Raw genomic sequence first — 72,089 nt, 5'->3', positions numbered from 1 at the left:
AACTTGCATATACTGACTATCTCTGAAACTCACTTAGATAATACCTTTGATGATACAGTGGTAGCAATATAAAGATTCAGAACTAGAAAATTGTATATCATACAGTACACTACAGTTGAGGAACAATGGGAAAGTCCTTCTGCTTTGAAAGTTGATCAACTTGTAAACTCTTTTGAGAAAATGGCCCTTGAATGTTTTTGGTACCTACTGGAGAGCTCTTCTTTGTCTACACCCATTCAGCATCGTTCACACCCTCTTAAGCCGTAGCCCCACCCATCTCTTTAAGGATTCACATGAGAGGCCATGTACTAAACAACCAAAGACTTCAAGACTAAAGGCTGGTTTATACTACAGGTGTGTTCGTACATTTAATCTGGAGTGCAAGAGTGGGCGTTCAGAGTGTTTTGCTCTCTGAGCGTTCAGAGAGCACACTGGACGCTCTGGCCGAGGAGTTGGGTTGATCGGAGCGTTCTGACCTAACAGCAGTCAAGTACCCAAGCTAACTGGCTAACATTGGCTAGCAACTTCCAGACACAAATGAGAGAACAGCTCACTTTGACCATTACTCCCCCTAGCAGAGCTGGTTAGGCTGTTTTCATGTTATCCAGAGCGTTGGTGACTGTAACTGTGCTGCTGACAACAATTTAATTACGTTTTTTTTGTTAATGTTTACTGGCAATGGCCATATTCAACGGGTGTTGAGCGTTCGTAAAGTTTGCTGACTTTTTCCGTGGCTAAACCAAATAGGCTCGTAATTTAACCATTTTATTAATATATACAGATGGCATACAAGTTTGTTATTAATGGAAGTTGACAAGTTCACAGAAGGCATTTCTGCCCCCCAAAATTATTTTTTAAAAGTTTACATTCTAATGGCTCTCCTGTGAAGTAGGGACACATGACAGGCCTTTCCTGAACCCGAGTCACATATGGCTACAGGTTCATCTGCCTCACCTAAAGCCCCTTCTGGTGGGAAGCTGCTATAGACCACCAAGTGCTAACAGTCAGTATCTGGATAATGTTAAATTCTGTTGAAGTAATATGGCTACAGGTTCATCTGCCTCACCTAAAGCCCCTTCTGGTGGGAAGCTGCTATAGACCACCAAGTGCTAACAGTCAGTATCTGGATAATGTTAAATTCTGTTGAAGTAATATGGCTACAGGTTCATCTGCCTCACCTAAAGCCCATTCTGGTGGGAAGCTGCTATAGACCACCAAGTGCTAACAGTCAGTATCTGGATAATGTTAAATTGTGTTGAAGTAATATGGCTACAGGTTCATCTGCCTCACCTAAAGCCCATTCTGGTGGGAAGCTGCTATAGACCACCAAGTGCTAACAGTCAGTATCTGGATAATGTTACATTCTGTTGAAGTAATATGGCTACAGGTTCATCTGCCTCACCTAAAGCCCCTTCTGGTGGGAAGCTGCTATAGACCACCAAGTGCTAACAGTCACTATCTGGATAATGTTAAATACTGTTGAAGTAATATGGCTACAGGTTCATCTGCCTCACCTAAAGCCCCTTCTGGTGGGAAGCTGCTATAGACCACCAAGTGCTAACAGTCAGTATCTGGATAATGTTAAATTCTGTTGAAGTAATATGGCTACAGGTTCATCTGCCTCACCTAAAGCCCATTCTGGTGGGAAGCTGCTATAGACCACCAAGTGCTAACAGTCAGTATCTGGATAATGTTACATTCTGTTGAAGTAATATGGCTACAGGTTCATCTGCCTCACCTAAAGCCCCTTCTGGTGGGAAGCTGCTATAGACCACCAAGTGCTAACAGTCAGTATCTGGATAATGTTAAATACTGTTGAAGTAATATGGCTACAGGTTCATCTGCCTCACCTAAAGCCCCTTCTGGTGGGAAGCTGCTATAGACCACCAAGTGCTAACAGTCAGTATCTGGATAATGTTAAATTCTGTTGAAGTAATATGGCTACAGGTTCATCTGCCTCACCTAAAGCTCCTTCTGGTGGGAAGCTGCTATAGACCACCAAGTGCTAACAGTCAGTATCTGGATAATGTTAAATACTGTTGAAGTAATATGGCTACAGGTTCATCTGCCTCACCTAAAGCCCCTTCTGGTGGGAAGCTGCTATAGACCACCAAGTGCTAACAGTCACTATCTGGATAATGTTAAATTCTGTTGAAGTAATATGGCTACAGGTTCATCTGCCTCACCTAAAGCCCATTCTGGTGGGAAGCTGCTATAGACCACCAAGTGCTAACAGTCAGTATCTGGATAATGTTAAATTCTGTTGAAGTAATATGGCTACAGGTTCATCTGCCTCACCTAAAGCCCCTTCTGGTGGGAAGCTGCTATAGACCACCAAGTGCTAACAGTCAGTATCTGGATAATGTTAAATACTGTTGAAGTAATATGGCTACAGGTTCATCTGCCTCACCTAAAGCCCCTTCTGGTGGGAAGCTGCTATAGACCACCAAGTGCTAACAGTCAGTATCTGGATAATGTTCAATTCTGTTGAAGTAATATGGCTACAGGTTCATCTGCCTCACCTAAAGCCCATTCTGGTGGGAAGCTGCTATAGACCACCAAGTGCTAACAGTCAGTATCTGGATAATGTTAAATTCTGTTGAAGTAATATGGCTACAGGTTCATCTGCCTCACCTAAAGCCCATTCTGGTGGAAGCTGCTATAGACCACCAAGTGCTAACAGTCAGTATCTGGATAATGTTAAATTCTGTTGAAGTAATATGGCTACAGGTTCATCTGCCTCACCTAAAGCCCCTTCTGGTGGGAAGCTGCTATAGACCACCAAGTGCTAACAGTCAGTATCTGGATAATGTTAAATACTGTTGAAGTAATATGGCTACAGGTTCATCTGCCTCACCTAAAGCCCCTTCTGGTGGGAAGCTGCTATAGACCACCAAGTGCTAACAGTCACTATCTGGATAATGTTAAATACTGTTGAAGTAATATGGCTACAGGTTCATCTGCCTCACCTAAAGCCCCTTCTGGTGGGAAGCTGCTATAGACCACCAAGTGCTAACAGTCAGTATCTGGATAATGTTAAATTCTGTTGAAGTAATATGGCTACAGGTTCATCTGCCTCACCTAAAGCCCATTCTGGTGGGAAGCTGCTATAGACCACCAAGTGCTAACAGTCAGTATCTGGATAATGTTACATTCTGTTGAAGTAATATGGCTACAGGTTCATCTGCCTCACCTAAAGCCCCTTCTGGTGGGAAGCTGCTATAGACCACCAAGTGCTAACAGTCAGTATCTGGATAATGTTAAATACTGTTGAAGTAATATGGCTACAGGTTCATCTGCCTCACCTAAAGCCCCTTCTGGTGGGAAGCTGCTATAGACCACCAAGTGCTAACAGTCAGTATCTGGATAATGTTAAATTCTGTTGAAGTAATATGGCTACAGGTTCATCTGCCTCACCTAAAGCTCCTTCTGGTGGGAAGCTGCTATAGACCACCAAGTGCTAACAGTCAGTATCTGGATAATGTTAAATACTGTTGAAGTAATATGGCTACAGGTTCATCTGCCTCACCTAAAGCCCCTTCTGGTGGGAAGCTGCTATAGACCACCAAGTGCTAACAGTCACTATCTGGATAATGTTAAATTCTGTTGAAGTAATATGGCTACAGGTTCATCTGCCTCACCTAAAGCCCATTCTGGTGGGAAGCTGCTATAGACCACCAAGTGCTAACAGTCAGTATCTGGATAATGTTAAATTCTGTTGAAGTAATATGGCTACAGGTTCATCTGCCTCACCTAAAGCCCCTTCTGGTGGGAAGCTGCTATAGACCACCAAGTGCTAACAGTCAGTATCTGGATAATGTTAAATACTGTTGAAGTAATATGGCTACAGGTTCATCTGCCTCACCTAAAGCCCCTTCTGGTGGGAAGCTGCTATAGACCACCAAGTGCTAACAGTCAGTATCTGGATAATGTTCAATTCTGTTGAAGTAATATGGCTACAGGTTCATCTGCCTCACCTAAAGCCCATTCTGGTGGGAAGCTGCTATAGACCACCAAGTGCTAACAGTCAGTATCTGGATAATGTTAAATTCTGTTGAAGTAATATGGCTACAGGTTCATCTGCCTCACCTAAAGCCCATTCTGGTGGAAGCTGCTATAGACCACCAAGTGCTAACAGTCAGTATCTGGATAATGTTAAATTCTGTTGAAGTAATATGGCTACAGGTTCATCTGCCTCACCTAAAGCCCCTTCTGGTGGGAAGCTGCTATAGACCACCAAGTGCTAACAGTCAGTATCTGGATAATGTTAAATACTGTTGAAGTAATATGGCTACAGGTTCATCTGCCTCACCTAAAGCCCCTTCTGGTGGGAAGCTGCTATAGACCACCAAGTGCTAACAGTCAGTATCTAGATAATGTTAAATACTGTTGAAGTAATATGGCTACAGGTTCATCTGCCTCACCTAAAGCCCCTTCTGGTGGGAAGCTGCTATAGACCACCAAGTGCTAACAGTCACTATCTGGATAATGTTAAATACTGTTGAAGTAATATGGCTACAGGTTCATCTGCCTCACCTAAAGCCCATTCTGGTGGGAAGCTGCTATAGACCACCAAGTGCTAACAGTCAGTATCTGGATAATGTTAAATTCTGTTGAAGTAATATGGCTACAGGTTCATCTGCCTCAACTAAAGCCCATTCTGGTGGGAAGCTGCTATAGATCACCAAGTGCTAACAGTCAGTATCTGGATAATGTTAAATTCTGTTGAAGTAATATGGCTACAGGTTCATCTGCCTCACCTAAAGCCCATTCTGGTGGGAAGCTGCTATAGACCACCAAGTGCTAACAGTCAGTATCTGGATGATGTTAAATTCTGTTGAAGTAATATGGCTACAGGTTCATCTGCCTCACCTAAAGCCCATTCTGGTGGGAAGCTGCTATAGACCACCAAGTGCTAACAGTCAGTATCTGGATAATGTTAAATACTGTTGAAGTAATATGGCTACAGGTTCATCTGCCTCACCTAAAGCCCCTTCTGGTGGGAAGCTGCTATAGACCACCAAGTGCTAACAGTCAGTATCTGGATAATGTTAAATACTGTTGAAGTAATATGGCTACAGGTTCATCTGCCTCACCTAAAGCCCCTTCTGGTGGGAAGCTGCTATAGACCACCAAGTGCTAACAGTCAGTATCTGGATAATGTTAAATTATGTTGATGTAATATGGCTACAGGTTCATCTGCCTCACCTAAAGCCCATTCTGGTGGGAATCTGCTATAGACCACCAAGTGCTAACAGTCAGTATCTGGATAATGTTAAATTCTGTTGAAGTAATATGGCTACAGGTTCATCTGCCTCACCTAAAGCCCCTTCTGGTGGGAAGCTGCTATAGACCACCAAGTGCTAACAGTCAGTATCTGGATAATGTTAAATTCTGTTGAAGTAATATGGCTACAGGTTCATCTGCCTCACCTAAAGCCCATTCTGGTGGGAAGCTGCTATAGACCACCAAGTGCTAACAGTCAGTATCTGGATAATGTTAAATTGTGTTGAAGTAATATGGCTACAGGTTCATCTGCCTCACCTAAAGCCCATTCTGGTGGGAAGCTGCTATAGACCACCAAGTGCTAACAGTCAGTATCTGGATAATGTTCAATTCTGTTGAAGTAATATGGCTACAGGTTCATCTGCCTCACCTAAAGCCCCTTCTGGTGGGAAGCTGCTATAGACCACCAAGTGCTAACAGTCAGTATCTGGATAATGTTAAATTCTGTTGAAGTAATATGGCTACAGGTTCATCTGCCTCACCTAAAGCCCCTTCTGGTGGGAAGCTGCTATAGACCACCAAGTGCTAACAGTCAGTATCTGGATAATGTTAAATACTGTTGAAGTAATATGGCTACAGGTTCATCTGCCTCACCTAAAGCCCATTCTGGTGGGAAGCTGCTATAGACCACCAAGTGCTAACAGTCAGTATCTGGATAATGTTAAATTCTGTTGAAGTAATATGGTTACAGGTTCATCTGCCTCACCTAAAGCCCCTTCTGGTGGGTAGCTGCTATAGACCACCAAGTGCTAACAGTCAGTATCTGGATAATGTTAAATTCTGTTGAAGTAATATGGCTACAGGTTCATCTGCCTCACCTAAAGCCCCTTCTGGTGGGAAGCTGCTATAGACCACCAAGTGCTAACAGTCAGTATCTGGATAATGTTAAATACTGTTGAAGTAATATGGCTACAGGTTCATCTGCCTCACCTAAAGCCCATTCTGGTGGGAAGCTGCTATAGACCACCAAGTGCTAACAGTCAGTATCTGGATAATGTTAAATACTGTTGAAGTAATATGGCTACAGGTTCATCTGCCTCACCTAAAGCCCATTCTGGTGGGAAGCTGCTATAGACCACCAAGTGCTAACAGTCAGTATCTGGATAATGTTAAATACTGTTGAAGTAATATGGCTACAGGTTCATCTGCCTCACCTAAAGCCCCTTCTGGTGGGAAGCTGCTATAGACCACCAAGTGCTAACAGTCAGTATCTGGATAATGTTAAATACTGTTGAAGTAATATGGCTACAGGTTCATCTGCCTCCCCTAAAGCCCATTCTGGTGGGAAGCTGCTATAGACCACCAAGTGCTAACAGTCAGTATCTGGGTAACATGTGAAATACTGTTGAAGTAATATGGCTACAGGTTCATCTGCCTCACCTAAAGCCCATTCTGGTGGGAAGCTGCTATAGACCACCAAGTGCTAACAGTCAGTATCTGGATAATGTTAAATACTGTTGAAGTAATATGGCTACAGGTTCATCTGCCTCACCTAAAGCCCCTTCTGGTGGGAAGCTGCTATAGACCACCAAGTGCTAACAGTCAGTATCTGGGTAACATGTGAAATACTGTTGAAGTAATATGGCTACAGGTTCATCTGCCTCACCTAAAGCCCCTTCTGGTGGGAAGCTGCTATAGACCACCAAGTGCTAACAGTCAGTATCTGGATAATGTTAAATTCTGTTGAAGTAATATGGCTACAGGTTCATCTGCCTCACCTAAAGCCCATTCTGGTGGGAAGCTGCTATAGACCACCAAGTGCTAACAGTCAGTATCTGGATAATGTTAAATACTGTTGAAGTAATATGGCTACAGGTTCATCTGCCTCACCTAAAGCCCATTCTGGTGGGAAGCTGCTATAGACCACCAAGTGCTAACAGTCAGTATCTGGGTAATGTTAAATACTGTTGAAGTAATATGGCTACAGGTTCATCTGCCTCACCTAAAGCCCCTTCTGGTGGGAAGCTGCTATAGACCACCAAGTGCTAACAGTCAGTATCTGGATAATGTTAAATTCTGTTGAAGTAATATGGCTACAGGTTCATCTGCCTCACCTAAAGCCCCTTCTGGTGGGAAGCTGCTATAGACCACCAAGTGCTAACAGTCAGTATCTGGATAATGTTCAATTCTGTTGATGTAATATGGCTACAGGTTCATCTGCCTCACCTAAAGCCCCTTCTGGTGGGAAGCTGCTATAGACCACCAAGTGCTAACAGTCAGTATCTGGATAATGTTAAATTCTGTAGATGTAATATGGCTACAGGTTCATCTGCCTCCCCTAAAGCCCATTCTGGTGGGAAGCTGCTATAGACCACCAAGTGCTAACAGTCAGTATCTGGATAATGTTAAATACTGTTGAAGTAATATGGCTACAGGTTCATCTGCCTCCCCTAAAGCCCATTCTGGTGGGAAGCTGCTATAGACCACCAAGTGCTAACAGTCAGTATCTGGATAACATGTGAAATACTGTTGAAGTAATATGGCTACAGGTTCATCTGCCTCCCCTAAAGCCCATTCTGGTGGGAAGCTGCTATAGACCACCAAGTGCTAACAGTCAGTATCTGGATAACATGTGAAATACTGTTGAAGTAATATGGCTACAGGTTCATCTGCCTCACCTAAAGCCCATTCTGGTGGGAAGCTGCTATAGACCACCAAGTGCTAACAGTCAGTATCTGGATAATGTTAAATACTGTTGAAGTAATATGGCTACAGGTTCATCTGCCTCACCTAAAGCCCCTTCTGGTGGGAAGCTGCTATAGACCACCAAGTGCTAACAGTCAGTATCTGGATAATGTTAAATTCTGTTGATGTAATATGGCTACAGGTTCATCTGCCTCACCTAAAGCCCATTCTGGTGGGAAGCTGCTATAGACCACCAAGTGCTAACAGTCAGTATCTGGATAATGTTAAATTCTGTAGATGTAATATGGCTACAGGTTCATCTGCCTCACCTAAAGCCCCTTCTGGTGGGAAGCTGCTATAGACCACCAAGTGCTAACAGTCAGTATCTGGATAATGTTAAATTCTGTTGAAGTAATATGGCTACAGGTTCATCTGCCTCACCTAAAGCCCATTCTGGTGGGAAGCTGCTATAGACCACCAAGTGCTAACAGTCAGTATCTGGATAATGTTAAATTGTGTTGAAGTAATATGGCTACAGGTTCATCTGCCTCACCTAAAGCCCATTCTGGTGGGAAGCTGCTATAGACCACCAAGTGCTAACAGTCAGTATCTGGATAATGTTAAATTCTGTTGAAGTAATATGGCTACAGGTTCATCTGCCTCACCTAAAGCCCCTTCTGGTGGGAAGCTGCTATAGACCACCAAGTGCTAACAGTCAGTATCTGGATAATGTTAAATACTGTTGAAGTAATATGGCTACAGGTTCATCTGCCTCACCTAAAGCCCATTCTGGTGGGAAGCTGCTATAGACCACCAAGTGCTAACAGTCAGTATCTGGATAATGTTAAATTGTGTTGAAGTAATATGGCTACAGGTTCATCTGCCTCACCTAAAGCCCATTCTGGTGGGAAGCTGCTATAGACCACCAAGTGCTAACAGTCAGTATCTGGATAATGTTAAATTCTGTTGAAGTAATATGGCTACAGGTTCATCTGCCTCACCTAAAGCCCCTTCTGGTGGGAAGCTGCTATAGACCACCAAGTGCTAACAGTCAGTATCTGGATAATGTTAAATTCTGTTGAAGTAATATGGCTACAGGTTCATCTGCCTCACCTAAAGCCCCTTCTGGTGGGAAGCTGCTATAGACCACCAAGTGCTAACAGTCAGTATCTGGATAATGTTAAATACTGTTGAAGTAATATGGCTACAGGTTCATCTGCCTCACCTAAAGCCCATTCTGGTGGGAAGCTGCTATAGACCACCAAGTGCTAACAGTCAGTATCTGGATAATGTTAAATACTGTTGAAGTAATATGGCTACAGGTTCATCTGCCTCACCTAAAGCCCATTCTGGTGGGAAGCTGCTATAGACCACCAAGTGCTAACAGTCAGTATCTGGATAATGTTAAATACTGTTGAAGTAATATGGCTACAGGTTCATCTGCCTCACCTAAAGCCCCTTCTGGTGGGAAGCTGCTATAGACCACCAAGTGCTAACAGTCAGTATCTGGATAATGTTAAATACTGTTGAAGTAATATGGCTACAGGTTCATCTGCCTCCCCTAAAGCCCATTCTGGTGGGAAGCTGCTATAGACCACCAAGTGCTAACAGTCAGTATCTGGGTAACATGTGAAATACTGTTGAAGTAATATGGCTACAGGTTCATCTGCCTCACCTAAAGCCCATTCTGGTGGGAAGCTGCTATAGACCACCAAGTGCTAACAGTCAGTATCTGGATAATGTTAAATACTGTTGAAGTAATATGGCTACAGGTTCATCTGCCTCACCTAAAGCCCCTTCTGGTGGGAAGCTGCTATAGACCACCAAGTGCTAACAGTCAGTATCTGGATAATGTTAAATACTGTTGAAGTAATATGGCTACAGGTTCATCTGCCTCACCTAAAGCCCCTTCTGGTGGGAAGCTGCTATAGACCACCAAGTGCTAACAGTCAGTATCTGGATACATGTTAAATACTGTTGAAGTAATATGGCTACAGGTTCATCTGCCTCACCTAAAGCCCCTTCTGGTGGGAAGCTGCTATAGACCACCAAGTGCTAACAGTCAGTATCTGGATAATGTTAAATACTGTTGAAGTAATATGGCTACAGGTTCATCTGCCTCACCTAAAGCCCATCTGGTGGGAAGCTGCTATAGACCACCAAGTGCTAACAGTCAGTATCTGGATAATGTTAAATACTGTTGAAGTAATATGGCTACAGGTTCATCTGCCTCCCCTAAAGCCCATTCTGGTGGGAAGCTGCTATAGACCACCAAGTGCTAACAGTCAGTATCTGGATACATGTGAAATACTGTTGAAGTAATATGGCTACAGGTTCATCTGCCTCACCTAAAGCCCCTTCTGGTGGGAAGCTGCTATAGACCACCAAGTGCTAACAGTCAGTATCTGGATAATGTTAAATACTGTTGAAGTAATATGGCTACAGGTTCATCTGCCTCACCTAAAGCCCCTTCTGGTGGGAAGCTGCTATAGACCACCAAGTGCTAACAGTCAGTATCTGGATAATGTTAAATTCTGTTGAAGTAATATGGCTACAGGTTCATCTGCCTCACCTAAAGCCCTTCTGGTGGGAAGCTGCTATAGACCACCAAGTGCTAACAGTCAGTATCTGGATAATGTTAAATTCTGTTGAAGTAATATGGCTACAGGTTCATCTGCCTCACCTAAAGCCCCTTCTGGTGGGAAGCTGCTATAGACCACCAAGTGCTAACAGTCAGTATCTGGATAATGTTAAATTACTGTTGAAGTAATATGGCTACAGGTTCATCTGCCTCACCTAAAGCCCATTCTGGTGGGAAGCTGCTATAGACCACCAAGTGCTAACAGTCAGTATCTGGATAATGTTAAATACTGTTGAAGTAATATGGCTACAGGTTCATCTGCCTCACCTAAAGCCCATTCTGGTGGGAAGCTGCTATAGACCACCAAGTGCTAACAGTCAGTATCTGGATAATGTTAAATTACTGTTGAAGTAATATGGCTACAGGTTCATCTGCCTCACCTAAAGCCCCTTCTGGTGGGAAGCTGCTATAGACCACCAAGTGCTAACAGTCAGTATCTGGATAATGTTAAATACTGTTGAAGTAATATGGCTACAGGTTCATCTGCCTCACCTAAAGCCCCTTCTGGTGGGAAGCTGCTATAGACCACCAAGTGCTAACAGTCAGTATCTGGATAATGTTAAATTCTGTTGAAGTAATATGGCTACAGGTTCATCTGCCTCACCTAAAGCCCATTCTGGTGGGAAGCTGCTATAGACCACCAAGTGCTAACAGTCAGTATCTGGATAATGTTAAATTCTGTTGAAGTAATATGGCTACAGGTTCATCTGCCTCACCTAAAGCCCCTTCTGGTGGGAAGCTGCTATAGACCACCAAGTGCTAACAGTCAGTATCTGGATAATGTTAAATTCTGTTGAAGTAATATGGCTACAGGTTCATCTGCCTCACCTAAAGCCCCTTCTGGTGGGAAGCTGCTATAGACCACCAAGTGCTAACAGTCAGTATCTGGATAATGTTAAATTCTGTTGAAGTAATATGGCTACAGGTTCATCTGCCTCACCTAAAGCCCCTTCTGGTGGGAAGCTGCTATAGACCACCAAGTGCTAACAGTCAGTATCTGGATAATGTTAAATACTGTTGAAGTAATATGGCTACAGGTTCATCTGCCTCACCTAAAGCCCCTTCTGGTGGGAAGCTGCTATAGACCACCAAGTGCTAACAGTCAGTATCTGGATAATGTTAAATACTGTTGAAGTAATATGGCTACAGGTTCATCTGCCTCACCTAAAGCCCCTTCTGGTGGGAAGCTGCTATAGACCACCAAGTGCTAACAGTCAGTATCTGGATAATGTTAAATTCTGTTGAAGTAATATGGCTACAGGTTCATCTGCCTCACCTAAAGCCCCTTCTGGTGGGAAGCTGCTATAGACCACCAAGTGCTAACAGTCAGTATCTGGATAATGTTAAATGCTGTTGAAGTAATATGGCTACAGGTTCATCTGCCTCACCTAAAGCCCATTCTGGTGGGAAGCTGCTATAGACCACCAAGTGCTAACAGTCAGTATCTGGATAATGTTAAATTCTGTTGAAGTAATATGGCTACAGGTTCATCTGCCTCACCTAAAGCCCCTTCTGGTGGGAAGCTGCTATAGACCACCAAGTGCTAACAGTCAGTATCTGGATAATGTTAAATTCTGTTGAAGTAATATGGCTACAGGTTCATCTGCCTCACCTAAAGCCCCTTCTGGTGGGAAGCTGCTATAGACCACCAAGTGCTAACAGTCAGTATCTGGATAATGTTAAATACTGTTGAAGTAATATGGCTACAGGTTCATCTGCCTCACCTAAAGCCCATTCTGGTGGGAAGCTGCTATAGACCACCAAGTGCTAACAGTCAGTATCTGGATAATGTTAAATACTGTTGAAGTAATATGGCTACAGGTTCATCTGCCTCACCTAAAGCCCCTTCTGGTGGGAAGCTGCTATAGACCACCAAGTGCTAACAGTCAGTATCTGGATAATGTTAAATACTGTTGAAGTAATATGGCTACAGGTTCATCTGCCTCACCTAAAGCCCCTTCTGGTGGGAAGCTGCTATAGACCACCAAGTGCTAACAGTCAGTATCTGGATAATGTTAAATACTGTTGAAGTAATATGGCTACAGGTTCATCTGCCTCACCTAAAGCCCATTCTGGTGGGAAGCTGCTATAGACCACCAAGTGCTAACAGTCAGTATCTGGATAACATGTGAAATACTGTTGAAGTAATATGGCTACAGGTTCATCTGCCTCACCTAAAGCCCCTTCTGGTGGGAAGCTGCTATAGACCACCAAGTGCTAACAGTCAGTATCTGGATAATGTTAAATTCTGTTGAAGTAATATGGCTACAGGTTCATCTGCCTCACCTAAAGCCCCTTCTGGTGGGAAGCTGCTATAGACCACCAAGTGCTAACAGTCAGTATCTGGATAATGTTAAATTCTGTTGAAGTAATATGGCTACAGGTTCATCTGCCTCACCTAAAGCCCCTTCTGGTGGGAAGCTGCTATAGACCACCAAGTGCTAACAGTCAGTATCTGGATAATGTTAAATACTGTTGAAGTAATATGGCTACAGGTTCATCTGCCTCACCTAAAGCCCCTTCTGGTGGGAAGCTGCTATAGACCACCAAGTGCTAACAGTCAGTATCTGGATAATGTTAAATACTGTTGAAGTGATATGGCTACAGGTTCATCTGCCTCACCTAAAGCCCCTTCTGGTGGGAAGCTGCTATAGACCACCAAGTGCTAACAGTCAGTATCTGGATAATGTTAAATTCTGTTGAAGTAATATGGCTACAGGTTCATCTGCCTCACCTTAAAGCCCCTTCTGGTGGGAAGCTGCTATAGACCACCAAGTGCTAACAGTCAGTATCTGGATAATGTTAAATTGTGTTGAAGTAATATGGCTACAGGTTCATCTGCCTCACCTAAAGCCCATTCTGGTGGGAAGCTGCTATAGACCACCAAGTGCTAACAGTCAGTATCTGGATAATGTTAAATTCTGTTGAAGTAATATGGCTACAGGTTCATCTGCCTCACCTAAAGCCCCTTCTGGTGGGAAGCTGCTATAGACCACCAAGTGCTAACAGTCAGTATCTGGATAATGTTAAATTCTGTTGAAGTAATATGGCTACAGGTTCATCTGCCTCACCTAAAGCCCCTTCTGGTGGGAAGCTGCTATAGACCACCAAGTGCTAACAGTCAGTATCTGGATAATGTTAAATACTGTTGAAGTAATATGGCTACAGGTTCATCTGCCTCACCTAAAGCCCCTTCTGGTGGGAAGCTGCTATAGACCACCAAGTGCTAACAGTCAGTATCTGGATAATGTTAAATACTGTTGAAGTAATATGGCTACAGGTTCATCTGCCTCACCTAAAGCCCCTTCTGGTGGGAAGCTGCTATAGACCACCAAGTGCTAACAGTCAGTATCTGGATAACATGTGAAATACTGTTGAAGTAATATGGCTACAGGTTCATCTGCCTCACCTAAAGCCCCTTCTGGTGGGAAGCTGCTATAGACCACCAAGTGCTAACAGTCAGTATCTGGATAATGTTAAATACTGTTGAAGTAATATGGCTACAGGTTCATCTGCCTCACCTAAAGCCCCTTCTGGTGGGAAGCTGCTATAGACCACCAAGTGCTAACAGTCAGTATCTGGATAACATGTGAAATACTGTTGAAGTAATATGGCTACAGGTTCATCTGCCTCACCTAAAGCCCCTTCTGGTGGGAAGCTGCTATAGACCACCAAGTGCTAACAGTCAGTATCTGGATAATGTTAAATACTGTTGAAGTAATATGGCTACAGGTTCATCTGCCTCACCTAAAGCCCCTTCTGGTGGGAAGCTGCTATAGACCACCAAGTGCTAACAGTCAGTATCTGGATAATGTTAAATACTGTTGAAGTAATATGGCTACAGGTTCATCTGCCTCCCCTAAAGCCCATTCTGGTGGGAAGCTGCTATAGACCACCAAGTGCTAACAGTCAGTATCTGGATAACATGTGAAATACTGTTGAAGTGATATGGCTACAGGTTCATCTGCCTCACCTAAAGCCCCTTCTGGTGGGAAGCTGCTATAGACCACCAAGTGCTAACAGTCAGTATCTGGATAATGTTAAATACTGTTGAAGTAATATGGCTACAGGTTCATCTGCCTCACCTAAAGCCCCTTCTGGTGGGAAGCTGCTATAGACCACCAAGTGCTAACAGTCAGTATCTGGGTAACATGTGAAATACTGTTGAAGTAATATGGCTACAGGTTCATCTGCCTCACCTAAAGCCCATTCTGGTGGGAAGCTGCTATAGACCACCAAGTGCTAACAGTCAGTATCTGGATAATGTTAAATACTGTTGAAGTAATATGGCTACAGGTTCATCTGCCTCACCTAAAGCCCCTTCTGGTGGGAAGCTGCTATAGACCACCAAGTGCTAACAGTCAGTATCTGGATAATGTTAAATACTGTTGAAGTAATATGGCTACAGGTTCATCTGCCTCACCTAAAGCCCCTTCTGGTGGGAAGCTGCTATAGACCACCAAGTGCTAACAGTCAGTATCTGGATAACATGTTAAATTCTGTTGAAGTAATATGGCTACAGGTTCATCTGCCTCACCTAAAGCCCCTTCTGGTGGGAAGCTGCTATAGACCACCAAGTGCTAACAGTCAGTATCTGGATAATGTTAAATACTGTTGAAGTAATATGGCTACAGGTTCATCTGCCTCACCTAAAGCCCCTTCTGGTGGGAAGCTGCTATAGACCACCAAGTGCTAACAGTCAGTATCTGGATAATGTTAAATTCTGTTGAAGTAATATGGCTACAGGTTCATCTGCCTCACCTAAAGCCCATTCTGGTGGGAAGCTGCTATAGACCACCAAGTGCTAACAGTCAGTATCTGGATAATGTTAAATTGTGTTGAAGTAATATGGCTACAGGTTCATCTGCCTCACCTAAAGCCCATTCTGGTGGGAAGCTGCTATAGACCACCAAGTGCTAACAGTCAGTATCTGGATAATGTTAAATTCTGTTGAAGTAATATGGCTACAGGTTCATCTGCCTCACTTAAAGCCCCTTCTGGTGGGAAGCTGCTATAGACCACCAAGTGCTAACAGTCAGTATCTGGATAATGTTAAATACTGTTGAAGTAATATGGCTACAGGTTCATCTGCCTCACCTAAAGCCCATTCTGGTGGGAAGCTGCTATAGACCACCAAGTGCTAACAGTCAGTATCTGGATAATGTTAAATTGTGTTGAAGTAATATGGCTACAGGTTCATCTGCCTCACCTAAAGCCCATTCTGGTGGGAAGCTGCTATAGACCACCAAGTGCTAACAGTCAGTATCTGGATAATGTTAAATTCTGTTGAAGTAATATGGCTACAGGTTCATCTGCCTCACCTAAAGCCCCTTCTGGTGGGAAGCTGCTATAGACCACCAAGTGCTAACAGTCAGTATCTGGATAATGTTAAATTCTGTTGAAGTAATATGGCTACAGGTTCATCTGCCTCACCTAAAGCCCCTTCTGGTGGGAAGCTGCTATAGACCACCAAGTGCTAACAGTCAGTATCTGGATAATGTTAAATACTGTTGAAGTAATATGGCTACAGGTTCATCTGCCTCACCTAAAGCCCATTCTGGTGGGAAGGTGCTATAGACCACCAAGTGCTAACAGTCAGTATCTGGATAATGTTAAATACTGTTGAAGTAATATGGCTACAGGTTCATCTGCCTCACCTAAAGCCCATTCTGGTGGGAAGCTGCTATAGACCACCAAGTGCTAACAGTCAGTATCTGGATAATGTTAAATACTGTTGAAGTAATATGGCTACAGGTTCATCTGCCTCACCTAAAGCCCCTTCTGGTGGGAAGCTGCTATAGACCACCAAGTGCTAACAGTCAGTATCTGGATAATGTTAAATACTGTTGAAGTAATATGGCTACAGGTTCATCTGCCTCCCCTAAAGCCCATTCTGGTGGGAAGCTGCTATAGACCACCAAGTGCTAACAGTCAGTATCTGGGTAACATGTGAAATACTGTTGAAGTAATATGGCTACAGGTTCATCTGCCTCACCTAAAGCCCATTCTGGTGGGAAGCTGCTATAGACCACCAAGTGCTAACAGTCAGTATCTGGATAATGTTAAATACTGTTGAAGTAATATGGCTACAGGTTCATCTGCCTCACCTAAAGCCCCTTCTGGTGGGAAGCTGCTATAGACCACCAAGTGCTAACAGTCAGTATCTGGATAATGTTAAATACTGTTGAAGTAATATGGCTACAGGTTCATCTGCCTCACCTAAAGCCCCTTCTGGTGGGAAGCTGCTATAGACCACCAAGTGCTAACAGTCAGTATCTGGATAACATGTGAAATACTGTTGAAGTAATATGGCTACAGGTTCATCTGCCTCACCTAAAGCCCCTTCTGGTGGGAAGCTGCTATAGACCACCAAGTGCTAACAGTCAGTATCTGGATAATGTTAAATACTGTTGAAGTAATATGGCTACAGGTTCATCTGCCTCACCTAAAGCCCCTTCTGGTGGGAAGCTGCTATAGACCACCAAGTGCTAACAGTCAGTATCTGGATAATGTTAAATACTGTTGAAGTAATATGCCTACAGGTTCATCTGCCTCCCCTAAAGCCCATTCTGGTGGGAAGCTGCTATAGACCACCAAGTGCTAACAGTCAGTATCTGGATAACATGTGAAATACTGTTGAAGTAATATGGCTACAGGTTCATCTGCCTCACCTAAAGCCCCTTCTGGTGGGAAGCTGCTATAGACCACCAAGTGCTAACAGTCAGTATCTGGATAATGTTAAATACTGTTGAAGTAATATGGCTACAGGTTCATCTGCCTCACCTAAAGCCCCTTCTGGTGGGAAGCTGCTATAGACCACCAAGTGCTAACAGTCAGTATCTGGATAATGTTAAATTCTGTTGATGTAATATGGCTACAGGTTCATCTGCCTCACCTAAAGCCCATTCTGGTGGGAAGCTGCTATAGACCACCAAGTGCTAACAGTCAGTATCTGGATAATGTTAAATTCTGTTGAAGTAATATGGCTACAGGTTCATCTGCCTCACCTAAAGCCCCTTCTGGTGGGAAGCTGCTATAGACCACCAAGTGCTAACAGTCAGTATCTGGATAATGTTAAATACTGTTGAAGTAATATGGCTACAGGTTCATCTGCCTCACCTAAAGCCCCTTCTGGTGGGAAGCTGCTATAGACCACCAAGTGCTAACAGTCAGTATCTGGGTAATGTTAAATACTGTTGAAGTAATATGGCTACAGGTTCATCTGCCTCACCTAAAGCCCCTTCTGGTGGGAAGCTGCTATAGACCACCAAGTGCTAACAGTCAGTATCTGGATAATGTTAAATTCTGTTGAAGTAATATGGCTACAGGTTCATCTGCCTCACCTAAAGCCCCTTCTGGTGGGAAGCTGCTATAGACCACCAAGTGCTAACAGTCAGTATCTGGATAATGTTAAATACTGTTGAAGTAATATGGCTACAGGTTCATCTGCCTCCCCTAAAGCCCATTCTGGTGGGAAGCTGCTATAGACCACCAAGTGCTAACAGTCAGTATCTGGATAACATGTGAAATACTGTTGAAGTAATATGGCTACAGGTTCATCTGCCTCCCCTAAAGCCCATTCTGGTGGGAAGCTGCTATAGACCACCAAGTGCTAACAGTCAGTATCTGGATAACATGTGAAATACTGTTGAAGTAATATGGCTACAGGTTCATCTGCCTCACCTAAAGCCCCTTCTGGTGGGAAGCTGCTATAGACCACCAAGTGCTAACAGTCAGTATCTGGATAATGTTAAATACTGTTGAAGTAATATGGCTACAGGTTCATCTGCCTCACCTAAAGCCCCTTCTGGTGGGAAGCTGCTATAGACCACCAAGTGCTAACAGTCAGTATCTGGATAATGTTAAATTCTGTTGATGTAATATGGCTACAGGTTCATCTGCCTCACCTAAAGCCCATTCTGGTGGGAAGCTGCTATAGACCACCAAGTGCTAACAGTCAGTATCTGGATAATGTTAAATTCTGTTGAAGTAATATGGCTACAGGTTCATCTGCCTCACCTAAAGCCCCTTCTGGTGGGAAGCTGCTATAGACCACCAAGTGCTAACAGTCAGTATCTGGATAATGTTAAATACTGTTGAAGTAATATGGCTACAGGTTCATCTGCCTCACCTAAAGCCCCTTCTGGTGGGAAGCTGCTATAGACCACCAAGTGCTAACAGTCAGTATCTGGGTAATGTTAAATACTGTTGAAGTAATATGGCTACAGGTTCATCTGCCTCACCTAAAGCCCCTTCTGGTGGGAAGCTGCTATAGACCACCAAGTGCTAACAGTCAGTATCTGGATAATGTTAAATTCTGTTGAAGTAATATGGCTACAGGTTCATCTGCCTCACCTAAAGCCCCTTCTGGTGGGAAGCTGCTATAGACCACCAAGTGCTAACAGTCAGTATCTGGATAATGTTAAATTCTGTTGAAGTAATATGGCTACAGGTTCATCTGCCTCACCTAAAGCCCCTTCTGGTGGGAAGCTGCTATAGACCACCAAGTGCTAACAGTCAGTATCTGGATAATGTTAAATTCTGTTGAAGTAATATGGCTACAGGTTCATCTGCCTCACCTAAAGCCCCTTCTGGTGGGAAGCTGCTATAGACCACCAAGTGCTAACAGTCAGTATCTGGATAATGTTAAATTCTGTTGAAGTAATATGGCTACAGGTTCATCTGCCTCACCTAAAGCCCCTTCTGGTGGGAAGCTGCTATAGACCACCAAGTGCTAACAGTCAGTATCTGGATAATGTTAAATACTGTTGAAGTAATATGGCTACAGGTTCATCTGCCTCACCTAAAGCCCCTTCTGGTGGGAAGCTGCTATAGACCACCAAGTGCTAACAGTCAGTATCTGGATAATGTTAAATACTGTTGAAGTAATATGGCTACAGGTTCATCTGCCTCACCTAAAGCCCCTTCTGGTGGGAAGCTGCTATAGACCACCAAGTGCTAACAGTCAGTATCTGGGTAACATGTGAAATACTTGATAATGTATGTGAAGTATATTTTCATGGTGACCTAAACATTGACTGGCTTTCATCAAGTTGTCCACTCAAGAAAAAGCTTCAAACTGTAACCAATGCCTTCAACCTGGTTCAGGTTATCAGTCAACCTACCAGGGTCGTTACAAACAGCACAGGAATTAAATCATCAATAAGTATTGATCACATCTTTACTGATGCTGCAGAAATGAGCTCGAAAGCAGTATCCAGATCCATCAGATGTAGTGATCACAATGTAGTAGCCATATCTAGGAAAACCAAAGTTTCAAAGGCTAGGCCTAATATAGTGTGTAAGAGGTCATACAATACGTTTTGTAGTGATTCCCATGTTGTTGATGTAAAGAATAATTGTCGGTCTGTGGTGTGTAATGAGGAGCAACCAGATACTCCACTTGACACATTTATGAAATTGCCTATCCCAGTTACTAATAAGCACGCAGCACCCATTATGAAATTGACTGTAAAAACAAATCTCTGTGTATTAAAAAATGTTATGGTTGAGAGGGATGAGGCAAATAAGTCTGGCTCCAAGCCGATTGGCAAACATATTGTAAGTTGAGAAATCATGTGACTAAACTTAACAAAAAGAAGAAGAAACTGTACTATGAATCAAAGATAAATTATATAAAGAATGATAGTAAAAAGCTTTGGAGCTTAAATTCAATTTTGAGCAGAAAAAGCAAAATAGGCCCCTATCATTCATTGAGTCAGATGGCTCATTCATCCCAAAACCCACTGATATTGCCAACTACTTTAATGATTATTTTATTGCCAAGATTAGCAAATTTATGCATGACATGCCAACAACACCTTCTGGAAAGTGTGTGCCCTCAGGCCCGGAGGGAAGCTAAAGTAATTCCGCTACCCAAGAATAGCAAAGCCCCTGACTCAAACAGCCGACCAATCAGCCTGTTACCAACTCTTTGTAAAAAATGTTGATCTCTGTGTGTGTGTGTGTGTGTGTGTGTGTGTGTGTGTGTGTGTGTGTGTGTGTGTGTGTGTGTGTGTGTGTGTGTGTGTGTGTGTGTGTGTGTGTGTGTGTGTGTGTGTGTGTACTCCCCTTGACTCCAGGAGGGATCTCTTCTTCTTATTGAACATTCAGGTGCTAAAAGGTGTCAGATAATCCAGACTGACCTCTTAACCTTCACACACAAAACGCACAATGAGTAATCCCCTGCCTGGTCTGTGTGAGTACGACTCGGCTGGACGCCTATAGGTATACACAGTGTGTAGATATTATAATAGGAGCAGTGTGAGCAGCCAACCAGCAGGTTACCAACGTCACCTTCTGGGATAGAAATACAATCCACTAAACATCTTCCTGCCAGTGTTGCTGTGTAGTTTTTCATGTAAACCAAAGACAAATGTATATATAAAAAAATATTTTAAAAAAGGTCATTTTGAACTTAACCTTTTAGTAATGAGACTTACCATACTTACATCATAAATGCTCTCGGTCTCCAACTCCCCAAAGTATGAAGTGGGGTGTAGACTGGTGGTTATATATATATATATATATATATATATATAATATATTACTAATAAATCCCTCACATACAGTATATAGTGGAGTGGCAGGTAGCCTAGTGGTTAGAGCGTTTGACTAGGTATCCCTTATATATATAATGTATTACCAACAAATCCCATCACATAGAGTGGCTTGTTAAAGCCTTTGGCATTTTTCCTGTGCTGTTGCCTTACAAACTGGCATTAAAATGGATTTTCAGGGGGTGGTATCATTTCATTTACACAACATGCCTACCACTTTGAAGATGCAAAAGATTTTTTCTTGTGAAACAATCAAGGAATAACACAAAAAAACCATCAAACTTGAGCGTGCAAAGCTATTCACCCCCCCAAGTCAATACTTTGTAGAGCCACCTTTTGCAACAATTACAGCTGCAAGTATCTTGGGGTATGTCTCTATAAGCTTGGCACATCTAGCCACTGGGATTGTTGCCCATTCTTCAAGGCAAAATTGCTCCAGCTCCTTCAAGTTGGATGGGTTCCGCTGGTGTACAGCAATCTTTATGTCATACCACAGATTCTCTTTTGGATTGAGGTTTGTGCTTTGACTAGGCCATTCCAATACATTTAAATGTTTTCCCCTTAAACCACTCGAGTGTTGCTTTAGCAGTATGCTTAGGGTCATTGTCCTGCTGGAAGGTGAACCTCCGTCCCAGTCTCAAATCTCTGGAAGACTGAAACAGGTTTCCCTCAAGAATTTCCCTGTATTTAGCGCCATCCATCATTCCTTCAATTCTGACTAGTTTCCCAGTCCCTGCCGATGAAAAACATCCCCACAGCATGATGCTGCCACCACCATGCTTCACTGTGGGGATGATATTCTCGGGGTGATGAGAGGTGTTGGGTTTGCACCAGACATAGTGTTTTCCTTGTTGGCCAAAAAGCAACATTTTGTCTCATATGACCAGAGTACCTTCTTCCATATGTTTGGGGAGTCTCCCACATGCCTTTTGGCAAACACCAAATATGTTTGCTTAGTTTTTTCTGGCCACTCTTCCATAAAGCCCAGCTCTGTGGAGTGTCCTATGTGGTCCCATGGTCCTAAGTGGTCCTATGGACAGATACTCCAATCTCCTTCAGGGTTATCTTCGGGCTCTTTGTTGCCTCTCTGATCAATGCCCCCTTGCCTGGTCTGTGAGTTTTGGTGGGTGGCCCTCTCTTGGCAGGTTTGTTGTGGTGCCATATTCTTTCAATTTTTTTAATAATGGATTTAATGGGGCTCTGTGGGATGTTCAAAGTTTCAGATATTTTTTATAACCCAACCCTGATCTGTACTTCTCCACAACTTTGTCCCTGACCTGTTTGGAGAGCTCCTTGGTCTTCATGGTGCCGGTTGCTTGGTGGTGCCCCTTACTTAGTGGTGTTGCAGACTCTTGGGCATTTCAGAACAGGTATATATATTATATATTGAGATCATGTGACAGATCATTTGACACTTAGAATGCACACAGGTGGACTTTATTTAACTTATTATGTGACTTCTGAAGGTAATTGGTTGAACCAGATCTTATTTAGGGGCTTCATAGCAAAGGGGGTGAATACATATGCAAAGGGGGTGAATACATATGCAAAGGGGGTGAATACATATACAAAGGGGGGTGAATACATATGCAAAGGGGGTGAATACATATGCAAAGGGGGTGAATACATATGCAAAGGGGGTGAATACATATGCAAAGGGGGTGAATACATATGCAAAGGGGGTGAATACATATGCAAAGGGGTGAATACATATGCAAAGGGGGTGAATACATATGCAAAGGGGGTGAATACATATGCAAGGGGTGAATACATATGCAAAGGGGGTGAATACATATGCAAAGGGGGTGAATACATATGCAAAGGGGGGTGAATACATATGCCAAAGGGGGTGAATACATATGCAAAGGGGTGAATACATATGCAAAGGGGGTGAATACATATACAAAGGGGGTGAATACATATGCAAAGGGGGTGAATACATATGCAAAGGGGGTGAATACATATACAAAGGGGGGTGAATACATATGCAAAGGGGGTGAATACATATACAAAGGGGGGTGAATACATATACAAAAGGGGTGAATACATATACAAAGGAGGTGAATACATTACAAAGGGGGTGAATACATATACAAAGGGTGGTGAATACATATACAAAGGGGGTGAATACATATACAAAGGGGGTGAATACATATACAAAGGGGGTGAATACATATACCAAAGGGGGTGAATACATATACAAAGGGGTGAATACATATACACAGGGGGTGAATACATATACAAAGGGGGTGAATACATATGCAAAGGGGGTGAATACATATACAAAGGGGGTAAATACATATACAAAGGGGGTGAATACATATACAAAGGGGGTGAATACATATACAAAGGGGGTGAATACATATACAAAGGGGGTGAATACATATACAAAGGGGGTGAATACATATACAAAGGGGGTGAATACATATACAAAGGGGGTGAATACATATACAAAGGGGGTGAATACATATACAAAGGGGGTGAATACATATACAAAGGGGGTGAATACATATACAAAGGGGGTGAATACATATACAAAGGGGGTGAATACATATACAAAGGGGGTGAATACATATGCAAAGGGGGTGAATACATATACAAAGGGGGTGAATACATATGCAAAGGGGGTGAATACATATACAAAGGGGTGAATACATATACAAAGGGGGTGAATACATATACAAAGTGGGGTGAATACATATACAAAGGGGGTGAATACATATACAAAGGGGGTGAATACATATACAAAGGGGGTGAATACATATACAAAGGGGGTGAATACATATACACAGGGGGTGAATACATATGCAAAGGGGGTAAATACATATACAAAGGGGGTGAATACATATACAAAGGGGGTGAATACATATGCAAAGGGGGTGGAATACATATACAAAGGGGGTGAATACATATGCAAAGGGGGTGAATACATATGCAAAGGGGGTGAATACATATACAAAGGGGGGTGAATACATATGCAAAGGGGGGTGAATACATATACAAAGGGGGGTGAATACATATACAAAGGGGGTGAATACATATACAAAGGGGGTGAATACATATACACAGGGGGTGAATACATATACACAGGGGGTGAATACATATACAAAGGGGGTGAATACATATACACAGGGGGTGAATACATATACACAGGGGGTGAATACATATACAAAGGGGGTGAATACATATACAAAGGGGGTGAATACATATACAAAGGGGGTGAATACATATACAAAGGGGGTGAATACATATACACAGGGGGTGAATAATATACACAGGGGTGGTGAATACATATACAAAGGGGGGTGAATACATATACAAGGGGGTGAATACATATACAAAGGGGGTGTGAATACATATACAAAGGGGGTGAATACATATACAAAGGGGGTGGAATAATATACAAAGGGGGTGAATACATATACAAAGGGGGTGAATACATATACAAAGGGGGTGAATACATATACAAAGGGGGTGAATACATATACAAAGGGGGTGAATACATATACAAAGGGGTGTGAATACATATACAAAGGGGGTGAATACATATACAAAGGGGTGTGAATACCATATACACAGGGGTGTGAATACATATGCAAAGGGGGGGTAAATACATATACAAAGGGGGTGACTACATATACAAAGGGGGTGAATACATATGCAAAGGGGTGATAATTAAGGGGTGAATACCATATGCAAAGGGGGTGAATACATATGCAAAGCGGGAGGGGGGTGAATACATATACAAAGGGGGTGAATACATATACAAAGGGGGTGAATACATATACAAAGGGGGTGAATACATATGCACAGGGGGTGGAATACATATACACAGGGTGGTGAATACATATACAAAGGGGGTGAATACATATACAAAGGGGTGAATACATATACAAAGGGGTTGAATACATATACAAAGGGGGTGAATACATATACACAGGGGGTGAAATACATATACACAGGGGGTGAATACATATACAAAGGGGTGAATACATATACAAAGGGGTGAATACATATGCAAAGGGGGTGAATACATATACAAAGGGGGCTGAAATACATATACAAAGGGGGTAGATACATATAACAAAGGGGTGATACATATAAGGGGTGAATACATATACAAAGGGGGTGAATACATATACAAAGGGGGTGAATACATATACAAAGGGGGTGAATACATATACAAAGGGGGTGAATACATATACAAAGGGGGTGAATACATATACAAAGGGGGTGAATACATATACAAGGGGTGAATACATATACAAAGGGGGTGAATACATATACAAAGGGGGTGAATACATATACAAAGGGGGTGAATACATATACAAAGGGGGTGAATACATATGCAAAGGGGGTGAATACATATACAAAGGGGGTGAATACATATGCAAAGGGGGTGAATACATATACAAAGGGGGTGAATACATATACAAAGGGGGTGAATACATATACAAAGGGGGTGAATACATATACAAAGGGGGTGAATACATATACAAAGGGGGTGAATACATATACAAAGGTGGTGAATACATATACAAAGGGGGTGAATACATATACACAGGGGGTGAATACATATGCAAAGGGGGTAAATACATATACAAAGGGGGTGAATACATATACAAAGGGGGTGAATACATATGCAAAGGGGGTGAATACATATACAAAGGGGGTGAATACATATGCAAGGGGGTGAATACATATGCAAAGGGGGTGAATACATATACAAGGGGGTGAATACATATGCAAAGGGGGGTGAATCATATACAAAGGGGTGAATACATCCCAAAGGGGGTGAAACATATACAAAGGGGGTGAATACATATACACAGGGGTGAATACATATACAAGGGGGTGAATACATACATATACCAAAGGGGGTGAATACATCTACAAAGGGGGTGAATACATATACAAAGGGGTGAATACATATACACCAGGGGGTGAATACATATACAAAGGGGGTGAATACATATACAAAGGGGGTGAATACATATACAAAGGGGGTGAATACATATACACAGGGGGTGAATACATATACACAGGGGGTTGAATACATTATACAAAGGGGTGAATACATATACAAAGGGGGTGAATACATATACAAAGGGGGTGAATACATATACAAAGGGGTGATACATATAAAAGGGGGTGAATACATATACAAAGGGGTGAATACATATACAAAGGGGGTGAATACATATACAAGGGGGTGAATACATATACAAAGGGGGTGAATACATATACAAAGGGGTTGAATACATATACAAAGGGGGTGAATACATATACAAAAGGGGGTGAATACATATACAAAGGGGGTGAATACATATACACAGGGGGTGAATACATATGCAGAAGGGGGTAAATACATATACAAAGGGGGTGAATACATATACAAAGGGGGTGAATACATATGCAAAGGGGGTGAATACATATACAAAGGGGGTGAATACATATGCAAAGGGGGTGAATACATATGCAAAGGGGGTGAATACATATACAAAGGGGGTGAATACATATGCAAAGGGGGTGAATACATATACAAAGGGGGTGAATACATATACAAAGGGGGTGAATACATATACAAAGGGGGTGATACATATAAGGGGTGAATACATATGCACAGGGGGTGAATACATATACACAGGGGGTGAATACATATCAAGGGGGTGAATACATATACAAAGGGGGTGAATACATATACAAAGGGGGTGAATACATATACAAAGGGGGTGAATACATATACAAAGGGGGTGAATACATATACACAGGGGGTGAATACATATACAAAGGGGGTGAATACATATACAAAGGGGGTGAATACATATACAAAGGGGGTGAATACATATACAAAGGGGGTGAATACATATACACAGGGGGTGAATACATATACAAAGGGGGTGAATACATATACAAAGGGGGTGAATACATATACAAAGGGGGTGAATACATATACAAAGGGGGTGAATACATATACAAAGGGGGTGAATACATATACACAGGGGGTGAATACATATACACAGGGGGTGAATACATATACAAAGGGGGTGAATACATATACAAAGGGGGTGACTACATATACAAAGGGGGTGACTACATATACAAAGGGGGTGAATACATATACAAAGGGGGTGAATACATATACAAAGGGGGTGAATACATATACAAAGGGGGTGACTACATATACAAGGGGGGTGAAAACATATACACAGGGGGTGAAAACATATACAAAGGGGGTGAATACATATACACAGGGGGTGAATACATATACACAGGGGGTGAATACATATACAAAGGGGGTGAAAAAAGCTAAAGTCATTCCACTACCTAAGAATAGTCAAGCCCCCTTTACTGGCTCAAATATCCAACCAATCAGTCTGTTACCAACCCTTAGTACATTTTTGGAAAAAATTGTGTTTTGTAGGGAAGGACATTCAACAAGCACAGCACTTACACAAATGACTGATGATTGGCTGAGAGAAATGTATGATTAAAAAGAGTGTGGGGGCTGTTTTGTTAGACTTCAGTGCAGCTTTTGACATTATCGATCATAGTCTGCTGCTGGCAAAAAGTATGTGTTATGGCTTTACACCCCCTGCTATAATGTGGATAAAGAGTTACCTGTCTAACAGAACACAGAGGGTGTTCTTTAATGGAAACCTCTCAAATATAATCCAGGTAGAATCAGGAATCAGGAAGCCCCTTACGTTTTTGAATCTTTACTAACGACATGCCACTGGCTTTGAGTAAAACCAGTGTGTTTGTTACTGGTGTAGAGAGGAGTAGGCAGGAGGCAGTCACAGGTTAAGAACTACTGCATTTATTTAACTTTGCGACCTTTTGCCACATTTCAGGCTTCAAACATAAAGATATAAAACTGTATTTTTTTGTGAAGAATCAACAACAAGTGGGACACAATCATGAAGTGGAACGACATTTTTGGGATATTTCAAACTTTTTTAACAAATCAAAAACTGAAAAATTGGCCGTGCAAATTATTCAGCCCCTTTACTTTCAGTGCAGCAAACTCTCTCCAGAAGTTCAGTGAGGATCTCTGAATGATCCAATGTTGACCTAAATGACTAATGATGATAAATACAATCCACCTGTGTGTAATCAAGTCTCCGTATAAATGCACCTGCACTGTGATAGTCTCAGAGGTCCGTTAAAAGCGCAGAGAGCGCTTGAAGAACAAGGAACACACCAGGCAGGTCCGAGATACTGTTGTGAAGAAGTTTAAAGCCGGATTTGGATACAAAAAGATTTCCCAAGCTTTAAACATCCCAAGGAGCACTGTGCAAGCGATAATATTGAAATGGAAGGAGTATCAGACCACTGCAAATCTACCAAGACCTGGCCGTCCCTCTAAACATTCAGCTCATACAAGGAGAAGACTGATCAGAGATGCAGACAAGAGGCCCATGATCACTCTGGATGAACTGCAGAGATCTACAGCTGAGGTGGGAGACTCTGTCCATAGGACAACAATCAGTCGTATATTGCACAAATCTGGCCTTTATGGAAGAGTGGCAAGAAGAAAGCCATTTCTTAAAGATATCCATAAAAAGTGTCGTTTAAAGTTTGCCAAAAGCCACCTGGGAGACACACCAAACATGTGGAAGAAGGTGCTCTGGTCAGATGAAACCAAAATTGAACTTTTTGGCAACAATGCAAAACGTTATGTTTGGCGTAAAAGCAACACAGCTCATCACCCTGAACACACCATGCCCACTGTCAAACATGGTGGTGGCAGCATCATGGTTTGGGCCTGCTTTTCTTCAGCCGGGACAGGGAAGATGGATGGAGCCAAATACAGGACCATTCTGGAAGAAAACCTGATGGAGTCTGCAAAAGACCTGAGACTGGGATGGAGATTTGTCTTCCAACAAGACAATGATCCAAAACATAAAGCAAAATCTACAATGGAATGGTTCAAAAATAAACATATCCAGGTGTTAGAATGGCCAAGTCAAAGTCCAGACCTGAATCCAATCGAGAATCTGTGGAAAGAACTGAAAACTGATGTTCACAAATGCTCTCCATCCAACCTCACTGAGCTCGAGCTGTTTTGCAAGGAGGAATGGGAAAAAATGTCAGTCTCTCGATGTGCAAAACTGATAGAGACATACCCCAAGCGACTTACAGCTGTAATCGCAGCAAAAGGTGGCGCTACAAAGTATTAACTTAAGGGGGCTGAATAATTTTGCACGCCCAATTTTTCCGTTTTTGATTTGTTAAAAAAGTTTGATATATCCAATAAATGTCGTTCCACTTCATGATTGTGTCCCACTTGTTGTTGATTCTTCACAAAAAAATACAGTTTTATATCTTTATGTTTGAAGCCTGAAATGTGGCAAAAGGTCACAAAGTTCAAGGGGGCCGAATACTTTCGCATGGCACTGTACTTGCGTACTATTGTTTGTACAGATGAACGTGGTACCTTCAGGCATTTGGAAATGGCTCCCAAGGATGAACCAGACTTGTGGAGATCTACAATTTTTGGCTGATTTCTTTGGATTTTCCCATGATGTCAAGCAAAGAGGCACTGAGTTTGAAGGTAGGCCTTGAAATACATCCACAGGTACACCTCCATTTGACTCAAATTATGTCAATTAGCCTATTAGAAGCTTCTAAAGCCATGACATCATTTTCTGGAATTTTCCAAGCTGTTTAAAGGCACAGTCAACTTAGTGTATGTAAACTTCTGACTCAGTGGAATTGTGATACAGTGAATTATAAGTGAAATAATCTGTCTGTCAACAATTGTTGGAAAAATGACTTGTGTCATGCACAAAGTAGATGTCCTAACCGACTTGCCAAAACTATAGTTTGTTAACAAGAAATTTGTGGAGTGGTTGAAAAACTAGTTTTAATGACTCCAACCTAAGTGTATGTAAACTTTCGACTTCCACATGAGATGAGGAGGAAACATTATTAAAATGGCATTATTTAAAGTGACCTCTCCTACCTTACCAACAAGTAATCTAACTAAGAATTTCACAACTACCTTATACACACAAGTGTAAAGGGATAAAGAATATGTATATAAGGATATATGAATGAGTGATGGTACAGAGCAGCATAGGCAAGATGCAGTAGATGGTATCGAGTACAGTATATACATATGAGATGAGTATGTAAACAAAGTGGCATAGTTAAAGTGGCTAGTGATACATGTATTACATAAGGATGCAGTAGATTATATGGAGTACAGTATATACGTATGCATATGAGATGAATAATGTAGGGTATGTAAACATTATATTAGGTAGCATTGTTTAAAGTGGCTAGTGATATATTTGACATAATTTCCCATCAATTCCCATTATTAAAGTGGCTGGAGTTGAGTCAGTGTGTTGGCAGCAGCCACTCAATGTTAGTGGTGGCTGTTTAACAGTCTGATGGCCTTGAGATAGAAGCTGTTTTTCAGTTGCTCGGTCTCTGCTTTGATGCACCTGTACTGACCTCACCTTCTGGATGACAGCGGGGTGAACAGGCAGTGGCTCGGGTGGTTGTTGTCCTTGATCATCTTTTGGCCTTCCTGTGACATCGGGTGGTGCAGGTGTCCTGGATGGCAGGTAGTTTACCCCCAGTGATGTGTTGTGCAGACCGCACCACCCTTTGGAGAGCCTTGCGGTTGAGGGTGGTGCAATTGCCGTACCAGGCTGTGATACAGCCCGACAGGACGCTCTCGATTGTAAATCTGTAAAGGTTTGTGAGTGTTTTAGATGACAAGCCAAATTTCTTCTGCCTCCTGAGGTTGAAGAGGCCCTATTGCGCCTTCTTCACCACACTGTCATTCTAAGAATTTATGAAAACGTGAAAATTACCATATGTAAGTGCTCGCTTGTCAGAAAATGCTTCAAAAAGTGTCATTCTTCCTGGGGGTGTACTATATATATATATATACAGATTTGAATACAATTGAATGTTATTAAAATGCTTTCAGGACCACTTTAAATGCAACAATGTTTCACACTCTATTTTCAGAGATGGCGAACAACAGGAAGCGAACTGCAATCAAAAAAAAACACAGTTCCACTCACCAGATGATGATCATTTGAAACTTAACTTCCTGTTGAAAGTTATTCTTGAAAAGGGAGAAAATAACAAATTAGCAACAACACCCTACTTGATAACACCTACTGCAGCCGCTGAAAACTAGCCGACAACAAAAGCTAGCTAGCTAGACCATGGGAAAACTACTGCTCGCTATTAAAACTACTGCTACCTGTTGGCCTTCAAGAAGGCAGCAGTTTCCATAAGTTTTTGTAAAAACGGTCCACCCATTAAGTCAAAATGTGATTGGTTGATTCCGCTGTCACTCCAAAATGTTGAATGGCAGATGCCTTTATCTGGCTTCTGATGGCCTAGCCAATGGCTGACTTAGCTAGCTAGATTTATCTCCCCAGAAACCAGCAAAGAAAAATCATGATTGGATCTTTTTTTCTCTTTGTTTTTAACCCTTTCCTTTCCAACAAAAACAGAAGAGAATAAATCAGAACATAATTGAAAATAATAACATTATTATTATTGTTTTATAAATCCTTAGCCCTTCTCTGAAGGCGTAGAAGGCCCTCATTGTTCCTGTCACGTCCTGACCTTAGTTCTTTTTTATGTCTCTATTTTAGTTTGGTCAGGGCGTGAGTTGGGGTGGGCATTCTATGTTTTGTGTTCTATGTTTTCTACTTCTATGTGTTTGGCCTGGTATGGTTCCCAATCAGAGGCAGCTGGCAATCGTTGTCTCCAATTGAGAACCAGACTTAGGCAGCCTGTTTTCCCACTATGATTTGTGGGTAGTTGTTTTCTGTTTAGTGTATGTCACCTTACAGAACTGTTTCGTGTCTGTCATTCACTTTGTTATTTTGTTTTGTGTGTTCAGTTCTAATATATTAACATGGACACTTACCACGCTGCATATTGGTCCGATCCTTCCTCCTCCTCTGATGATGAAGAGGAGAAGCGTTACAGTTCCCCACTGTGTTTGGGTTAGTAATCATTTGTAGAGTGGCTCTATTTGACCTCAGCGTGTATGTTTTCACTATTCTGAATGTCTAAAGGGTCCAGATGTCCTTCTGAAATATGAACACAGAAATACTGGACATTTTGAACTCTTATTATGGTGCTGATTTGACAAAATTACAATCATGGTCTTGAATTGGACTCACATTGTTCTGGTCTTGGTCTCACTTTAGGTGGTCTCCAACACAACACTGGTAGATACTCGAACCATTAGATACCAAAATAGATGGTAGATACTGAGGCTGCTGTACTGCACATAAATCACCATGACAATACAGCATGACCCATCCCTGACCAGTCATCAGTCCTGCTGCAGCTGAGGAAGGAAGGAAGGAAGGAAGGAAGGAAGGAAGGAAGGAAGGAAGGAAGGAAGGAAGGAAGGAAGGAAGGAAGGAAGGAAGGAAGGAAGGAAGGAAGGAAGGAAGGAAGGAAGGAAGGAAGGAAGGAAAAGAGAGGAGGAGAGACGAGTGACTGAGTCAAACCTTTTGGTTTTGCTTTCATATTTGTCTCTGTAAAAAAATATTTGGTTGTCGCATCAGTCACTCGTCTGTCAGAGAGAGCAACACACTTGCACTAAATTTCAGTTGTGATTCTTCTTTAACCTTGGCATTCTCTATTCTGGTTTCCCGTTTGTTTCAGCCCTCTTGTCAACTCCTAGGTATTGTCATACCAATGTTTGGTTTGCCAATGGCAATGAATCAGACAAAAACACAACCAGGTCTGAGACCAGGCTAGGCAGTCTCGTCAAAAACACAACCAGGTCTGAGACCAGGCTAGGCAGTCTCGTCAAAAACACAGCCAGGTCTGAGACCAGGCTAGGCAGTCTCGTCAAAAACACAACCAGGTCTGAGACCAGGCTAGGCAGTCTCGTCAAAAACACAACCAGGTCTGAGACCAGGCTAGGCAGTCTCGTCAAAAACACAGCCAGGTCTGAGACCAGGCTAGGCAGTCTCGTCAAAAACACAACCAGGTCTGAGACCAGGCTAGGCAGTCTCGTCAAAAACACAACCAGGTCTGAGACCAGGCTAGGCAGTCTCGTCAAAAACACAACCAGGTCTGAGACCAGGCTAGGCAGTCTCGTCAAAAACACAACCAGGTCTGAGACCAGGCTAGGCAGTCTCGTCAAAAACACAGCCAGGTCTGAGACCAGGCTAGGCAGTCTCGTCAAAAACACAACCAGGTCTGAGACCAGGCTAGGCAGTCTCGTCAAAAACACAACCAGGTCTGAGACCAGGCTAGGCAGTCTCGTCAAAAACACAGCTAGGTCTGAGACCAGGCTAGGCAGTCTCGTCAAAAACACAGCCAGATCTGAGACCAGACCAGGCAGTCTCATCAAAAACACAATCAGATCTGAGACCAGACCAGGCGGTCTCGTCATAAACACAATCAGATCTGAGACCAGACCAGGCGGTCTCGTCATAAACACAATCAGATCTGAGACCAGACCAGGCAGTCTCATCAAAAACACAATCAGATCTGAGACCAGGCAGTCTCATCAAAAGCACAACCAGATCTGTCAGTGTCATTCCAGTCCGATATGTGTTTTGCTGCCCCCTAGCAGATTCACAGAACACTGCAGGTATTCATCTATTCTATTGCGGGACATTAAGTTCATCAGCTCACCACACAACTCAACTGTATCCACAACACATGATCATGGAAACGTTACCTTTACAGAGATAACACAGATAGGCCGACTGGAATATGTCAGTGGGAACATTTATTGACAACAAATTAGTGAGTGTTTTTTTAATTAAATGACACTTGACTAATGTGCCTTATAAAAGATAATAGATAATAGTAGATAATACTTTTTAATGTAAGCTTCTGATAAGTACTTTTATGCATAAAGTCAGCATTTTCAGCCTTTTCTAGATGCATTTTAATCAGCCAAACACACGAAGGTCCCATGGGAAGGGTTTGGCTGATGTTATGCTCTGTCAACGGCTGCTTAACATCAGCCAAACCCGTCCCATGGGACCGTGTGTTTGTTTGAGCTATTGAAGCAGTTGGCAAACAGAGGCACCGTTGTGCCCAGCGGCAGGGAACGTTCTGAAATATTCCTATCGGAAAAGTCTGTAGTCTGAGCGGTGAAAAATCGGAGAATATGAAACCAAGGACCAAGGACAGCGACTCCAGAATAGACATTCTAATGAAGCTTCACGCCCAAAACGTCTATGAATTTAAACGACACGCCGTTGAACAGGAGTTGCTGAAGCAAGATCACTACCGCTCCATGTTTCATATCAAGAAGGGGATAAGAACTGTTGAAATGACGTTAAGGGATATAAAAATGATTAGTGGGTATTGTCACCAAACGGAAACTCTCAAGGAGAAACCAAAAGAAGCCTTTCCAAATCTGAGCCTCGGAAATAGTTTGAGAGATTTCCGCAAAGGTAACCAAGAAGAAATTAATTCGATTCTGAACTTGAATGGTAAGTGTACCACCTCACTACCGAACATTCGTCTGGACCACACCAAAGGAAATGCAAATGGTGAGCAGAAAATCGCATCTTCTTTGGGGGGGCCTTTTCGTGCCACGGCATTCAGCGCAGGAGTGATATGTGGTTTCCCTTCAGAAAGTGGAGTAATCGATGTATCTATCTCCCCTTTGTTGCATTGTAACAAAATCCGTTCCAAATCAGGCATTACAGTAATCGACGACCATAGGACTGGGATCAACGGAAATGGGCCGCTATCTCAGTTCTCGGAGTCGCGCGGCTCAGCCTTTGGTACCAAGGACAACACCCGCACCCGCGTCACAACAGCCATGTCCAAGACTGCCATAAAGGAAGGCCTGAGAGAGTTGGTCCTGGAGTACAAAAGACAAAGGACTCTGAGGTATATTGAAAAACAAAAAGTATTACCAGAAAAAGTGTCTGCTTTTATTAATGGACTCTAGCAGAAGAAGATTAATGGATACTCGGCAGAATTTATTAATTAGCGGAATTTAATTATGATTTATTAATGGATAGTTAGCAGAAGAAGAACACGGGAGGTTCTTCATGGATAGATTTTACGCATGGGCTAGAAGGTGTCCATAACCATTTAGGTTAAGACATAAACGCCAGTGTTTTTAGCTTCACTATAGCAGGATATTATTCAACAAGATAGGTGCATTTAATATTTTACAACAGACTATAAAGTCAAATTATTCAAGGAAACAAGCACTGAGTGGCCAAGTGCGAACAATAGAGCGTTCTGCGTAATGACCCGCGTTCACGTACGTAACAATGCTCAGGAATGTATCAATTCTAAAAATGTTGAACAGCAAAGTTTGTACTTGAGGGGAAGGCGAGTGTCCGACACACAACAATGTCGGATAGCGACGAAGACCACCCCGAAGGCGCGGATAACGTTTTTCTCAACCTGGTCGCGCGGGTCATCCGGAAACCCCTCTACCGGTTTCCAGGGCAGTGGGGTCACGAGACCTACGAGCCACGGATCTACAGAAGTCTGGGTACCATCCTACGGAACGCGACCTCGGAAGAATTCGATGCTTTTATAATGGACTTTATTGATTTTGCGCGGACGGCTCATGCGCGCCTGGACATGCAGTTCTACATGGAGTTCATTAACGTGTGCACCAATACCATCCTGCACTGGGTGTTTGCGCGCAGGCGCAGCGCCGACATAGTCCGGAAGCTGATGGAGAGGACGTCGGTGTTTCTGCAGGACCAGACTAACAACCTGGCCATAGCATGGAGGTAAAAAAAAAAAATACGTATTTACATGTATTTTATTTTATTGTTTTACCATAAAACTCTGATAAAACTGTCAACTCTAAATGTAGGCCTAATTTAATTTCACAACCACCTGAGCCATCCAGATCCAGCCAGACCTCTTGGCAGAGACTGTAATAGTACAGTATCCTCCAATACATGAAAACACTAGTAATCACACTGGTGATAGTCAGGTTATAGGAGAACGTGGTAAAAACGGTCCTACAGCTGGTGTATCTTATTAGTGTTGGACCGGAATAAAAGCCTACATCATCAGTAGGGACACAAACCCCTTCTCTTTTTTTTATTTTATTTTACTAGGCAAGTCAGTCTTATTTTCAATGACAGCCTAGGAACAGTGGGTTAACTGCCTGTTCAGGGGCAGAACGACAGATTTGTACCTTGTCAGCTCGGGGATTTGAACTTGCAACCTTTCAGTTAGTAGTCCAACGCTCTAACCACTAGGCTACCCTGCCGTCCCAGGTGTTTCACACCCATCTACAGCCCCAGCCCCATGGGCGGGGTGACCCCACTGATGTTCGTGGCCCAGAACAGGCAGTGTGAAGTGCTGAAGGTGTTGTTGCAGTATGGGATGCTGGAGAAGGAGAGGAGACCCACCTACATCATCATCTCTGTCCTGTTTAACCCCCCGAGACTGGAGGCGCTGGATGAACGCTGTCACGCCACCGTTACCAGGGAACTCAGGGACTGTATGGCTCTCTGCTTCAGGGTGCTCAGCCATGTATCCATGTCTGATATAGAGGTCAGTGTAAACACACACACACACACACACACACACACACACAGGGACGTCAGGGACTGTATGGCTCTCTGCTTCAAGGTGCTCAGCCATGCATCCGTGTCTGATATAGAGGTCAGTTTAAACAGACACACACACACACACACAGGGAACTCAGGGACTGTATGGCTCTCTGCTTCAGGGTGCTCAGCCATGTATCCATGTCTGATATAGAGGTCAGTTTAAACACACACACACACACACACACACACACACACACACACACACACACACACACACAGGGAAGTCAGGGACTGTATGGCTCTCTGCTTCAAGGTGCTCAGCCATGTATCCATGTCTGATATAGAGGTCAGTTTAAACACACACACACACACAGGGAACTCAGGGACTGTATGGCTCTCTGCTTCAGGGTGCTCAGCCATGTATCCATGTCTGATATAGAGGTCAGTTTACACACACACACACACATAATTTAATTTCCATCACAGATATAGAGATCAGTGGATGACAGTAGAACAAAACAAGCAACACTTGTTCTTGTGTAGAATGCTGAGGTAAAGCAGACAGTTTAAAGCTAATAGGAGAACGACACAATCACACACTAAAGCTGGTTATTGATGTCCCTCGTTACAGATGCAGATTGTGTACGGTCGTAAGCCCCTGATTGAAGACTGGCGAGACCACATCCCCCCAAGTCGCTACAAGGACCCCTGTGAACTGACCCACCTCTGTCGTATGGTGGTTCGGACCTCTCTGCTGGCCAGGGGCCGTTTACCAGACGGCATCAAGTCGCTACCACTCCCTACACTCCTCCAAGGCTACCTCAACCTGGAGAGCTGAGCTGGCTATGGGGCTTGGAATTTTACCTGGTCTTTGTGAAGTCATGTGGTCTGGGAAAAACTCCTGGCTCCGCTATTAAAACAACCAGGAGGATGGAGTTTCTCTGTCTGTTAATAAAGTGGAGATCAAATCAAATCAGTGGAGATCAAATCAAATCAGTGGAGATCAAATCAAATCAGTGGAGATCAAATCAAATCAGATTAAATCAAAGCTAAGCAGATCAAAGCTAAGCAGATCAAAGCAGATCAAATCTAAGCAGATCAAAGCTAAGCAGATCAAATCTAAGCAGATCAAAGCTAAGCAGATCAAAGCTAAGCAGATCAAAGCTAAGCAGATCAAAGCTAAGCAGATCAAAGCTAAGCAGATCAAAGCTAAGAAGCAGATCAAAGCTAAGCAGATCAAAGCTAAGCAGATCAAAGCTAAGCAGATCAAAGCTAAGCAGATCAAAGCTAAGAAGCAGATCAAAGCTAAGCAGATCAAAGCTAAGCAGATCAAAGCTAAGCAGATCAAAGCTAAGCAGATCAAAGCTAAGAAGCAGATCAAAGCTAAGCAGATCAAAGCTAAGCAGATCAAAGCTAAGCAGATCAAAGCTAAGCAGATCAAATCTAAGCAGATCAAAGCTAAGCAGATCAAAGTGTGTTTTATGAGTCCCTTTTAACATCAGTCACAAAGTGCTTTACCCCACTTAAACCGTAAAGAGCAGAAGCAGAAAAAACTGTCTAGAAAGAAGAAGAAACCTGTAGGGAGAGGAACCCCCGAGGAACCCATCCTCTATTGGCTGGACTGGTTATGTGGCCATTACAAGTTCCTGGGTGTCCACATCACCAGGAAACTATCGTGATCCAAACACACCAACACAGTCGTGAAGAAGTCACGACAAAACCTCTTTCCCCCCCTCAGGAGGCTGAAAAGATGTGTCATGGGCCCTCAGATCCTTAAAAAGTTCTACAGCTGCACCATCGAGAGCATCTTGACTGGCTGCATCGCCGCCTGATAAGGAAACTGCTTGGCATCCGACCGCAAAGGCGCTACAGAGGGTAATGAGTACGGCCCAGGACATCACTGGGGCCGAGACCCCTGTCATCCAGGAACTCTATACCAGGCGGTGTCAAAAGGAAGGCTCTAGAAATTGTCAAAGACTCCAGTTATAGATAATTCTCTCTGCTGCCGCACGGCAAGCGGTACCGATGCAAGTCTGGAACCAACAGGAGCCTGAACAGCTTCTACCCCCCAAGCCATAAGACTGTTAAATAGTTCTCTGCTCTGTGTTTTGAATCATCACATAAGCTGCTACTACCGTCTATTATGTGTCCTGTTGGTCACTTTACCCCGACCTGTATGTGCATACTGTATATACCTCAATCACCTCGTACCCCTGCACGTCGGTCCTGGTAACCCATATATCCAGTGGGGAGAACAAGTATTTGATACACTGCCGATTTGGCAGGTTTTCCTACTTACAAAGCATGTAGAGGTCTGTAATTTTTCATCATAGGTACACTTCAACTGTGAGAGCCGGAATTCGTACGGGTTGGTAGGTGATCAAATACTAATGTCATGCAATAAAATGCAAATTCATTACTTAAAAATCCTACAAATGTGATTTTCTGGATTTTGGTTTTAGATTCCGTCTCTCACTGTTGAAGTGTACGTGCGTGCGTGCGTATGTATGTATGTATGTATGTATGTATGTATGTGTGTGTGTGTGTGTGTTTTTTTGTGAAATTGGCGATTTCACACACAAATAAAATGTAATTTATATAGTTGATATGTTCCACATCTTTGCTGTGAGAATATGATGAGGAGAGGTGGCTGTTTCTCTACAAACAAACAAGACTGACAGCAGTGTATGCATTTGTACCTGTGTGTGTGTGTGTGTGCCCCCTTCTCTCAGGCCTTCTCTAATGAGAGCCTGTGGGGTTTCTGTGTAGCCTGACAACCATAATGTTTGTCTGACGCTGCCCAGGGACCGCACACACACACACGCACACAAGCACACACACACACACGCACACACACACACACAAAACCATGTTTCTCCTGTTCTGTTGACTACATCAAGAAATAAAGACAAGAATCCTGAGTTCTGGGACAATGTGGACCTTCCAGACTTTCAATGTAGCAACTGTTTGCTTGAAGAGGACTACAGGGGCGAAGTGGCTACTCTTAGCTAACTTACACAACCTACTAGGGAATCCACGCTCACCTACTGTCTCTTCCTCTTCTACTCCAGTAACTGGACTCCTCTCTGACCTGGTGGGAGTGTCACCTACTGTCTCTTCCTCTTCAGTAGCTGGGAGTGGTCATCTCTCCACAGCCGACTGGCCTGTGCTCTGCAGTGATCCCTCCCCGAGGGGGTCTCCCTCCTTCCCTGAAGGATGGAGTTAGTGGGATGTTCTGGTTCTAGACCCTACCAACCAGCCATGGAGGCACGTCACGGACCGTGGAAGTCGAAAGCAGCCGTCCTTTAGCAATGGGGCAACACACACACAGACAAACTGGATCCAGACTTCAAATAGATTTGCCGACCTGGAACAAGAAATTCCACAAATTGACCTTTACCAAGGCACACCTGTTAATTGAAATGCATTCCAGGTGACTACCTCATGAAGCTGGTTGAGAGAATGCCAAGTGTGCAAAGCTGTCAAGGCAAAGGTTGGCTACTTTGAAGAATCTAAATCAAATATATTTAGCTTTGCTTAACACTTTTACTACATGACTCCATATGGGTTATTTCATAGTTTTGATGTCTTCACATGTAACAGTGACAGGTTTAGGTTACTGTCATTCATATTCACCCAGTTCAATGTAACAGTGATGGGTTTAGGTTACTGTCATTCATATTCACCCAGTTCAATGGAACAGTGATGGGTTTAGGTTACTGTCATTCATATTCACCCAGTTCAATGTAACAGTGATGGGTTTAGGTTACTGTCATTCATATTCACCCAGTTCAATGTAACAGTGATGGGTTTAGGTTACTGTCATTCATATTCACCCAGTTCAATGTAACAGTGATGGGTTTAGGTTACTGTCATTCATATTCACCCAGTTCAATGTAACAGTGATGGGTTTAGGTTACTGTCATTCATATTCACCCAGTTCAATGTAACAATGACAGGTTTAGGTTACTGTCATTCATATTCACCCAGTTCAATGTAACAGTGATAGGTTTAGGTTACTGTCATTCATATTCACCCAGTTCAATGTAACAGTGATGGGTTTAGGTTACTGTCATTCATATTCACCCAGTTCAATGTAACATCAATAGGTTTAGGTTACTGTCATTCATATTCACCCAGTTCAATGTAACAGTGATAGGTTTAGGTTACTGTCATTCATATTCACCCAGTTCAATGTAACAGTGATGGGTTTAGGTTACTGTCATTCATATTCACCCAGTTCAATGTAACAATGACAGGTTTAGGTTACTGTCATTCATATTCACCCAGTTCAATGTAACAATGACAGGTTTAGGTTACTGTCATTCATATTCACCCAGTTCAATGTAACAGTGATAGGTTTAGGTTACTGTCATTCATATTCACCCAGTTCAATGTAACAATGACAGGTTTAGGTTACTGTCATTCATATTCACCCAGTTCAATGTAACAGTGATGGGTTTAGGTTACTGTCATTCATATTCACCCAGTTCAATGTAACATCAATAGGTTTAGGTTACTGTCATTCATATTCACCCAGTTCAATGTAACAATGACAGGTTTAGGTTACTGTCATTCATATTCACCCAGTTCAATGTAACAGTGATAGGTTTAGGTTACTGTCATTCATATTCACCCAGTTCAATGTAACATCAATAGGTTTAGGTTACTGTCATTCATATTCACCCAGTTCAATGTAACAATGACAGGTTTAGGTTACTGTCATTCATATTCACCCAGTTCAATGTAACAATGACAGGTTTAGGTTACTGTCATTCATATTCACCCAGTTCAATGTAACAGTGATGGGTTTAGGTTACTGTCATTCATATTCACCCAGTTCAATGTAACAGTGATAGGTTTAGGTTACTGTCATTCATATTCACCCAGTTCAATGTAACATCAATAGGTTTAGGTTACTGTCATTCATATTCACCCAGTTCAATGTAACAATGACAGGTTTAGGTTACTGTCATTCATATTCACCCAGTTCAATGTAACAGTGACAGGTTTAGTTTACTGTCATTCATATTCACCCAGTTCAATGTAACAATGACAGGTTTAGGTTACTGTCATTCATATTCACCCAGTTCAATGTAACAATGACAGGTTTAGGTTACTGTCATTCATATTCACCCAGTTCAATGTAACAGTGATGGGTTTAGGTTACTGTCATTCATATTCACCCAGTTCAATGTAACAATGACAGGTTTAGGTTACTGTCATTCATATTCACCCAGTTCAATGTAACAATGACAGGTTTAGGTTACTGTCATTCATATTCACCCAGTTCAATGTAACAGTGATGGGTTTAGGTTACTGTCATTCATATTCACCCAGTTCAATGTAACAGTGATAGGTTTAGGTTACTGTCATTCATATTCACCCAGTTCAATGTAACATCAATAGGTTTAGGTTACTGTCATTCATATTCACCCAGTTCAATGTAACAATGACAGGTTTAGGTTACTGTCATTCATATTCACCCAGTTCAATGTAACAGTGATGGGTTTAGGTTACTGTCATTCATATTCACCCAGTTCAATGTAACAGTGATGGGTTTAGGTTACTGTCATTCATATTCACCCAGTTCAATGTAACAGTGATGGGTTTAGGTTACTGTCATTCATATTCACCCAGTTCAATGTAACAGTGATGGGTTTAGGTTACTGTCATTCATATTCACCCAGTTCAATGTAACAGTGATGGGTTTAGGTTACTGTCATTCATATTCACCCAGTTCAATGTAACAATGACAGGTTTAGGTTACTGTCATTCATATTCACCCAGTTCAATGTAACAGTGATAGGTTTAGGTTACTGTCATTCATATTCACCCAGTTCAATGTAACAGTGATGGGTTTAGGTTACTGTCATTCATATTCACCCAGTTCAATGTAACATCAATAGGTTTAGGTTACTGTCATTCATATTCACCCAGTTCAATGTAACAGTGATAGGTTTAGGTTACTGTCATTCATATTCACCCAGTTCAATGTAACAGTGATGGGTTTAGGTTACTGTCATTCATATTCACCCAGTTCAATGTAACAATGACAGGTTTAGGTTACTGTCATTCATATTCACCCAGTTCAATGTAACAATGACAGGTTTAGGTTACTGTCATTCATATTCACCCAGTTCAATGTAACAGTGATAGGTTTAGGTTACTGTCATTCATATTCACCCAGTTCAATGTAACAATGACAGGTTTAGGTTACTGTCATTCATATTCACCCAGTTCAATGTAACAGTGATGGGTTTAGGTTACTGTCATTCATATTCACCCAGTTCAATGTAACATCAATAGGTTTAGGTTACTGTCATTCATATTCACCCAGTTCAATGTAACAATGACAGGTTTAGGTTACTGTCATTCATATTCACCCAGTTCAATGTAACAGTGATAGGTTTAGGTTACTGTCATTCATATTCACCCAGTTCAATGTAACATCAATAGGTTTAGGTTACTGTCATTCATATTCACCCAGTTCAATGTAACAATGACAGGTTTAGGTTACTGTCATTCATATTCACCCAGTTCAATGTAACAATGACAGGTTTAGGTTACTGTCATTCATATTCACCCAGTTCAATGTAACAGTGATGGGTTTAGGTTACTGTCATTCATATTCACCCAGTTCAATGTAACAGTGATAGGTTTAGGTTACTGTCATTCATATTCACCCAGTTCAATGTAACATCAATAGGTTTAGGTTACTGTCATTCATATTCACCCAGTTCAATGTAACAATGACAGGTTTAGGTTACTGTCATTCATATTCACCCAGTTCAATGTAACAGTGATAGGTTTAGGTTACTGTCATTCATATTCACCCAGTTCAATGTAACATCAATAGGTTTAGGTTACTGTCATTCATATTCACCCAGTTCAATGTAACAATGACAGGTTTAGGTTACTGTCATTCATATTCACCCAGTTCAATGTAACAATGACAGGTTTAGGTTACTGTCATTCATATTCACCCAGTTCAATGTAACAGTGATGGGTTTAGGTTACTGTCATTCATATTCACCCAGTTCAATGTAACAGTGATAGGTTTAGGTTACTGTCATTCATATTCACCCAGTTCAATGTAACATCAATAGGTTTAGGTTACTGTCATTCATATTCACCCAGTTCAATGTAACAATGACAGGTTTAGGTTACTGTCATTCATATTCACCCAGTTCAATGTAACAGTGACAGGTTTAGTTTACTGTCATTCATATTCACCCAGTTCAATGTAACAATGACAGGTTTAGGTTACTGTCATTCATATTCACCCAGTTCAATGTAACAATGACAGGTTTAGGTTACTGTCATTCATATTCACCCAGTTCAATGTAACAGTGATGGGTTTAGGTTACTGTCATTCATATTCACCCAGTTCAATGTAACAATGACAGGTTTAGGTTACTGTCATTCATATTCACCCAGTTCAATGTAACAATGACAGGTTTAGGTTACTGTCATTCATATTCACCCAGTTCAATGTAACAGTGATGGGTTTAGGTTACTGTCATTCATATTCACCCAGTTCAATGTAACAGTGATAGGTTTAGGTTACTGTCATTCATATTCACCCAGTTCAATGTAACATCAATAGGTTTAGGTTACTGTCATTCATATTCACCCAGTTCAATGTAACAATGACAGGTTTAGGTTACTGTCATTCATATTCACCCAGTTCAATGTAACAGTGATGGGTTTAGGTTACTGTCATTCATATTCACCCAGTTCAATGTAACAGTGATGGGTTTAGGTTACTGTCATTCATATTCACCCAGTTCAATGTAACAGTGATGGGTTTAGGTTACTGTCATTCATATTCACCCAGTTCAATGTAACAGTGATGGGTTTAGGTTACTGTCATTCATATTCACCCAGTTCAATGTAACAGTGATGGGTTTAGGTTACTGTCATTCATATTCACCCAGTTCAATGTAACAGTGATGGGTTTAGGTTACTGTCATTCATATTCACCCAGTTCAATGTAACAGTGATGGGTTTAGGTTACTGTCATTCATATTCACCCAGTTCAATGTAACAATGACAGGTTTAGGTTACTGTCATTCATATTCACCCAGTTCAATGTAACAGTGATAGGTTTAGGTTACTGTCATTCATATTCACCCAGTTCAATGTAACATCAATAGGTTTAGGTTACTGTCATTCATATTCACCCAGTTCAATGTAACAATGACAGGTTTAGGTTACTGTCATTCATATTCACCCAGTTCAATGTTACAATGACAGGTTTAGGTTACTGTCATTCATATTCACCCAGTTCAATGTAACAGTGATGGGTTTAGGTTACTGTCATTCATATTCACCCAGTTCAATGTAACAGTGATAGGTTTAGGTTACTGTCATTCATATTCACCCAGTTCAATGTAACATCAATAGGTTTAGGTTACTGTCATTCATATTCACCCAGTTCAATGTAACAATGACAGGTTTAGGTTACTGTCATTCATATTCACCCAGTTCAATGTAACAGTGACAGGTTTAGTTTACTGTCATTCATATTCACCCAGTTCAATGTAACAGTGACAGGTTTAGGTTACTACATGATACTCTACTGTTCCCTGTACTCTTCATGAGGTTGCTACAACCTAGCCTATGAATGAAAGTTTACAATGTAGGTGCACACAGGTCAAGAGACAAATTTGAGATGACAGAGACATTCAATACTGCCTTGCACACTCTTACCTGTATCTAGCTGATCTAGGGTGTAATCATTAGTCCAACAGTATCACCTCTTACCTGTATCTAGCTGATCTAGGGTGTAATCATTAGTCCAACAGTATCACCTCTTACCTGCATCTAGCTGGTCTAGGGTGTAATCATTAGTCCAACAGTATCACCTCTTACCTGTATCTAGCTGATCTAGGGTGTAATCATTAGTCCAACAGTATCACCTCTGGCCTGCATCTAGCTGATCTAGGGTATAATCATTAGTCCAACAGTATCACCTCTGGCCTGCATCTAGCTGATCTAGGGTGTAATCATTAGTCCAACAGTATCACCTCTGGCCTGCATCTAGCTGATCTAGGGTGTAATCATTAGTCCAACAGTATCACCTCTTACCTGCATCTAGCTGATCTAGGGTGTAATCATTAGTCCAACAGTATCACCTCTTACCTGCATCTAGCTGATCTAGGGTGTATATACATTACCCTGTAAGGACATTAGATATTACCCTGTAAGGACATTAGATATTACCCTGTAAGGACATTAGATATTACCCTGTAAGGACATTAGATATTACCCTGTAAGGATATTAGATATTACCCTGTAAGGACATTAGATATTACCCTGTAAGGACATTACCCTGTAAGGACATTAGATATTACCCTGTAAGGATATTAGATATTACCCTGTAAGGACATTAGATATTACCCTGTAAGGATATTAGATATTACCCTGTAAGGACATTAGATATTACCCTGTAAGGACATTAGATATTACCCTGTAAGGACATTACCCTGTAAGGACATTAGATATTACCCTGTAAGGACATTAGATATTACCCTGTAAGGATATTACCCTGTAAGGACATTAAATATTACCCTGTAAGGACATTACCCTGTAAGGACATTAGATATTACCCTGTAAGGACATTAGATATTACCCTGTAAGGACATTACCCTGTAAGGACATTAGATATTACCCTGTAAGTGTCACGCCTTGGTCTTAGGTTTTTGTGTTTTCGTTATATATTTTGGTCAGGCCTAGATCTGCCAGTCAACCAGATTCTTCCAGATCAGCCTGTCAACCAGAATCTTCCAGATCTGCTAGTCAACCAGAATCTTCCAGATCTGCCAGTAAACCAGAATCTTCCAGATCTGCTAGTCAACCAGAATCTTCCAGATCTGCTAGTCAACCAGAATCTTCCAGATCTGCTAGTCAACCAGAATCTTCCAGATCTGCTAGTCAACCTGAATCTTCCAGATCCGCCAGCCAGCCAGGATCTACTGGAGCCTACTACCTACCTGAGCTTCATCTCAGTACTGGGCTTCCTCTCAGTACTGGGCTTCCTCTCAGTACTGGGCTTCCCCTCAGTTCCGGGCTGCCCCTCAGTTCCGGGCTGCCCCTCAGTTCCGGGCTGCCCCTCAGTTCCGAGCTGCCCCTCAGTCCCGAGCTGCCCCTCAGTCCCGAGCTGCCTCAGTCCCGAGCTGCCCCTCAGTCCCGAGCTGCCCCTCAGTCTCGAGCTGCCCCTCAGTCCCGAGCTGCCCCTCAGTCCCGAGCTGTCCCTCAGTCCCGAGATGCCCCTCAGTCACGAGCTGCTCCTCAGTTCTGTGGGGTTCTGGGTGAGGACTATTAGGCCATGGTCGGAGGCGAGGGTGGATTATCCCAGGACGCGAAGGGGAGGAACTATGACATTTATGGAGTGGGGTCCACGTCCCGAGCCGGAGCCGCCACCAATGACAGACGCCCACCCGGACCCTCCCTATGGTTTTGAGGTGCGTCCGGCAGTCCGCACCTTGGGGGGGGGGGTTCTGTCACGCCTTGGTCTTAGGTTTTTGTGTTTTCGTTATATATTTTGGTCAGGCCAGGGTGTGACATGGGTTTACGTGTTGTATTTTCGTATTGGGGTTTGTAGTATTTGGGATCGCGGCTGATTAGGGGTGTTGTATAGGCTTGGCTGCCTGAGGCGGTTCTCAATCAGCAGTCAGGTGCTTCTCGTTGCCTCTGATTGGGAACCGTATTTAGGTAGCCTGAGTTTCGCTTTGTCTTTCGTGGGTGATTGTTCCTGTCTCTGTGTAGTTTCACCAGACAGGCTGTAATTAGGTTGGTGGGTGATTGTTCCTGTCTCTGTGTAGTGTTCACCAGATAGGCTGTATTAGGTTGGTGGGTGATTGTTCCTGTCTCTGTGTAGTGTTCACCAGATAGGCTGTATTAGGTTGGTGGGTGATTGTTCCTGTCTCTGTGTAGTTTCACCAGATAGGCTGTAATAAGTTTCACGTTCCGTTTGTTGTTTTTGTATTTATTAGTTATTTCATGTATCGTCACCATTTCCTCATTAAAGATCATGATTAACCACCACGCTGCATTTCGGTCCGACTCTCTTTCGACAAACGAAGAACGCCGTTACAGTAAGGACATTACCCTGTAAGGACATTAGATATTACCCTGTAAGGATATTAGATATTACCCTGTAAGGACATTAGATATTACCCTGTAAGGACATTAGATATTACCCTGTAAGGACATTAGATATTACCCTGTAAGGACATTACCCTGTAAGGATATTACCCTGTAAGGACATTACCCTGTAAGGACATTACCCTGTAAGGATATTACCCTGTAAGGACATTACCCTGTAAGGATATTACCCTGTAAGGACATTAGATATTACCCTGTAAGGACATTAGATATTACCCTGTAAGGACATTACCCTGTAAGGACATTAGATATTACCCTGTAAGGATATTACCCTGTAAGGACATTAGATATTACCCTGTAAGGACATTACCCTGTAAGGACATTAGATATTACCCTGTAAGGACATTAGATATTACCCTGTAAGGACATTAGATATTACCCTGTAAGGACATTAGATATTACCCTGTAAGGACATTAGATATTACCCTGTAAGGACATTAGATATTACCTGTAAGGACATTAGATATTACCCTGTAAGGACATTACCCTGTAAGGACATTAAATATTACCCTGTAAGGACATTAGATATTACCCTGTAAGGACATTAGATATTACCCTGTAAGGACATTGTCGTTCATACAGACTGTCAGCACCTGCTGTGTGAACCCTGTGTACTACATCTCTACTAAACTGGACATATCCTAGGTTGTACTATGTTGTGGTTTGGAACCCTTATTTCAGACAAAATACTGCAAATGTACTGCTGGTATAATGACTGCCTCCACAGGCTGGCGAGTTCAGGACAAGACTGAATGTGTCGGAAAGCAGCTCAGGAGGTTTGGATCCAATTGGTGACCGATGTTTCATGCAAATATTCTAAAATCCATATTATGAAAATATTAAATATGTTTCCACCAAACGGACTTGTGGATCAAAACCAGTGTGATGTAGGGCATTATATTGTAACGACCCTGGGTTTATAAGCATGCTTTTGCGGCGCAGTCGACAGCGCGCTGGACTTCGGGCTCGAGACCCGCTCCCTGCTGTTTCATTACAATATTAATATCCAGCTACGGATTTATTCGCTTTAAGTTTTCATGTACAAAATAAAAATATAAAGTTCAATGTGTTTCCATCTCTACTGATAATCCTGTAACATTACTATGGATAAGAGCGAGAATATTAGTTTTAATTTGTCAAACATCGACCACCAGAATAAGACATTAGTTATTTATTATAAAGGAGAATCAAGATCCCTGTACACTTTCACCGCCCTGTGAAGTTCATTACAACGTATTTAATCTGTTGCCTAATAAACTGCACGGTTTCCCAAGTCCTAGTGGGAGGACCACACACTATATCATTGTGACTCCACATTTACTTCGATATGAGTTACTATACCAATATTTCCACATAAAAGGCAGTTCCGCCACTATTTCCAGCTTAACAAATCAACTAATCTACCAGTAGGGTGTCAACGTTTGTTTAACTTGCTCACACAATGAAATCAGTCCCACGGTGGTGTAAAGTACGGCTTCAGTAGTTTTTTTGGGGTGTCCTACGAGCTGGGCGTAATCAGTCAATTAAGGTAATGCACCACTTTAGCAAGGAAATACTCAGCTGCTGCGGTCACCGGTAAATCCTCCATCCACCTATATGGACCGTTGTTCAATCTGCCAGATCCCACCCGGTAACACAAACGGAATCATGGGATACTAATTTAACCCATAGCAAGTCCCACCCAGTTGACCATTCAAAGATGTCCCAATTGGGGCTGCTGAAAAGGGTTTTTGGATGGTAAGACCTCAGAGAAAAGTCCTTTAGGTGGCCGAACATCTACATTCTAACCAGACCAGTGAAAAGACTGGACAGGATTCAATTTCTGAAAGACTCCATGTGAACCACCAAGTCCTGAAAACCCCTATGCAGTAAACTTTCATTTGGAATTTAGACCCCCCAAAAAGGTACAATGGAGTTCAGACAAGAGGCGACTAGAAAATCTCATTACCCAATTCTGTTAAATAAATCAACTTCACCCAAAATCAGACAAATAGATCAGATCAACATTTCACTTTATTTAAATCAGATGTCAATGAAGAACCTATCATGTTGTTCTCTGCCATCGAAAGGGAGGGGCCAGTGTTGTGGCCAGCCCTTCTGCCTGTGGCGGAGGTTGATTTGGCATTGGAATGAGACAGGAGAGCCATGGAGATGACAGACCTGGCACTAGACAATGCGACAGCAGCAAAAAACACACCAAACGAAACCCTATTGGAAGATTCGACTCGTTACCCCTGATTTAACCACTAAGGAAAACCGTCTACTGCAACCATTTTATAAACGGTCAGTCTGCTGAATAAAACACCAAGTCCAGGAATCAAAACAAAGTCGAGTTAAATTAAAAAAATGTTAAACGTACTCTACAGTAGTCAACCACCCAGGAAGATCATAAAGCTAGAAAGAAACGACACGTTGACAAACGACGTGGGATGTGTGTTTTTATTGCCGTATCAAACAGAAGATCTATTTGCCCTTCTTGGCTTTGATTTTCCTCAGGTAGAACTCCAGCTCCTTGCCCTCCAACACGTAGCCATCCACCCTGCCGCACTGGCCGGGCTTGGAGGCAATGCATGCTGGGAGAGGAAACGGAAGATGGTTAATGGAGAAAAGGGGGGGGGGGTTAAGTTGGAGAATGCAATAGGAGGGGCAAGACACGGCGAGAAAAGGCACAATTATTACCAACTAACAATTAACAGAAGTCCCATCAGAAAAAGGCACAGAGGATTCAGTAGCAGAACCGGGTAAGATTTTTATCATGAACCTCAATGCAGTTCCCCAGGGTGTGCCAGTCCAGCACTCAATTGAACTCAATCAGGTGTTAGTGCGTACCAGCGTGTCTCCCATTGGGGACGGAACCTAAGCCTGCACTTCCTATGCACCCCCCACATCCAATCCCAAGACACCTGCAGGGAGTGCAGGCTTTTGTTCCGGCCTTACGCCGTCACAGCCAATCAGTCAGTTGTGAAAACCGTGAATAGATCCCACGTGTTAGTGGTCTGGAACCAAAGCCTGTACTCAGTCCCAGGACCCAGATTGAAGAGTAGTACTATAATCAAGGCCTGGATCCGCAAAGCTCTGAATAAGTGTGGTGATAGAGGATCAGTTGCCTTTTAATAAGATATCTGATATGGACAGATCCTAAAACCGCCCTACTCAAAATGCCCCGGAGAGAGTCTCCCGAGCCGGCAGTGCTCAGGTTATAGACTCACCGAGGAGTTTTCCCTGCATGAACTGTTCCTCCAGGAGAGGGCTGATCTTGCAGTTCTTCTTGCGCTCATCAAACTTCTTCTGAATCTTCTTCGACCTCTTCTTGTTGATCACCTCCTCCTCCTCTGGAGTCTAACACATGAAAGAGACCGATTGACGTTAGGCAATTAAAATGGACACAATGCTGCAATATAACACCTGTGATTGACTAGAGCAGCTGCCAAGTGTAGCTATCCCCATGGTAACAGCACTAGTAATTTAGCTGCAATATAAGAACATTCAATTCCACAGAAACATTTAGTGTCACTAAGTTCTCTTGCATTGTAATAAATCCAAGGTCATTCTCAGATTCACGAATATCAATCAGTCACTCAGTAGCAGAACTGGACAAAGTTATCTTCATAGAAAGACCAGAGATTCTAATCAATGTTATGGACAAACATGAATGTTTCACAGGGATCTGGCCGCTCAAATCACATTGTATTGGACACACATTTAGCTGCTGTTATTGCGTGTAGTGAGAGACTTGTGTTCCTAACGCCAACAGCGAAGTCTAACGATTCACAAATCCAAAGGGCACCTTTTTGGCCCCAGCAGCCTCGGCCCTTGTCTGCCTTACGCAAAAAAGAGAGTATGAGAAAAGGGGAGCCATTTGGGACACAAATCTGTTGACTGGTACATACCAGCATAAGAGCTTGCCAGAGGTAGTTCACCATGTAAGGAAACACATAGGAGCCAGTCTTTTAGCACATACCAGCTTGGCTCCCTTCTTGCGTCCCAGAGGAGTGGCGAAGTGGGCCTCATACCACTGCCTGTAAGGCAGGCTGTCGACGAGAACGATGCAGTTCTTCACCAAGGTCTTGGTTCTCACCAACTCGTTGTTGGAGGCGTTGTACACCACATCAATGAGCCTGGTCTTACGAGTGCAGCCTGAAGAATAAAGACTGCGTCAACACGTAGCAAAATGATGTGAAACTACTGGAGGTATGAAAGTTAATGAAACATTGAAGAGCTGGAGAACGAACACAACGACGGTAGCATTAATGAATAGGCTGTAGTATGGGGTGAAATAAAGTTAGAGTTCAATTCAGTTTGGTTTTAATCACTAAATCTAGCTTTTGTCTTTCTCAGAGTCACGAATATCGTCACAAGCATTCAGTAGCAGAACTGGACATGGTATCTTCACAGAAAGACGTCACCCTCCAACCGATTACCATAAAGAACAAGAGTGAAGAGAGACTCACACTCAGAGCCCCAGGAGAAGTTGCCCACGTCGACCCTCAGAGCACGGTACTTCTTGTTGCCGCCGCGGGTCCTCACCGTGTGAATACGACGGGGTCCAATCTAGGGAAAGGTGGGAAAACATTTGTCTTTAGTAGAAAACCAAAAAATGTGCAATAAGTTAATTAATTGCGCTACGACGGCTACACATGTCCCATTGTTCAGTATTAGTGTGTCAGTGTAACTATGACAGTCCGGATCATTGGTAGGCCCTAAACTTTGAACCAAAACGGTCAAAACAGACCTACCTATGGTCAATGTCTAATCATCCACACTCCCGTTGAACTAGTAACCAGTGCCCATTCCCCCACAGCAATATCACAGGCATCAAGTCTATGCTGAGGTTACTATAACTCAGTGCACCCCTAGAATCACTAGAGGTCTTTACCTTGGTGTTGGCAGGGGGGCGACCCAGCTCATACTTCCTCTTCTTGTGGTAGGGCTTTCGTTTGCCGCCAGTCTTACGGCGTTTATGCCAGTTGTCCCTAGAGATACCTGGGTCACAAGAAACACGAGGCAAGACAACGGTGAGAAAGGAGCAAACTGCCGAATTAACACAACAGTTACTTTCAACGTGCTTTTGAGTGTCAGTTCTCCAAGGTGGTTATCCGCACTGTAATGTCAGAAACCTAAATTGTCATCATTTTCACTCAAGCACACAATTACTCCGAATAGAGTGCAATTTACCAGAAGACCTATGGTCTCAGTTCTTCTCAAGTATCCCCAGGGGGTCTTAGGTGTCCCTGGGTAGGAAACCACTGCAGTACCACCAGCCGGGCAAGCACACATGGCACGTTCCCCTGCGCTAGCGTGGCTGTGAGTAGCCATTAGCATAGTGTCATGGTGAAAAGAGTAGCCAGCTGACATGACTATCTAGCTTAGTATACACTGCACAGTCTAGTAGATATAAACTTCGTAACAATGCCGAGTTGGTCGCGATGCAAAGTAATAAACTCCGTGAGCGAAAACGTGGGAGACATCCGAAGGCCTAGCGCACCACTGCAACACCACTAACTAGTTAACGAGGACTTGTAAGCAACATTTCAACCAACCAAGCCAACCCAAAAATGTATATTAACGTTAAGGGTATAAAACTAGACTTAGAAACAGTAAATATTACAAGCGACTGAGTGCAATTCGAGAAATAGTTGCAAATTAGGCTCAATTGCATGTCAACTGTAGACTAGCCCATGAGAGCCGCCATCTTGTTACATGTCAAGACATTGTAAAACAATAACTCCGTTTTAAAAAGTAGCAAATGTGTTATCCGTATAATTTAACAACATAGCCATTTGATATTAAAATACACTTTAACATGCCAAACCATCTTAGATATAGTCCTGATGTAAAACAACTGATTGACAAGGATTTTCGCAGCGACCAGAAGATGAAAACACGTACCCATTCTAAGGCGCCGGGTAGAAAGAGAACACGCAAGGGCTCATGGGGAAGTTTGACGGTGTCAGATATCGCGAGATTGTAAGAACAGCTCTTCTTCGGATATCTCCAAATGCAGTTCAGCAACCTGGAAATTGAACTACCGTCATCTATGTGTGACCAGACTGTGCACCACCCAGGATATACTTGAATGTGCCAAAATTATTACTGCTGTGATTCAACGGACAGGTGGCTGAAATGGGATTTTGGAAGCAGGGAAACGTTTCTCATTATTTTCGACAAAATAGTATCTCCCATAAATTGCTATGTGAATTTTATTTAACCAAGCAAGTCAGTTATGAACAAATTCTTATTTTCAATGACGGCTTAGGAATAGTGGGTTAACTGCCTTGTTCAGGGGTAGAACTACAGATTTTTACCTTGTATTATCTCTCCATGCAGAAAAAGCTTTTGATAGACTAGGAGGGTCACATCTCTGGTCTGTATTTTGGCGCATATGAGACTTGGCTCCAATTTTATTAATATGGTTAAAATAATATATATTCAGTGCATTAGGAAAGTATTCAGACCCCTTGACTTTTTCCACATTTTGTTACGTTACATCCTTATTCTAACATGGATTAAATAAATCAATTTCCTCAGCAATCTACACACAGTACCCCATAATGACATCACAATGCCCCATAATGACATCACAATGCCCCATAATGACAAAGGTAAAGCAGGTTTTATGACATTTTTACAAATGAATTAAAAACAAAAAACTGAAATACCTGTTTACCTATTCAGACCCCTTTGCTATGAGACTTGAAGTTGAGCTCAGTTGCATCCTGTTTCCATTGATCATCCTTGAGATGTTTCTACAACTTGATTGGAGTCCACCTGTGGTTAATTCAATTGATTGGACATGATTTGGAAAGGCACACACCTGTCTATATAAGGTCCCACAGTTGACAGTGCATGTCAGAGTAAAAACCAAGCCATGAAGAATTGTCTGTAGAGCTCCGAGACAGGATTGTGCCGAGGCACAGATCTGGGGAAGGGTACCAAAACCTTATAGCAGCCTTGAAGGTCCCCAAAAACACAGTGGCCTCCATCATTTATAAATGGAAGAAGTTTGGAACCACCAAGACTCTTCTTAGAGCTGGCCGCCGGTCAAACTGAGCAATCGAGGGAGAAAGGCCTTCGTCAGAAAGGTGACCAAAAACCCGATGGTCACTCTGACAGAGCTCTTGAGTTCCTCTGTGGAGATAGGAGAGCATTCCAGAAGGACAACCATCTATCTCTGCAGTACTCCACCAATTAGGCCTTTATGGTAGTGTGGCCAGACGTAAGCCACTCGTCCATAAAAGGCACATGACAGCCCGCTTAGAGTTTGCCAAAAGGCACCTAAAGACTCTGCCCATGAGAAACAAGATTCTCTGGTCTGATAAAACCAAGATTGAACTCTTTGGCCTGAATGCCAAGCATCACATCTGGAGGAAACCTGGCACCATCCCTCCGGTGAAGCATGGTGGTGGCAGCATCATGCTGTGGGGATGTTTTTCAGCGGCAGGGACTGGGAGACTAGTCAGGATTGAGCTAAAGATGAACGGAGCAAAGTACAGATATCTCCTTGATGAGAACCTGCCTCAGAGCGCTCAGGACCTCAGACTGGGACGATGGTTCACCTTCCAATAGGACAATGACCCTAAGCACACAGCCAAGATAACGCAGGAGTGGCTTCGGGACAAGTCTCTGAATGTCCTTGAGTGGCCCAGCCAGAGCCTGGACTTGCACCCGATCGAACATCTCTGGAGAGACCTGAAAATAGCTGTGCAGCAATGCTCCCCACCCAACCTGACAGAGCTTGAGAGGATCTGCAGAGAAGAATGGGAGAAACTCCCCAAATACAGATGTGCCAAGCTTGTAGCGTCATACCCAAGCAGACTGTAATCACTGCCAAAGGTGCTTCAACAAAGTACTGAGTAAAGAGTCTCAATACTTATGTAGTTGTGGGTTCACAAGCATCTTCACTCGTTGATGACTGCACACCATACCACAACGAGGGGACGACCACAACGAGGGGACGGACCACAACGAGGGGACGGACCACAACGAGGGGACGGACCACAACGAGGGGACGGACCACAACGAGGGGACGACCACAACGAGGGGACGGACCACAACGAGAGGACGGACCACAACGAGGGGACGGACCACAACGAGGGGACGACCACAACGAGGGGACGACCACAACGAGGGGACGGACCACAACGAGGGGACGGACCACAACGAGGGGACGGACCACACATCCCTAGGAGGTCTTCCTGTTACTAGGGTGAGGTCAGAGGTCAGAGATCATCAAAGCCAGGCAATAGTTAAATCACCCAGAAAATATACCTTTCTGTTGATCTCACACATGTTATCCAGATGCTGACTGTTAGCACTTGGTGGTCTATAGCAGCTTCCCACCAGAATGGGCTTTAGGTGAGGCAGATGAACCTGTAGCCATATTACTTCAACAGTATTTAACATTATCCAGATACTGACTGTCTATAGCAGCTTCCCACCAGAATGGGCTTTAGGTGAGGCAGATTAACCTGTAGCCATATTACTTCAACAGTATTTAACATGAGATCCTCCCTAAGCTTTACAGGAATGTGGTTCAGAATATAAACAGCAAACACCTCCACCGTTGGCATTTCTATATTTTCTGTAGATGGTATAACCTTGTATTGCTACGACTGTATCATCAAACTCATTATCTAAGTGAGTTTCAGAGATAGTCAGAATATGAATGTCATCTGTTACTAGAAATGTACTGATTTCATGAACCTTGTTTCTTAAGCTACATATATTAACGTATTTTGGGATGCTTGATTGTTTTCATTGCTTTACTGTTATCCGAACATCCAGGACTTACGCCAGCAAATGGAATGTGTTAGCACAGTAAATGGAACGCGTTAGCACAGTAAATGGAACGCGTTAGCACAGTAAAATGGAACGCGTTAGCACAGTAAATGGAACGCGTTAGCACAGTAAATGGAACGCGTTAGCACAGTAAATGGAACGCGTTAGCACAGTAAATGGAACGCGTTAGCGCAGTAAATGGAACGCGTTAGCACAGCAAATGGAACGCGTTAGCGCAGTAAATGGAACGCGTTAGCGCAGTAAATGGAACGCGTTAGCGCAGTAAATGGAACGCGTTAGCGCAGTAAATGGAACGCATTAGCGCAGTAAATGGAACGCGTTAGCGCAGTAAATGGAACGCGTTAGCGCAGTAAATGGAACGCGTTAGCGCAGTAAATGGAACGCGTTAGCGCAGTAAATGGAACGCGTTAGCACAGTAAATGGAACGCGTTAGCACAGTAAATGGAACGCGTTAGCACAGTAAATGGAACGCGTTAGCACAATTGTGCGTTACAGAGAATGTTGACCCTGTGTTCTGCCAGGTAGAGAGTATTCTCTAGTTCCTGCAGTTTCTATTTGACAAGTAATGTTTACAGGCCAATATTAATGTCACGTCCTGACCTTAGTTCCTTTTTTATGTCTCTATTTTAGTTTGGTCAGGGCGTGAGTTGGGGTGGGCATTCTATGTGTTGTTCTATGTTTTCTACTTCTATGTGTTTGGCCTGGTATGGTTCCCAATCAGAGGCAGCTGGCAATCGTTGTCTCTGATTGAGAACCATACTTAGGCAGCCTGTTTTCCCACTATGATTTGTGGGTAATTGTTTTCTGTTTTGTGTTGCTGCACCTTACAGGACTTTTTAGTTTTCGTTTCACTCGCTTTGTTATTTTGTTATAGTGTTTCTGTTCTAATAAATATAACATGAACACTTACCACGCTGCGCATTGGTCCGATCCATCTTATTCCTCATCAGAAGAAGAAGACGTTATAATTAAGGTTTGTGTTCTCATTGTGTTGCGTGACAAAACTGCACATTTTAGAGTGACCTTTTAGTGTCCCCAGCACAAGGTGCACCTGTGTAATGATCATGCTGTTTAATCAGCTTCTTGATGTGCCACACCTGTCAGATGGATGGATTATCTTGGTAATGAGAAATGTTCATGAAACATGGGACCAAGACTTTCTATGTTGCGTTTATATTGTATTATTATTATTATTATTATTATTATTATATTTATATTTATACTGTTGTTCTCTATAACATGCTGTTCACCTGTAAACCAGTTAAATGTCATTAAAAATGTAATCTCGATCATCTCCAAAATTAATTATTTATTATGAGAGGACCATAAACAATAGCTAGAAATGCTGCATACTAAAAGTCATCGCTGTGAAAGTCTCACAGAGCTTGACTTCCTGGACTCGTTAGGAACTCGCCTTTCATATCGTATTAATCTTGTACGTCCTTGACAAACAGAATGTTTTTTTATTTTTATCTCTGAATTATTTTAGATTAATGGCTATAAAAATCGATTTCTGAACGTGCTATAGTGATGAAACCACTGTCTACTGCTGCGCTACGACGTAGCGATGGCAGGCATGTGCTTTGTCAGTGACTGTGACGTAGGGTTCAGTCAGGAGTTGATGGACAGTCGGAAGAGCGAATGAAATGGTATGAGGGACGTCCCGGCTTCAAGTGGTTTCAGATTTCACTTCCCTACGTCACACATTTGCTCAGAAAATTTTGAACACTTTTTTTTCCTTCATAAATAGTCTAACCTGAGGTCTGTAGCTCAACTAGTTTGTGAGCTATTGAAGTTTGAATGTCTGAATGTCTGGCGAGTATCCAGTGAAGCCATAGAAAGCCACTAGAGGGCACTGTGCTCCGTCATATCGATGGGACCAGGCTTCCAGGCTTCAGTAAAAGTCATGCATTGTTATCACGGCTGTTATTCAGCTCCTAGGGACAGGAGAGACAAACATAGTTCCCTCTGTAGTTATTCAGCTCCTATGTGAGTCAGTCTTTAGGTCTCTGCTCCTTATTTGAGTTCTTATTTATCCTATCTATCCTTTCCTATCCTATCTATCCTTTCCTATCCCATCCTATCCTATCTATACTATACTATCCTATCCTATCTGTCCCATCCTATTCATCCTATCATATCTATCCTATTCATCCTATCATATCTATCCCATCCTATCCTATCCTATCCCATCCTATCTATCCCATCCTATCCCATCCTATCTATCCTATCCCATCCTATCCTATCTATACCATCCTATCCATCCTATCTGTCCCATCCTATCCATCCTATCCTATCTATCCCATCCTATCCTATCTATCCCATCCTATCCTACCCTATCCCATCCTATCTATCCCATCCTATCCAATCTATCCCATCCTATCCTATCTATCCCATCCTATCCTATCCCATCCTATCTATCCTATCCTATCCTATCTATACCATCCTATCCCATCCTATCTGTTCCATCCAATCCATCCTATCCTATCTATACCATCCTATCCCATCCTATCCTATCCTATCCTATCCCATCCTATCTATCCCATCCTATCCCATCCTATCTATCCCATCCTATCCTATCTATCCCATCCTATCCCATCCTATCCTATCCTTATAAGGGTACAGACCTAGATGCAGACACGGGAGGCAGATGGTTTTGAGTCTTTGATATTTATTACATCCAAAAGGAGGAGGCAAGAGAATGGTCGTGGACAGGTCAAAGGTCAGGCAGGGTCGAGGTCAGGGACAGGCCAAAAGTCAGGCAGGGTCGAGGTCAGGGACAGGTCAAAGGTCAGGCAGGGTCGAGGTCAGGGACAGGCCAAAGGTCAGGCAGGGTCGAGGTCAGGGCAGGCCAAAGGTCAGGCAGGGTCGAGGTCAGGGCAGGCAGAATGGTCGTGGACAGGTCAAAGGTCAGGCAGGGTCGAGGTCAGGGACAGGCCAAAGGTCAGGCAGGGTCGAGGTCAGGGACAGGTCAAAGGTCAGGCAGGGTCGAGGTCAGGGACAGGCCAAAGGTCAGGCAGGGTCGAGGTCAGGGACAGGCCAAAGGTCAGGCAGGGTCGAGGTCAGGGCAGGCAGAATGGTCGTGGACAGGTCAAAGGTCAGGCAGGGTCGAGGTCAGGGCAGGCAGAAAGGTCAGGCAGGGTCGAGGTCAGGGCAGGCAGAATGGTCGTGGACAGGCCAAAGGTCAGGCAGGGTCGAGGTCAGGGCAGGCAGAATGGTCGTGGACAGGTCAAAGGTCAGGCAGGGTCGAGGTCAGGGCAGGCAGAAAGGTCAGGCAGGGTCGAGGTCAGGGCAGGCAGAATGGTCGTGGACAGGCCAAAGGTCAGGCAGGGTCGAGGTCAGGGCAGGCAGAATGGTCGTGGACAGGCCAAAGGTCAGGCAGGGTCGAGGTCAGGGCAGGCAGAATGGTCGTGGACAGGCCAAAGGTCAGGCAGGGTCGAGGTCAGGGCAGGCAGAATGGTCGTGGACAGGCCAAAGGTCAGGCAGGGTCGAGGTCAGGGGCAGGCAGAATGGTCGTGGACAGGCCAAAGGTCAGGCAGGGTCGAGGTCAGGGCAGGCAGAATGGTCGTGGACAGGCCAAAGGTCAGGCAGGGTCGAGGTCAGGGGCAGGCAGAATGGTCAGGTAGACTCGAGGTCAGGGACAGGCAGAATGGTCGTGGACAGGCAAAAGGTCAGGCAGGGTCGAGGTCAGGGCAGGCAAAAGGTCAGGCAGGGTCGAGGTCAGGGACAGGCAGAATGGTCGTGGACAGGCAAAAGGTCAGGCAGGGTCGAGGTCAGGGACAGGCAAAAGGTCAGGCAGGGTCGAGGTCAGGGCAGGCAGAAAGGTCAGGCAGGGTCGAGGTCAGGGCAGGCAGAATGGTCGTGGACAGGCAAAAGGTCAGGCAGGGTCGAGGTCAGGGCAGGCAGAATGGTCGTGGACAGGCAAAAGGTCAGGCAGGGTCGAGGTCAGGGCAGGCAGAATGGTCGTGGACAGGCAAAAGGTCAAAACCAGCTCAGAGTCCAGGAGGTACAGTGGCAGACAGACTGGTCAGACAGGCAGAATGGTTAGGCAGGCTCGAGGTCAGGGCAGGCAGAAAGGTCAGGCAGGGTCGAGGTCAGGGCAGGCAGAATGGTCAGGTAGACTCGAGGTCAGGGCAGGCAGAATGGTCAGGCAGGCTTGAGGTCAGGGCAGGCAGAATGGTCAGGCAGGCTCGAGGTCAGGGCAGGCAGAATGGTCAGGCAGGCTCGAGGTCAGGGCAGGCAGAATGGTCAGGCAGGCTCGAGGTCAGGGACAGGCGGAATGGTCAGGCAGGCTCGAGGTCAGGGACAGGCGGAATGGTCAGGCAGGCTCGAGGTCAGGGCAGGCAGAATAGTCAGGCAGGCTCGAGGTCAGGGCAGGCAGAAAGGTCAGGCAGGCTCGAGGTCAGGGCAGGCAGAAAGGTCAGGGCAGGCAGAATGGTCAGGCAGGCTCGAGGTCAGGGACAGGCAGAATGGTCAGGCAGGCTCGAGGTCAGGGCAGGCAGAAAGGTCAGGGCAGGCTCGAGGTCAGGCAGAAAGGTCAGGCAGGCTCGAGGTCAGGGCAGGCAGAAAGGTCAGGGCAGGCAGAATGGTCAGGCAGGCTCGAGGTCAGGGACAGGCAGAATGGTCAGGCAGGCTCGAGGTCAGGGCAGGCAGAATGGTCAGGCAGGCTCGAGGTCAGGGACAGGCAGAATGGTCAGGCAGGCTCGAGGTCAGGGACAGGCAGAAAGGTCAGGGCAGGCAGAATGGTCAGGCAGGCTCGAGGTCAGGGACAGGCAGAATGGTCAGGCAGGCTCGAGGTCAGGGCAGGCAGAATGGTCAGGCAGGCTCGAGGTCAGGGACAGGCAGAATGGTCAGGCAGGCTCGAGGTCAGGGACAGGCAGAATGGTCAGGCAGGCTCGAGGTCAGGGCAGGCAGAATGGTCAGGCAGGCTCGAGGTCAGGGACAGGCAGAAAGGTCAGGCAGGCTCGAGGTCAGGGCAGGCAGAAAGGTCAGGCAGGCTCGAGGTCAGGGCAGGCAGAATGGTCAGGCAGGCTTGAGGTCAGGGACAGGCAGAAAGGTCAGGCAGGCTCGAGGTCAGGGCAGGCAGAATGGTCAGGCAGGCTCGAGGTCAGGGCAGGCAGAATGGTCAAGCAGGCTCGAGGTCAGGGACAGGCAGAATGGTCAGGCAGGCTCGAGGTCAGGGACAGGCAGAATGGTCAGGCAGGCTCGAGGTCAGGGACAGGCAGAATGGTCAGGCAGGCTCGAGGTCAGGCAGGCTCGAGGTCAGGGCAGGCAGAATGGTCAGGCAGGCTCGAGGTCAGGCAGGCTCGAGGTCAGGCAGGCTCGAGGTCAGGGCAGGCAGAATGGTCAGGCAGGCTCGAGGTCAGGGACAGGCAGAAAGGTCAGGCAGGCGGATACAGAGTTCAGAAAACAGGCAAAGGTCAAACCCGGGAGGACTAGTAAAAGAGAATAGAAAAGGAACAGAGGAAAAACACGCTGGATGACTTGGAACACAGACGGACAGAAAACACGCTGGATGACTTGGAACACAGACGGACAGAAAACACGCTGGATGACTTGGAACACAGACGGACAGAAAACACTCTGGATGACTTGGAACACAGACGGACAGAAAACACGCTGGATGACTTGGAACACAGACGGACAGAAAACACGCTGGATGACTTGGAACACAGACGGACAGAAAACACGCTGGATGACTTGGAACACAGACGGACAGAAAACACGCTGGATGACTTGGAACACAGACGGACAGAAAACGCAGACATAAATACACCAGGGATAACACGCGACACCTGGAGGGGATGGAGACAATCACAAGGACAGGTAAAACAGATCAGGGTGTGACAATCCTATCCCATCCTATCCTATCCCATCCTATCCCATCCTATCCTATCCTATCCCATCCCATCCCATCCTATCCATCCTATCCTATCCTATCCTATCCCATCCTATCCCATCCTATCCCATCCTATCCTATCCTATCCTATCCCATCCTATCCTATCCCATCCCATCCTATCCCATCCTATCCCATCCTATCCTATCCTATCCTTTCTATCCCATCCCATCCTATCCTATCCTATCCCATCCTATCCCATCCTATCCCATCCTATCCTTCCTATCCCATCCTATCTATCCTATCCCATCCTATCCCATCCTATCCTATCTATACCATCCTATCCCATCCTATCCTATCCTTTCTATCCCATCCTATCCTATCCTTTCTATCCCATCCTATCCTATCCTTTCTATCCCATCCTATCCTATCCTTTCTATCCCATTCTATCTATCTATCATTCTAGATATCCCATCTGGGCGGCAGGGTGGTTAGAGCATTGGACTAGTAACCGAAAGGTTGCAAGTTAAAATCCCCAAGCTGACAAGGTACAAATCTGTTGTTCTGCCCCTGAACAGGCTGTCATTGAGAATACGAATTTGTTCCTAATTAACTGACTTGCCTAGTAAAATAAAGGTACAAATCTATCCATCCTATTCTATCCTTTCCAAAATGTACAATTCTTGAAATATTGATTTCAAATGTTTGATTTTAAGAGTAATATAATGAGGTTACAGCCAAGTTGAAAATCATTATGAAGGCATGTCTCCTCATACCTGACTGAATCCAGTCCCTCAGTCCTGTCCTTAGAAAGATAATTACTTCCCTCTCCTCTCATTTGAACCACGATGGTCAGAATCCATCATCGGCATTTACAGAATTACAGGCTGGGTATGAATGCAACAAAAATCGGAGAATGTTAATCAATGAATGTATCAATGTTTATCAATGAATGTATCAATGTTTATCAATGAATGTATCAATGTTAATCAATGAATGTATCAATGTTAATCGATGAATGTATCAATGTTAATCAATGAATATATCAATGTTAATCAATGAATGTATCAATGTTAATCAATGAATATATCAATGTTAATCAATGAATGTATCAATGTTAATCAATGAATGTATCAATGTTAATCAATGAATGTATCAATGTTAATCAATGAATATATCAATGTTAATCAATGAATATATCAATGTTAATCAATGAATATATCAATGTTAATCAATGAATATATCAATGTTAATCAATGAATGTATCAATGTTAATCAATGAATATATCAATGTTAATCAATGAATGTATCAATGTTAATCAATGAATATATCTCACCCTGTACTGTTCAGAGCAGAACAAAACACAGTTTATGGAGGTACCACCCAACTGGAACAAAATGTTTTACAGTGAATGATTGATAGCATAGGGATAACTCACCCTGTACTGTTCAGAGCAGAACACGGCCTATTTGAATGCCTGATTGACTTATATGGAGGACCAAACCTGCCATAATTAGAAATTAATCCAAATAAATTAATAAATCCATAAATTAATAAATCCATAAATTAATAAATCCATAAATTAATAAATCCATAAATTAATAAATCCATAAATTAATAAATCCATAAATTAATTAATCCATAAATGCATAAATTAATAAATCCATAAATGCACATATGCACACATAAATATATAAATACATAAATAAATGCACATATAAATAGATACATTAATCCCACTTTCATTCATCTAAATTATGCTAACACAGGGGTGTCAATCAAATGTATGTGGGTGGTAACAAACACACCGTTGTCACGGCGCGTTGCTCGATTGCATTTGCCTGCAACGTTTAATTAAATGGAAACCTCACTGTACTGAATAACCAGTTGAAAAACTGTGTGATTATGGTGGCCCAGAGGGCCATTGTCTATGTTGTGCTGCACAAATTTTGTGACAACGGCCACACCCACATTGATCAGGCCACACCCACATTGATCAGGCCACACCCACCAAGAGGGTGGAAACATACCTCAATTCCTGCTGAAGAACGATGCGCACCATTTTTGTAAAACGTGTCGTTCAGTTCAAACCATCACGCAACATTGGAAACGTTGAACCTAACTCAACAGCACCTACCAAGTCTAAGGCCACAGCTCACCTGATTGCAGCCACACTACTTGCCAGAAGAACTGGGCTGTTGTCTACCTAGTTTGATTGTTTACATTTTGGACCATCAGAGCCAGGAAAATGCAATCGAGCAACGCTCTGTGAAGTTGACCAACCAATGTTGTGTTACCACCCAGAGACGTTTGATTGACACCCCCTCATTAACATATTGGAGGAAGAAATGCATAAATAAATACATGTTTAAATAATATAGATGAATGAAGTGTGAATAATTAGATTATAGTTAGATAAATAATTGTATACAAATATTTAGACAAAAACTTATTATTTATTTATTTATTTATTTATTATTTATTTAATTATTTATTTATTTATTTATTATTTATTTATTTATTTATAAATTATTTATTTATTTATTTATTATTTATTTATTTATTTATTTATTTATTTATTTATTATTTATTTATTTATTTATTTATTATTTCTTTCTTTCTTTCTTTCTTTCTTTCTTTATTATTTATTTATTTATTTATTTATTTATTTATTATGTATTTATTTATTTATTTATTTATTTATTTATTTATTTATTTATTTATTTATTATTTATTTATTTATTTATTTATTTATTTATTTATTTATTTATTATTTATTTATTTATTTATTTATTATTTCTTTCTTTCTTTCTTTCTTTCTTTATTTCTTTATTTCTTTACTTATTTATATATTTATTTATTTATTATTTATTTATTTATTTATTTATTTATTATTTATTTATTATTTATTTATTTATTTATTTATTTATTTATTTATTTATTTATTTATTTACATATGTTTGCATATATTTGTTCATTTATTTATTTATTTATTTATTTATTTATTATTTATTTATTTATTTATTTATTTCTTTCTTTCTTTACTTATTTATTTATTTATTATTTCTTTCTTTCTTTCTTTCTTTCTTATTTATTTATTTATTTATTTATTTATTTATTTATTTATTTATTTATTATTTATTTATTTTTATTTATTTATTTATTTATTTATTTCTTTACTTATTTATCTATTTATTTATTATTTATTTATTTATTCATTTATTTATTTATTTATTATTTATTTATTATTTATTTATTTATTTATTTATTTATTTATTTACATATGTTTGCATATATTTGTTCATTTATTTATTTATAATTATTGCAGGTTTGGTCCATCATAGACTGACAGCTGTGTCACTATATATACAAAAGTATGTGGACACCCATTCAAATGAGTGGATTCAGCTATTTCAACCACACCTGTTGCTGACAGGTGTATAAAATCGAGCACACATTCATGCAATCTCCTTTGACAAACACTGGCAGTAGAATGGCCTTACTGAAGAGCTCAGTGACATTCAACGTGGCACCGTGGGGGACCAAATCCATACTAATGTCCATGATTTTGGAATTCGATGTTCTACGCGCAGGTGTCCACATACTTTTGGTGACGTAGTGTATCTTGTCCTCTTTGTCGTTGTTGCTGGTCCCCAGCTGACTTGTGTTTCTCATTTCAATGCCAAGTGGTTTTCACCAGTCAGTGGACGATAAACCTCTCTCTAACTTGCCCTGTTTCATCCTCCTCTGTTTGTTCTGTTTCTCATTTCTGACACAATTCAAATGTATTTATTAAGCCCTTCTTACATCAGCTGATGTCACAAAGTGCTGTACAGAAACCCAGCCTAAAACCCCAAACAGCAAGCAATGCAGGTGTAGAAGCACATTTCTGACCTGGGCTTTAAAATACAGGATGTTAAACTGAGTGCCTCTAGACCATAGTTCCCAAGTCTCTCAGCTGATCTCCTTGTGCTAAATCAAACTACTAAAACCCCCCAAACAGCAAGCAATGCAGGTGTAGCAGCACATTATTTATGGGTCCATCTGTCTTTTCAAAAGAACACGGAAAAGGAAGTTATTAGATTTAACACAGATTTTTTTTCTGTTTCAATGGAAGTCAATGAACTATAAGCAGTCCTGTCACATTGGTGTCTATAGGAGAGCCGCCCCTTAAGGACTTACCAGTCCTACCAACGTCCTAATCACATTGATTCAAATCATATAAGGATCCGCAAATGTAGGGGAGTATTAGCTACTTACCTTTGCATTAATATGGGCAAGATAAAAGGTAGATATGTTTCAGAAAGGTTTTTGTTTGTATTAGTCAGTTAGCTCAGTAGAGGGCTTCATGTGTGGTTTAATTCCAGGAAGCTCTCTCTCTCTCTCTCTCTTTCTCTCTCTCTCTCTCTCTCTCTCTCTGTCTCTCTCTCTCTCTCTCTCTCTCTCTCTCTCTCTCTCTCTCTCTCTCTCTCTCTCTCTCTCTCTCTCTCTCTCTCTCATTCTCTCTCTCTCTCTCTCTTTCTCTCTCTCTCTCTCTCTGTCTCTCTCTCTCTCTCTCTCTCTCTCTGTCTCTCTCTCTCTCCCGTTTAGCCTGATCTGGCCCGGTGGAGAAGACTGCAGGAGGGTCTCAGAATCAGACCAAAGCAATGTGACTGGCCCGGTGGAGAAGACTGCAGGAGGGTCTCAGAATCAGACCAGAGCAATGTGACTGGCCCGGTGGAGAAGACTGCAGGAGGGTCTCAGAATCAGACCAGAGCAATGTGACTGGCCCGGTGGAGAAGACTGCAGGAGGGTCTCAGAATCAGACCAAAGCAATGTGGCTGGCCCGGTGGAGAAGACTGCAGGAGGGTCTCAGAATCAGACCAGAGCAATGTGACTGGCCCGGTGGAGAAGACTGCAGGAGGGTCTCAGAATCAGACCAAAGCAATGTGACTGGCCCGGTGGAGAAGACTGCAGGAGGGTCTCAGAATCAGACCAAAGCAATGTGACTGGCCCGGTGGAGAAGACTGCAGGAGGGTCTCAGAATCAGACCAAAGCAATGTGACTGGCCCGGTGGAGAAGACTGCAGGAGGGTCTCAGAATCAGACCAGAGCAATGTGACTGGCCCGGTGGAGAAGACTGCAGGAGGGTCTCAGAATCAGACCAGAGCAATGTGACTGGCCCGGTGGAGAAGACTGCAGGAGGGTCTCAGAATCAGACTAGAGCAATGTGACTTGCTCACTCAATATAGTTGCTGGTCCACCCACCATGGAATGGGTCATGTCCGTTCTAATGATTTTAATTCTATGGTTCTAATTCTAGTCATTCTAATTCTATGGTTCTAATTCTAGTCATTCTAATTCTATTTATCAGACCTCTCTGAGAACTGGATGGAGAGAGGGCAGCTCCACTCCAGCCCTGGGTGATTGTCTGAGTACCTGGTAACCCAATGCTATAATTACTACCTCCCACGGTGGGTGAAATCAGAGCCTGGTACCATGGTTCTCTGACTCTCTGACTCTGGTTCTCTGGTACCATGGTTCTCTGACTCTCTGACTCTTGTTCTCTGGTACCATGGTTCTCTGACTCTCTGACTCTGGTTCTCTGGTACTATGGTTCTCTGACTCTCTGACTCTGGTTCTCTGGTACCATGGTTCTCTGACTCTCTGACTCTGGTTCTCTGGTACCATGGTTCTCTGACTCTCTGACTCTGCTTCTCTGGTACCATGGTTCTCTGACTCTGGTTCTCTGGTACCATGGTTCTCTGACTCTCTGACTCTGGTTCTCTGGTACCATGGTTCTCTGACTCTCTGACTCTGGTTCTCTGGTACCATGGCTGGCGAGGAAAGACTTCAGGTGAGGAGGGATTTCAGGTAGCTGACTGAGAAAGGCCTGGGTCCTGGGTCCTGGATCACTGTTGGGACAGAGAGAGGCTGAGAGGCCAAGGGAAGGTTACTCTCTGTTGGGACAGAGAGAGGCTGAGAGGCCAAGGGAAGGTTACTCTCTGTTGGGACAGAGAGAGGCTGAGAGGCCAAGGGAAGGTTACTCTCTGTTGGGACAGAGAGAGGCTGAGAGGCCAAGGGAAGGTTACTCTCTGTTGGGACAGAGAGAGGCTGAGAGGCCAAGGGAAGGTTACTCTCTGTTGGGACAGAGAGAGGCTGAGAGGCCAAGGGAAGGTTACTCTCTGTTGGGACAGAGAGAGGCTGAGAGGCCAAGGGAAGGTTACTCTCTGTTGGGACAGAGAGAGGCTGAGAGGCCAAGGGAAGGTTACTCTCTGTTGGGACAGAGAGAGGCTGAGAGGCCAAGGGAAGGTTACTCTCTGTTGGGACAGAGAGAGGCTGAGAGGCCAATGGAAGGTTACTCTCTGTTGGGACAGAGAGAGGCTGAGAGGCCAAGGGAAGGTTACTCTCTGTTGGGACAGAGAGAGGCTGAGAGGCCAAGGGAAGGTTACTCTCTGTTGGGACAGAGAGAGGCTGAGAGGCCAAGGGAAGGTTACTCTCTGTTGGGACAGAGAGAGGCTGAGAGGCCAAGGGAAGGTTACTCTCTGTTGGGACAGAGAGAGGCTGAGAGGCCAAGGGAAGGTTACTCTCTGTTGGGACAGAGAGAGGCTGAGAGGCCAAGGGAAGGTTACTCTCTGTTGGGACAGAGAGAGGCTGAGAGGCCAAGGGAGGTTACTCTCTGTTGGGACAGAGAGAGGCTGAGAGGCCAAGGGAAGGTTACTCTCTGTTGGGACAGAGAGAGGCTGAGAGGCCAAGGGAAGGTTACTCTCTGTTGGGACAGAGAGAGGCTGAGAGGCCAAGGGAAGGTTACTCTCTGTTGGGACAGAGAGAGGCTGAGAGGCCAAGGGAAGGTTACTCTCTGTTGGGACAGAGAGAGGCTGAGAGGCCAAGGGAAGGTTACTCTCTGTTGGGACAGAGAGAGGCTGAGAGGCCAAGGGAAGGTTACTCTCTGTTGGGACAGAGAGAGGCTGAGAGGCCAAGGGAAGGTTACTCTCTGTTGGGACAGAGAGAGGCTTAGAGGCCAAGGGAAGGTTACTCTCTGTTGGGACAGAGAGAGGCTGAGAGGCCAAGGGAAGGTTACTCTCTGTTGGGACAGAGAGAGGCTGAGAGGCCAAGGGAAGGTTACTCTCTGTTGGGACAGAGAGAGGCTGAGAGGCCAAGGGAAGGTTACTCTCTGTTGGGACAGAGAGAGGCTGAGAGGCCAAGGGAAGGTTACTCTCTGTTGGGACAGAGAGAGGCTGAGAGGCCAAGGGAAGGTTACTCTCTGTTGGGACAGAGAGAGGCTGAGAGGCCAAGGGAAGGTTACTCTCTGTTGGGACAGAGAGAGGCTGAGAGGCCAAGGGAAGGTTACTCTCTGTTGGGACAGAGAGAGGCTGAGAGGCCAAGGGAAGGTTACTCTCTGTTGGGACAGAGAGAGGCTGAGAGGCCAAGGGAAGGTTACTCTCTGTTGGGACAGAGAGAGGCTGAGAGGCCAAGGGAAGGTTACTCTCTGTTGGGACAGAGAGAGGCTGAGAGGCCAAGGGAAGGTTACTCTCTGTTGGGACAGAGAGAGGCTGAGAGTCCAAGGGAAGATTACTCTCTGTTGGGACAGAGAGAGGCTGAGAGGCCAAGGGAAGGTTACTCTCTGTTGGGACAGAGAGAGGCTGAGAGGCCAAGGGAAGGTTACTCTCTGTTGGGACAGAGAGAGGCTGAGAGGCCAAGGGAAGGTTACTCTCTGTTGGGACAGAGAGAGGCTGAGAGGCCAAGGGAAGGTTACTCTCTGTTGGGACAGAGAGAGGCTGAGAGGCCAAGGGAAGGTTACTCTCTGTTGGGACAGAGAGAGGCTGAGAGGCCAAGGGAAGGTTACTCTCTGTTGGGACAGAGAGAGGCTGAGAGGCCAAGGGAAGGTTACTCTCTGTTGGGACAGAGAGAGGCTGAGAGGCCAAGGGAAGGTTACTCTCTGTTGGGACAGAGAGAGGCTGAGAGGCCAAGGGAAGGTTACTCTCTGTTGGGACAGAGAGAGGCTGAGAGGCCAAGGGAAGGTTACTCTCTGTTGGGACAGAGAGAGGCTGAGAGGCCAAGGGAAGGTTACTCTCTGTTGGGACAGAGAGAGGCTGAGAGGCCAAGGGAAGGTTACTCTCTGTTGGGACAGAGAGAGGCTGAGAGGCCAAGGGAAGGTTACTCTCTGTTGGGACAGAGAGAGGCTGAGAGGCCAAGGGAAGGTTACTCTCTGTTGGGACAGAGAGAGGCTGAGAGGCCAAGGGAAGGTTACTCTCTGTTGGGACAGAGAGAGGCTGAGAGGCCAAGGGAAGGTTACTCTCTGTTGGGACAGAGAGAGGCTGAGAGGCCAAGGGAAGGTTACTCTCTGTTGGGACAGAGAGAGGCTGAGAGGCCAAGGGAAGGTTACTCTCTGTTGGGACAGAGAGAGGCTGAGAGGCCAAGGGAAGGTTACTCTCTGTTGGGACAGAGAGAGGCTGAGAGGCCAAGGGAAGGTTACTCTCTGTTGGGACAGAGAGAGGCTGAGAGGCCAAGGGAAGGTTACTCTCTGTTGGGACAGAGAGAGGCTGAGAGGCCAAGGGAAGGTTACTCTCTGTTGGGACAGAGAGAGGCTGAGAGGCCAAGGGAAGGTTACTCTCTGTTGGGACAGAGAGAGGCTGAGAGGCCAAGGGAAGGTTACTCTCTGTTGGGACAGAGAGAGGCTGAGAGGCCAAGGGAAGGTTACTCTCTGTTGGGACAGAGAGAGGCTGAGAGGCCAAGGGAAGGTTACTCTCTGTTGGGACAGAGAGAGGCTGAGAGGCCAAGGGAAGGTTACTCTCTGTTGGGACAGAGAGAGGCTGAGAGGCCAAGGGAAGGTTACTCTCTGTTGGGACAGAGAGAGGCTGAGAGGCCAAGGGAAGGTTACTCTCTGTTGGGACAGAGAGAGGCTGAGAGGCCAAGGGAAGGTTACTCTCTGTTGGGACAGAGAGAGGCTGAGAGGCCAAGGGAGGTTACTCTCTGTTGGGACAGAGAGAGGCTGAGAGGCCAAGGGAAGGTTACTCTCTGTTGGGACAGAGAGAGCTGAGAGGCCAAGGGAAGGTTACTCTCTGTTGGGACAGAGAGAGGCTGAGAGGCCAAGGGAAGGTTACTCTCTGTTGGGACAGAGAGAGGCTAGAGGCCAAGGGAAGGTTACTCTCTGTTGGGACAGAGAGAGGCTGAGAGGCCAAGGGAAGGTTACTCTCTGTTGGGACAGAGAGAGGCTGAGAGGCCAAGGGAAGGTTACTCTCTGTTGGGACAGAGAGAGGCTGAGAGGCCAAGGGAAGGTTACTCTCTGTTGGGACAGAGAGAGGCTGAGAGGCCAAGGGAAGGTTACTCTCTGTTGGGACAGAGAGAGGCTGAGAGGCCAAGGAAGGTTACTCTCTGTTGGGACAGAGAGAGGCTGAGAGGCCAAGGGAAGGTTACTCTCTGTTGGGACAGAGAGAGGCTGAGAGGCCAAGGGAAGGTTACTCTCTGTTGGGACAGAGAGAGGCTGAGAGGCCAAGGGAAGGTTACTCTCTGTTGGGACAGAGAGAGGCTGAGAGGCCAAGGAAGGTTACTCTCTGTTGGGACAGAGAGAGGCTGAGAGGCCAAGGGAAGGTTACTCTCTGTTGGGACAGAGAGAGGCTGAGAGGCCAAGGGAAGGTTACTCTCTGTTGGGACAGAGAGAGGCTGAGAGGCCAAGGGAAGGTTA

At 43.6% G+C, this 72,089-nt stretch overlaps 2 protein-coding genes and 3 non-coding genes across 5 annotated transcripts; 1 reads left to right on the top strand and 4 right to left on the bottom strand.

Moving 5' to 3' along the window:
* Nucleotides 1-34,127: 34,127 nt before the first annotated feature.
* On the top strand, nucleotides 34,128-38,443 carry LOC109880476 (ankyrin repeat and SOCS box protein 17). The gene is made up of 3 exons (XM_031806355.1): nucleotides 34,128-35,840; nucleotides 36,339-36,618; nucleotides 37,249-38,443. The coding sequence occupies exons 1-3, from the start codon at nucleotides 35,449-35,451 to the stop codon at nucleotides 37,453-37,455; spliced, it is 879 nt and encodes a 292-aa protein (XP_031662215.1). The 5' UTR covers nucleotides 34,128-35,448; the 3' UTR covers nucleotides 37,456-38,443.
* Nucleotides 38,444-49,836: 11,393 nt separating this feature from the next.
* Nucleotides 49,837-49,968, bottom strand: LOC116357853 (small nucleolar RNA SNORA35). The gene has a single exon (XR_004205895.1). It is a non-coding gene; the product is annotated as a small nucleolar RNA SNORA35 (small nucleolar RNA).
* Nucleotides 49,969-50,210: 242 nt separating this feature from the next.
* LOC109880473 (40S ribosomal protein S8) lies at nucleotides 50,211-53,786 on the bottom strand. The gene is made up of 6 exons (XM_020472677.2): nucleotides 53,679-53,786; nucleotides 52,666-52,772; nucleotides 52,241-52,340; nucleotides 51,751-51,926; nucleotides 50,999-51,128; nucleotides 50,211-50,362 (listed from the first exon to the last, which is right to left on the bottom strand). Exons 1-6 carry the CDS (start codon nucleotides 53,680-53,682, stop codon nucleotides 50,253-50,255), a joined length of 627 nt encoding a protein of 208 aa, XP_020328266.1. The 5' UTR covers nucleotides 53,683-53,786; the 3' UTR covers nucleotides 50,211-50,252.
* LOC116357847 (small nucleolar RNA SNORD38) lies at nucleotides 52,120-52,187 on the bottom strand. The gene has a single exon (XR_004205889.1). It is a non-coding gene; the product is annotated as a small nucleolar RNA SNORD38 (small nucleolar RNA).
* On the bottom strand, nucleotides 52,447-52,553 carry LOC116357848 (small nucleolar RNA SNORD46). The gene has a single exon (XR_004205890.1). It is a non-coding gene; the product is annotated as a small nucleolar RNA SNORD46 (small nucleolar RNA).
* Nucleotides 53,787-72,089: the final 18,303 nt, after the last annotated feature.

Source organism: Oncorhynchus kisutch, linkage group LG27 (assembly GCF_002021735.2).
Source record: "Oncorhynchus kisutch isolate 150728-3 linkage group LG27, Okis_V2, whole genome shotgun sequence".
In the NCBI taxonomy this organism is placed as follows: Eukaryota; Metazoa; Chordata; class Actinopteri; order Salmoniformes; family Salmonidae; genus Oncorhynchus; species Oncorhynchus kisutch.
The sequence above is the reverse complement of the archived record's forward strand: the minus strand, read 5'-3'. Positions and strand labels throughout refer to the sequence as shown.

Excerpts from the sequence above, each read along its gene's own strand:
- LOC109880473 (XM_020472677.2), bottom strand. Across the intron at positions 52,341-52,665 it reads GCCCCCCTGCCAACACCAAG|ATTGGACCCCGTCGTATTCA; the intron begins GTAAAGACCTCT and ends ACCTTTCCCTAG. Across the intron at positions 50,363-50,998 it reads CATGCAGGGAAAACTCCTCG|CATGCATTGCCTCCAAGCCC; the intron begins GTGAGTCTATAA and ends TTCCTCTCCCAG.
- LOC109880476 (XM_031806355.1), top strand. The coding sequence starts at position 35,449 with ATGTCGGATAGCGACGAAGACCACCCCGAAGGCGCGGATAACGTTTTT. Across the intron at positions 35,841-36,338 it reads AACCTGGCCATAGCATGGAG|GTGTTTCACACCCATCTACA; the intron begins GTAAAAAAAAAA and ends CTGCCGTCCCAG. Across the intron at positions 36,619-37,248 it reads TATCCATGTCTGATATAGAG|ATGCAGATTGTGTACGGTCG; the intron begins GTCAGTGTAAAC and ends CCCTCGTTACAG.